The sequence below is a fragment of the Quercus lobata genome, chromosome 11 (assembly GCF_001633185.2).
Source record: "Quercus lobata isolate SW786 chromosome 11, ValleyOak3.0 Primary Assembly, whole genome shotgun sequence".
Lineage (NCBI taxonomy): Eukaryota > Viridiplantae > Streptophyta > Magnoliopsida > Fagales > Fagaceae > Quercus > Quercus lobata.
The window spans coordinates 52,394,369-52,466,457 of NC_044914.1; the positions used below are offsets into that span (position 1 = coordinate 52,394,369).

Sequence of the window (72,089 nt, forward strand, 5' to 3'; positions counted from 1 at the left end):
TTATGGAACTGAAACAAGCATCACCATATGGGTATAGTGATAGATGGAATACAAAATAAGAAAAATAGTACGTTTAGTTGAGGCAATCAAATTTTGGCAGCTTCAATTTTCTTAGCAATGGTGTAGATAATTAAATGCTTTGAATCACTGTACATACATGATAATCATATGCAAAGATTTTCATCCTTGTGCGAGGTTGAATTCTTCCCTCTAATCTTGCTTCTTTGGTTTTTGTCGATTTTTCCCTGCACCTTCTGACCAACTTAGGAGTAGATTTATTTTAAAATTGCAATCACATATTGAGATTCATTTTTCCTTGTTCTTATTGAGTGTTGGATACTCATAGCACATGTATTCTATATAGTAAACGAATTAGGTATGTCTCAAATGAAATTTTGATGTGAATTCATTCAAAAGTTCTATATGAATAGTACATACTTCAGATAGTATTGCATTTATAAAGAATGAGTTCATCAAGTTTATGGAATTTTCTTATCAGCTAGTATTCTTAGGCTTGTTGTTATGATTTATCATGTATCTCTAAATTCATTTGCTGCATTAGAATATAGAAAACTGGTTTGGAATTTTATTTGTTGTAGAAGTTTCTGCAATATACTTTGCAATTTGACTTCTTTTTACATGTCAAACTTCTAGTCTTGACTAAGAGCACCAGTAAAAGTTTATGGGCCTAAGGTAGCTCCATTTGTTAAGCCAATAACTATACTTGATGTAACAAAGGAAAATAGACTTTTGTCTAAGCTTTCACGATACTAGTTGAGCCCACCTCTCTGTAGGGTCTCAGAGAAGGGTATGCTCCCGATTGTTTTGTTTTGAGTTCTCTTAGTGTCATGCTTCTCCATGTCATATATATATATATATATATATAGAACAGTATAGAAGTTGATGACTTTGATTTTTTGTATTTTCAAACTTTGTTATTTTAAAATTTTAATACTTTATAATGGAAAGAAAGTTGTCTATCAGGCTCATCAAAGATGGGAGCACTCTAAGTATGATAGGGGTCATCCAATGCCATGATAACGTGCCCGTGATTATTCAACCAGTAGAGCCTATCTCAACAGGCTTCCAGTGGATAAATTGTCTCTTCCCTACCTATGCTGCAGGACAAATTTTGACGTGGGATGATAATCAATATCTGATATGGTTCTGGTTGCATTTCATCGAATGTTTTTATGATGTTCCAAGTAAAATATTTGGAGGACAGAACCGAAAAGAATATGCTACACTGCCTGGTCACTCTGTTTTTTCATGTCCAAAGTTTAAGTTGCAAAGTATGAAGCTGAAGATTGTCTTGGAAGAGATGTAGAGAATGGATCTGAAGATTGTGTAATAATCAATAAACTCTACCTGGAGGTTAAGATTCCATAAGGATTCTAATTGCTAATGGAGATAATGGGGAAAAACGATTTCCACTAGCAAGAAGCTAGAAGATGTGTTGTGAGGAAGTAGCACATTTTGATTTTTGCTAATTTCATATGTAAATAAGTAAATTCAATTTCCCTAAGTAGTTCAGAAAAGTTTGTTACTCCCAATTCTGGCTTGGAATGTAGAATTATCAATATTATGTTTTAATATTTGGCTATATTTGTTTGTTTATAGAGATCCCATCAATGTCCATATTCTATTTCTTTTCATGAATGTACAACAAAGCTCATACTATTTCTTCTCATCAAATGTCCATCCTCTCCCTAAATATAAAGTTCATTTGCTTCCCGATCTCTCCTTTGTGGAAGATGAGGGTTCCTGCTATGGTCATCTGATCAGTTAAAATACAGAGTAGGGGCCAAATGAAATGAAGAGCTCAAACTATCACTACATAATACATACACAAAAAAATTTTAGGCTTCAAGCCTTCGAGTTCTCTTTCCCCTTCATATAATCATTACATCTAAAATTATAATCACTGTGATCAATTTGAACCAAAAGTTACCTATCAAAAAAAAAATAAATAAATAAATAAATTGAACCAAAAGTTACCGGATATATACAAGGACTTATCATTCATCACCAGAGTAAATTGCTTCTGCAGTCCCTCCCCAGGAAATAATGATAACAAAGTAAATCAAACATGAGATTGCATGACGAGTTGACATCATTAATGATGATAACATTATGTTACGAACCCATAATCAAGAATGCAATTGGACCATTAAGATTTTTTTTTTTTAATTGCTAAGAAATCATAGGAGAGAAAGAATAAAAGAAAAAAACTTCAATTCTTCGAGACATTCCAGGTCTTGGCAATTAAATAATATACATGCATAAGATAAGAAGTTGGAAATAAAGACAATTATATTGATCTTATCAAAGGGTGTTCCACAGTTTTCATCTATACTTTCGGTCTTAATCCCAACTACATTGTTAATCACAATAATAACAGCTCATCACTACAATTTTTCAATTTTTCATCTCAAAATGCATTTTCAAGGCCAAATCATCCTCTTCATTCTTGCCAAGACAATCCAGGAGTATGTTGAAAGTTATTGTGTTTGGAGGACACCCATGCCTAGTCATGCTCTCAAACAACTCCATGGCTTTTTGGACTTCACCCTTCTTCCCTAGCCCATCTAATAATGTATTGTAGGTCACAACTGTAGGAGCAAGCTTCATGTCCTTTATTCTGCAAAACATTTGCCATGCTTCCTCAACCCGGTTAGCCTTGTAAAGTGTGTCAATCAAAGAATTAATTACAATAACATCTGGTTCACATTCGTTTTCCATCATCTCAGAGAGTAATTTAATGGCTTCATCTACTTGGCCCAGCTTACTGTGGCACTTCATCATCATGTTATAAGTTACTGAATCTGGAGCAATCCCACTATTTTTAAGCCCATTAAATATATCTGTTGCTTCTCCAAGCCTACCCATTTCAGCAAGGCTGTATAAAGATGCATTACAAGCAACAACATTAGGAACAATTCCTCAAATTTTCATTTCCTGAAAGGTTTGAAAAGCTTTGGTAGGATCACCTGACTTTCCATAGTAGTCAATGAAAAGGATATATGTATAAGCAGTAGGTTCAACTCCCAAAGATCCCATATCACTGAAAAGCTTCAATGCCTCATCCAACCTACTTACCCTTAAAAGTCCACAAATCAGAGGGCTTTGATAGAAAGTAGAAAATTAGAGGGCTTTGCCAAATACTCTTATTTGAAAGAAAATAATTGATGCAGAACAGAGGGCTTTGATATTAAAATTTATAAAAGACAGAAGAATTCTCAAGGGACTATGCAGAGCCACACTACTAGAAAGTAGAAACTAGAAACTAATGCTAAAAGAGGGACACAATTTTGATACAGAAGATGATCTAATTAGGAAGGCTGTTTTTATTACAACTTCAATTTATGGTGAACATCATACAGATAAAATATCTGCAACTGAAACTCTGAGCAAACTCACCAGGCTTCTTTCAAATTCTAAATTTTAGAGAAACCAACTCTAAAATAGGAAACCAACTCAAAAAAATAGCACAAACCAACACTGAAATTGGTGTTCTTACTGCCAAGGTGGTCGGAAAAAAAAAATTAAAAAAAAAAATAAAAAAATAAAAAATAAAAAATAAAAATAAAAAAACTCCTAAATCCGTAGGTTCATAGTATCGTGTCCTCACCACACTCCCAACCAAATCTAATCTTATCCCAACTTATGGATAAGGGTTCCCACGTTTCACATTCCAAACTCAAAAGTGTAAAGACTTTTTTTTTCTTTTTTTTGAGAAACCAGTCTGTGAGACAGACCGATGCTTTTATTATTAAAACATAAGAAAACTAATCAAAGCATCGGCAACCTTATTAGAAATTCGTTTCACATGGCAGTAATGATCCAGGCAATCAATGGTGGACTGACAAGCCCTTCGGTGTAAAGATTAATTTGTCAAATATATAAGAACCGAAACTCAAACAAAACAATAATATCATAAACCCACAAAGTTTAGAGAAATAATATAAACCCATATCAGCGTTAATCGTATGTAAAGAGAGAACCTGAAGATTGTGGGTGGCGCCGCCGATTTAGAATGGAAGAGAAGAAGCACCGCCGAGTCGTCCGGGAAGAGATGAAGCGCCGCCGAGTTGGATTGGATATGAGTGCGCCGCTGATTTGAATATGGATTGGAAGCGAATAAGCTAGAGAGCGGCGCCGACAAGTGGATTGGATGAGAAGAAGCGCCTCCGATTTGAGGTTGTGGGTGCGCCGGGCTCTGAGTGTTTGTGGGTGCGCCGGGCTCTGAGGGTTTTGTGGGTTGCGCCGCAGATGCAAACAGAGCAAACGATTTGAGGGTTTTGTTTAGAGAGGCAAAGATTTGAGGGTTTTGTTTAGAGAGGCTCTGTGAGGGTTTTGTTTAGAGAGGCAAACAGAGCAATGGGTAGAGACGCAAACGTGAGACGGGAGAAAGGTGGAAAAGGCTGATGAATGTTTTAATTTTTTTTGTTTATATTTAAAACCTGTTTAACCGGTAACACAAAAACCTTTAAAATTATATCAACGGACAAGATCAAAACCTTAAGAAATTAACGGCTCAGATATAAGTGGGTACCGTACCCTCCCTTTTTTTGGGGGATACGGTAGAATGACCCGATAAAATAATTACCTTTTCTTTTTTTCTTTTTCTTTTTTTGCGAAAACACCATTTTAATCTCTACATTTTGGGGCCACAATCAATTTGGTTTCTACATTTTGGTAGCAGTCAATTTGGTCCCTGCTATTTTCAACTTACACTCAATTTAGTCTCTACTGTTAACTCACTAACAGAAAATGCTTACATGGCAAACAGTTTGTATAGTTGGCATGCCAAATATTAAAATATTAAATTAGATGCTGATGTGTCTAAATTTGAGCGGTTGATATGGCAACTTCAGTGCTTAAATGGAAAAACAATACCACATCAGCACTTAATAATATATATTTTTTTGTACCAATTTTTTTCTTTTAATATTCTTACAATCTTTTTATCCAAACAAGATTTCATTTTTATTTTCTAAATATTATTATTTGGTTTCTTGCAATTTCTTGCTAACCAAACATAATTTCATTCTAATTCTTTTCTTGCAATTTCATGATAATCAAGCACTAACTAGTCCAACAATTTCAAATCAACACAGATCACGTTGTTTCTAAATTCTAACATTCTATTTGGCTTTCAATCACAGTGAATGTTATACCATCAATCAAGAAAGATTAGATAAATTCCATAAATTTTAGCCAAAATCTCCAAATTCAAACTAAAATCCAAACCCAAATTTACTAAACCCATATTCACCACAACCCAATCGCCTGTTGGGGATATATCATAGAGCAATAATGGAAGAACAAGATTAATACAAAAGACAAACAGAAAATAAATAACTTGGAGGCACTATATCGTTTTCCTTAGACAATATTTGCCCCTCACACTTTTGTTGCTAAAGGGTTATCACAAATTTGTCTCCAGGATACAACCAAGATGTCGGGTTCTACAGATAGCAATTCTGGAAAATAACCATAGGATTTCTTGTGTTTCTCTCTAACTTACTACTTTTCAAGTGAACATAAGCCTCTATTTATATCCATAGGGTTATATTTCATCAAAAGGCATGTATGGAGAGTTAAAATATTTTATAAAACCATTCACAAAGCTTGAAACCTCTTCAACCTTTCCGAACAGTCACCAGACAATTTTTGCAGAAAATTTAGTTTTCGATTAGCGATCAAACCATCCAGAAACTCCAGGATTATTTTTCTTACTATTTTGATCGATCGAGCCAAAGCTTTGACTGATTGAAAATACTGATTTTTAAATTTTCACTTAGAAAATTTCAGAACTTGAATTTTCACTTTATGAAACCATATATACCTATATACAACACAAAGCACCTCATGACTCGCATTGACTCGTCTGCTTTTGTTCAGTTTGCAATTCATGGCAATCCTTGGTTCTTCCATGTAGACCTTGTGTCTTAAAAATCCCCACATATAACACCTTGGTCACTGATCATGTATACCTTTCTGAACGCATCATATATGTTATTGAATTGCCTAGAACTCATGATAAAACAGCTCCTCTAGAACAATGGTTTGTGAAGGTAGAGGAAGATGAACATGCAGTACACCACCTACTCCATCCACTTACAAATTCCAAATTAACAATTGCTCCCTTTCAAAAAGTATTGGACTCTTCGAACTTACAAGTGCATGAATGGAGTAAAGAATATGTCCTTCAGTACCTACCAGTTTCTGCTGATGGAGCACTGAATGATGGTGAGAGTAACATGGTTGTCAAAGATGTTGCTTTCATGAGTATGTGTTCGAAAAGTGAGGATTTTGTTTTGTATTAGAATGAGGGACACTTATATAGGGCAGCAAATTCACAATGGACTAATGTTGATATATTGCTTTATTGGAGCTGCTCTATGATTCCCTTTACTGGGAGTTTTTATGTGGTTGAGGGATACAACAGAAACACCAACACACTTCATCCAACAACTGAAGTAAGTTTGGTTGGGGAGAGAAATCATGGCAGTGACTTGGACTAGTCATTCTTAGTTGAATTGGTTGATGGATTGTTGCTGGTTAAAATACGAATTTTCCGCTGCTATGGAATTTGTTCAAGTTCTGAAAAGCACTTTCATTTCTCGATTCCCAACATTCAGCTGATTTGTTTTAAATTTTTTGTAATGGATGAAGATGGGCAGGAGTGGGTGAATTTGGGGCGCTTGTGGGATTTAGTGTTATTTTTGGGTTCAGAGAATAATACTGGTAAGTTTGCTGCCTTAGCTTCTCATCTTCCCTTCTGCAAGGGGAGTTGTATAGGTTTTAGCGTGCCAAGGTTTGAACCAGGTCAATTTAGTGGGAAAGCAAAGGGTCATGATACATATGTAGCTGACTTGCAAACTCGCACAATTCAACCTTTGGAAGAGTCCCCGGGTTATTGCAATTTGTTCCAGCCACCTCCTTATCCATTCAGTGCTCAAAGTTGAATGTAAGTGTTGCTCTTTATAGTATGAAGGCTTGCTTTAAGGTTTTGTTGCTTTTCCTTTATTCTATATTGCTTGGCATCTTTTGTTGGTAGGATTACAAATGATTTCATTAATAAGAAACATAATACAATCAAAACTAGCAGAAAGTAGATGCAAAAAGAACAAGCAACAAACCAGTTGCATATAACACTAGACAAACAATAGCACCTAGATCACACTAAATCTTTCAACAAATCTATAAAGTTAACAAGAATCCAAAACAAAAACATGGAGCCTCCATAAACAGCACAAAGTTCTATTTAAAACCGAATTGTTAACATTCTTACACCATCATTAACTAGTACTTCATCCTTAGCCTTGAAAAATACTTAAAATTAAGATCAAGCCATATGTTACTGATAGTAACACTAAGAGCCAGCTTGCATATAGACAACTGAAAACTCTTCTCATTCAATTTTTTCAAGGCCTAATCAACCTTGTCACTCCAAGATCCTACGTGCCTTTATAAAGGCAACTGGTCAGAATCTGCATCCAAATCCTTATTGAGATAGAACAATCAAAACAAAGATGATCTCTATACTTAATCCTACCTATGCAGAAACGGCATAGCAATGTCATAGTTTGCTACATATTTGCATTTCACAAAGTTTACTTTGAATTTGCACTTAGCTTTCTTACCTGACAGACTATATCCAATGATCATCTATAATAAAATTAGACAGCCTGTCAGAGGAACAGCTTACAAAATGTCATTCATCACCCTAAAAGGCTATAACCATACTTCTGCAGCAATCTAGTATTCTTGTATTTAATGTTCTTTGGTGTTGTCATTATTAATACTGCTTGAATATATATCAATTACAGCATTCGAAGACTTGATCTGTGAACTGCAACAGGGGCAAAATCACTACATTACTTCATCGTCTTTGTTGTTATTCAAAAGGCATAATAAGTGCGCCACTAGCACCAAGTTCCACTTCTGTGAAAGATCCTTTTCGGTAGATGAGTTCGTTGTAGCTCTTAGCGTTTTTACTCTTGTTAGTGAACTCGCTTGATTTTGTTAAATAACAATTGCCAGTTGCCAAAAATCTACATTGCTAATCTACTTGCAACTAATTAGATATATCCAAGTGGCAAGCTTTCCAACCTAGTCCGAGTAAAAGGGACCTATTATATTTGTAGACAAGCAGGCGCAAGTAAGACTAGAAGCTGGATGCTTTTTGTGTTTATCAATTAGACTTGGTAGAACAAATTTAAATGTAGAATGTATATGAATCACACCACTGTTGTTTACATATATCTAAGTATAATGACCAAATAATTGTCAAATGTTGTAATAAGTTGTTTGTAATTAGAGTCAAGGAAGTTTCATATTATATGGTACTAAGCTAATTCATATATCTATATACATCTAAAAGCTAAAGCGTAGTATTTATTGTTACTACAGTCCTATTAAGCTACGTCAGTGGCAATGTCACTTTTTATTTATTTATTTAATCTTTATTGATTGTTAATTTCAAAATTAATTCTTAGTGGCAAAATGTGATGCAAACGTTCGAGTTTTACTATCTACTAACTGTTTGGCACAAGATATATACTAAAAAAAAATCTGCCAGGGTAAGAGATATAAATAGCAAACATTTGAGTTTCAATGTCTGCTAAACGTTTGGCATAGGATATATATTAAAAAAAAAAAAACTGCAAGAGAAAGAGATATAAACGAACATATATCAATAGAGATTAGGGAGCGTGCATGAGACACAAAGAGAGAAATTTGATATAATGCAGACCAGTCTCCCTCCATCTTCCGGTTCCACACAATTGTTAGTAAGTTTATTTTCTTCAAAACTTGAGGACGGTTGCAACCTTTTTCAATCTCCTACCTAGGCTCGATATTAGACCATTTTTCTTGGTGATTTTCAATTAATCTCTTGTCCTATTGTTTTCAATTAGGTTTGCTGTCAATTTAGTAATTTGGTTGATATCAGGGTAATAACCTGGATGATCAAATTCTACCTGAATTGTTATTAGGATTTTTCAGTTTCTGGGTTTTGTTCCTTTGCTTTCATGAGTTTCTTTTTCACGTTCTGTTCTGTTCTGTTTTTTATTTTTACTTTTTTGGCTTGTTATCTAGGTAATTAAAGAAGAAGAAAAGGCAGTGGAGCAAACACAGGCCAAGAAGGGAAAAGATTTTTCAAACCCACAATGATTACAAGGTTTCTCACAACTCATTCCCCAACAGGTATTTCCCAAAAAAAAAAAAAAAATTGCTGGTATTTTCACGCTATAAGAAGTCTTTGCTTTTATGAATATAGGTACATTATGTTTAGTGCTTCCTCTAAATTTATAGATCCTACACACAAATCACATATATAGGATATCACCATTCACCAACTGAACACTTCTCTTAACTTGTGTCAAATCCACATGTCAGGGGCTTGAGTGAGTTAGGATGTGATATGGAATATTTTCACCATCTAAAAAGTTTTAACACCCTAGAGTCTTCGGTTACCAAAAGCATCATGAGCTCACAAAAAGAGTCTTTGATCACCAAAAGCATCGTAAGGTACTTTCCTTGACACCATGTGATACACTCCGCCTTGATGGTCGTCACATATCAAGGGGTTGTCAACATATCCTCTGTTATCAGGGATCTGTCAAAAGATGTCATGCATCCTCCTAACCCATCAGATCGTGACCATGCCGATCGACTCCATTATCAGGGATCCGTCACGCATCCTCCTGAACTATCGATTTGGAAGACTGACGGGCCAGGACCTCCCCTTCCCCGATGATAGATTACTCTAGACTCCATGTAGGATTTGCGTGCTCCCCACTCACATGCCTCTACATGGAAATAACTTGCACACCACACTCAAAGACCCTACTATGCAATCAAATGTTCCATATATGGGAAGAGAAGCCCTAAGATCTTGGGGCCTTTAACTCCATAGCCTCACCATAAGGAAACCCCCCCCCCCCCCCACATCAAGGGATTCAGGTCAGTTCTCCACTACTATATAAGCATCAAACCCTAAACTTCTCAAGGTATGAAAATTCTCCCTAGCTCTTGCACTCTTGAGTTCTTAGTAGATTATTCCATCACTAACTCAACCTTCGGAGGTGTTAGGATATGTGCCCTTTAAATCCTATTGTATGATGCTATGTATGACATTATGTTGTGATTAATAAAGTTGTTTTATTATTATCTAAAATAATGGCGTTAGGTTCTAAGACTTTAGGAACTAAATGTATTAGAACTACAATTTGTAATGTGTTAGCAAACCATGATCAAAACATTAGAGTCTAGGTTTAGTTTGCTTAAAGTGTGTTTATTTGTAAAATTGGAATCGAGTGATTGTAGAATTTATTGGACTAAAACTGCAAGGCTCGATCAATCAAAAATTAGACTCGATCGATCAAATCTCGTGTAGATTTATTTTTCTGCTGAATTTCCAATTCAACCCAAGCCCATATGACATGTAGGGTTTTATGTTTTACTCAAGTATAAAAGGAAAAACCCTAGCTACGTTTTAGATGTCTTTGATGTGTTGTGTGTTGAATCTCTTATGAGATCTAGAAGTGTTTATCTTCATACACACTTAGGGTTATCAAGATCAAGATTCATGTCAAGAACTTGGTGATCGCTTTAGTTGCTGCATAAAGAAAATCTAAAACATTTGAGTGGAGTCTCAAAGTCACAAGTAGGAGTACTTGTGGTTGTAGTGGATCAAGGAAAGAAGCAGTCCGTGGACTCGGAGCTGTCATGTGGTCGTGGTAGTAAGTTTTCTACTCAAGGTAGCAATAGGATGTTAGTGGTCTAAGTTCTATTGTACAAACTTCAATTCTTTCATAGTAGATCTGTTTTATCTTGAAGATAACTAGGTTAAATCCTCCTCAGGTTTTTTACCGGTTTGGTTTTCCTGGGTTATCATATCGTGTGTTCTTTATATTTCTGCATTATTTACATGATATGATTTGAATGTGTTAACCTCAATCTGAATAATTTATCTAAGTAATCACTTGGCTAAATAACTAGGTTAATCAATTTGTGTTTTAAAGGATCTAAAAACGTACAAATGGAAACATGAATATTTAGACATTATCAGATAGTCCATGAGATGCATAGTATGTGATTTAGTCACAGAAGATATAAATCACAAGTTCTTTGTAAACTTAGAATTTTGGTTTATTGTCGGTGATGAAATTGGGCATCTCATCTGTGAAGGCTATAACACATCAACTAAGATGATTTGTCTTAATCATGGAAGTGGAGACTTCTAGTTAATATGTTGATATGTTTTTTAAGTGTTAAGACATATTGAACTAGACTACTGTGAAATTTATTATTCTACTAACGACTGTCAAATGAATAATAAATCTCACAACTTCTATTTACATCAACTCTTAATCCTGAGCGAATAATGAACTTGTTTGATATATTAGGAGTGAGATCTAAAGTCACGATCAAAAACTTAGTAAGTTGAACAGCCATATTTAGTGTTGAAGGAACATATATTCTCAAGATGAAATTCATAATGTAGTGACCTAAAAGCGAGTCTTGCAATCCATGGAATCTCACATCGCCTAGGGAAGCACATGAGGATGTGCTTATAAAGAGTGACCTTCCTTTAATGTATAGAGGCATTTTCCCCTACTACTGTGTGTTTTGAGGGAGAACAAAACTATGAGGGACATAGGCCCCAAAGTGGACAATATCTACATAATTGGGGCGGGGCCGTTACAGATGGTATCAAAACAATGCCCTAGCCAAAAGTGTGGGTCCCACATGCGAGGACGCGTGTGCTTATAAGGGGGTGGATTGTAGTGACCCAAAAAGGGGTCTTGCAATTCATGGAATCCCATATCACCTAGGGAAGCACATGGAAATGTGCTTATAAGGAGTGACCTTCCTTTAATGTGTAGAGGCATTTTCCCCCACTACTGTGTGCTTTGAGGGAGAAAAAAACCGTAAGGGGCATGGGCCCCAAAGCGGACAATATCTACACAGTTGGGACGGGGCCGTTACAGAATTGTAATGCTCCAATTTGATTGATTGTGTGATGTGTGTGGGTGTGTGATGAGTCTCACATCGGGTATTTACTGGGTAGATCTGGGCTTTATTAACAACTACAAGGAACCTCAATTGTGACTAGTCCTTTTGAAGTATAGCGCAGACGTGGCTAGCGCTTTTCCTCGGGTCGTTACACATAATCTCTTCACGGAGATATAAAATATTCCCTGGAGATATAAAATATTCCCTTGAGATAAGTTTAATGAGTTCGGTTATTAAGAGTTTTAGGCATAACCACTTTAGTAAGGAGTTACTAAAGTATATATTTATGAAATTGGATTTCATAAATATATGATGAATAACTTAAATGATTAAAACGGGTACTTAAGGATTAAGATCCAGTAATCTTCAAAGTGACAGTCAACATCCATGACTTTGTATTACTACGAATAGTTTACGAAGGGGTTGAATGTATAATAAAGTTTTGGGATATAATTTATTAATAAGACTTAGAGTGCAATTATATTTATATAATGGTATTAAATATAATTAATGGTAATTTTAGGTTTGTCAAGAGTTGACAGAAAAGCCCAAAATCCATTGGAGCTAGTGTCTTATTTGTTCCCTTTTAGTCCCACTCCAAGCCACATACTAAAACCCAATTGGAATGGCCTAAAGGCTAGTCCAATTAGATAATCAGTTATAAGGAGAGAAACATACAGATTTTTGTAAGAGAATGAAATGGTGTGTATGTGAATGTAATCCACTCTCTTATTCTCTCTTGAACACAACATATAAACTGATTGAGAGACCACACTTCTTGGGCACAAGTAGAATTGGAGTGAAGATTAAAAGTGTTCCCAAGCATTTCTAATCTTTGGTTTTGAATTTCATCGCATCAAGGTACACTCTCTTGTTCTTATATTCTGAAATTTATATAATACATGTTATCAATTGCGAATGAAGTAGATCCGTTAATTTTCCCCTGCGTATGTTCTGTATGCGATATAAACTATGTTTTTATTATAGGAGGGCCTTTGGCTGGCACCCCACCGATGCTCTCTGTTTGGTTCTTCTCTTTTGTTCTTTAGGTACACCCATTGGCACGTGTATAGACGATCAACTCACTGACAATTTTGTGCATCATCAGTTGGCATCGTCTGTGGGAACTGAGTGATCAGCCATATCACCGCTCCTAAGACAAAGAGTTGCATGGTCCAGACGATCAATGGCTACCATTAACCAAGAGATGAGAAACATGCCCAATGTGTTGGAAAGGCAAGTGCAAACCCTTGTCGTGGCGATTGAACGACTCACCCAACGGAATCATGAGCTGGAATGAAAGTTGGCCCAGCGGAAGGAACATCATTCGAACAATCAAAATGACGAATAGGGTGGTGGCAAACGCAACAACGACCATCCCCAGACAAATGTTCACCAAGAAAGGGACAACCAAGATAAAAGAATTTGAGTGGACCGACAAATGCCAAAGAGCATTTAAGGAACTAAAGGCATACCTCATATCTCCACCACTTTTCAGTCTATCTAAACTCGATGAAAAGCTTTCCTTCTACTTGGCCGTATCCCCCACGGTTGTCAGTTCAGCTCTCATTCGAAAGGAGGATCGTGTGTAATTACCCATATGTTACACCAGCCGAACGCTTAAGGGAGCAGAAGAAAGATATCCCCCCATGGAGAAGTTGGCCTTTGCTCTAATCACAACGGCCGGCAAGCTTAGGCCATACTTCGAAGCGCACACCATAATAGTCCAAATGAACAAACCCCTTAGCCTAAGCATTAGCTGAATTCGTTGTAGAATTTACAACAAACAAGGCGGAAGGCTGGGAGGCAACCCCATGGAAGGTCTGAACGGATAGATCATCCAACAAACATGCTGGAGGGATTGGAGAGTCCTACAATCTCCTGAAGGGGGCATCATAAAGTGTGTCATCTAACTCCAGTTCCCGACAACTAATAATGAAGTTGAGTACGAAGCTGTACTAACGAGACTTGACTTAGCCAAAGCAGCTGGGGCCTCATCAGTCGTCATCCATAACGACTCCCAAGTTGTCGTCGGGCATATTAACAGAGACTACGAAGCCAAAAGAGAGTGGATGAAGAAGTACCTTAGCCTTGTCAGGAGACGGACAAATCAAAATTTTGTAGCAGAATTTGTACAAGTCCCAAGGGAAGAAAATGAACATGCTGATCGATTAGCCAAGGTCGCATCTACCGAACACATGACTACAGGTCGTCAGGTACTATCCTTCACCCAACACTCCCCTGCCATTGAGGAATTGGAAATACAAGTAATACCAACAGGTATTGATTGGACAATTCTGATCACCTCCTACCTTAAGAATGAGACGCTTCTAGAGGACCACAACGTGTCCCAAAGGTTGAAAGTTCGAGCATCACGCTTTATGCTAATGGGAGAGGTTTCTCCTAACCATACTTAAGGTGTTTGATCCCCGACAAAGCAAATTATGTCATGAAAGAAGTCCATGAAGGGGTGTGTGGAAACCACTTGAGGGCACGATTGTTGGTCCACAAGCTCGTACAAGCAGGGTACCATTGGCCCACCATGCAGAAGGATGCCCAATCCTACATAAAAGCATGCAACAAGTGCCAATGGTTCAGCAAGACCTCATGGCTAAACACTACGAAGGGAAGAATGACGAAGGGAATAACGAAAAAGGGATCCGTTTACACTTAGATCTGCTAGATAAGGCCAGGGTGACTACTGAACAACAGATGACTCGTTACCAAGATCTCATGGCTAAATACTATAACGCCAAGGTCAAACCTTGACACTTTAGCATTGGGGACCTTGTTTTAAGGAAAGTGACCACGGCCGCAAAGGATCTTGCACAAGGAAAGTTAGGATCCAACTGGGAAGGACCATACAGAATCATTGATTGAAACAAAAAGGGTACCTACGAGATGGACCAACCACCAAGGATGCTAACGAGCACTTAATCCTCATCCCAACGAGATGGATCGACAACCAAGGATGCCCATGGGCACCTAATTCTCATCCTTATGGGATGGATCGACAACCAAGGATACCGATGATCAAGGATGCTAACGACACTTGATCCTCGTCCAAAACTAAGTCTTACCTATGGGATGGACCAACGATCAAGGATGCCTACGGGCACCTAATCCTCATCCAAAACTAAGTCCTACCTACAAGGTGGACTAACGATCAAGGATACCTACTGGTACCTGATCCTTCTCCAAAACTAAGTCCTACCTACGGGATGAACCGATGACCAAGGATGCCAACAGGCACCTAATCCTCGTCTTAACGGGATGGATCGACAATCAAGGATGCCCACAGTCACCTAATCCTCATCCTTATGGGATGGATCGACAACCAAGGATACCGATAATCAACAATGCCAATGGCACCTAATCCTCATCTAAAACTAAGTCCTACCTACGGGATGGACCCACAATCAAGGATGCCGATGGCACTTGATCCTTATCCAAAACTAAGTCCTACCTACAAGATGGATCAACGATTAAAGATGCCTATGAGCACCTTACCCTTATCCAAAACTGAGTCCTACCAACAGGATAGACCAACAATCAAGGATGGTCGCGGGCACCTGATCCTCATCCAAAACTAAGTCCTATCTATGGGATGGACCGACAATCAAGGATGCCAACAAGCACTTAATCCTCATCCTTACGGCATTGATCAACATTCTAAAATGCCGATGGGCACCAAATCCTCAAAGCAAGCAAAGTCCTACCTACGGGTGGAAATGTAAAGTCAATCCCCAAGAGGGAAAGACAACAAAAAAAGTCGCCTACAGGTGGACAAATGACCAATAGTTGCCTATAGGTGGACAATCCAATGTAAAGTCATCCCCAAGAGGGAAGGACAACGACCAAAGTCACCTATGAGCGAATGGTCCAACGTAAAGTCATCCCTAAGAGGGAAGGTCAACGACCAAAATCGCCTACAGGTGGATAAACAACCAAAAGTCGCCTACGGGTGGACAATCCAATGTAAAGTCATCCCCAAGAGGGAAAGACAACAACCCAAGTCACCTACAGGTGGACAAACGACCAAAGTCACCTACGGGTGGACGGTCTAACGTAAAGTCATCCCTAAGAAGGAAGGACAATGACTAAAGTCGCTTGTGGGAGGATGGTTCAACGTAAAGTCATCCCCAAGAGGGAAGAACAACAACCAAAGACACCTATGGCTGGACGAACGACCAAAAGTGACCTAGGGTGGATAGTCCAATGTAAAGTCATCCCTAAGAGGGAAGGACAACGACCCAAGTTGCCTATGGGTGGACGGACAACCAAAGTTGCTTATGTGTGGACAGTCCAACATAAAGTCATCCCCAAGAGGAAAGGACAACAACCAAATTCACTTACAGGTAGATAGTCCAAAGTAAAGTCCTACCCAAGAGGGAAAGATAACGACCAAAGTCACCTACGGGTGGACGGTCCAAAGTAAAGTCCTACTCAAAAGGGAAGGACGACAACCAAAGTAAAGTCATCCCCAAGATGGAAGGACAACGACCAAAGTCACCTACGGGTGAACAAATGAATCAAACCTCCCGTGAATGTGTTAGTAAAAAATCTAAGTCTTCCTACCGATGAATGGAGGGACGAACCAAGCCACCCACTAGTACCTTGGTAAAAAAATCTAAGTCATCCGACTAACGATGGAGGGATGAACCAAGCTACTCACAAGTACCTTGGTAAAAAATCTAAGTCATCCTACTGGCGGGTGGTGGCACAAACCAAGCCACCCATGAATGCCTTGATAAAAAATCTAAGTTTTCCTATTGATGGGTGGAGGGACGAACCAAGCAACCGATGAGTGCATTGGTAAAAGATCTAAGTTTTCTGATCGACAAATGGAGGGATGAACCAAGCCACCCATGAGTGCCTTAGTAAAAAATCTGAGTCTTCCTACCGACAGGTGGAGGGACAAACCAAGCCACCCACGAGTGCCTTGGTAAAAAATTCGAATCATCCTACAGGTGGAGGGACAAACCAAGCCACCCATAAGTGCCTTGGTGAAAGATCTAAGTCTTCCTACCCACAAGTGGAGGGACGAACTAAGCCACTCACAAGTGCCTTGGTAAAAAATCCAAGTCTTCCTACCTACGGAAGGAGGGACAAACCAATTCACTCACAAGTGCCTTGGTAAAAAATCTAAGTCTTCCTACCGACGAGTGGAGGAAGAACCAAGCCACCCTTGAGTGCCTTGGTGTAAGATCTAAGTCTTCCTACCTATGAGGGAAGGGACGAACCAAGCCACCCACAAGTGCCTTGGTAAAAGATCTGAGTCTTCCTACCTATAAGGTGACAAATGAACCAAGTTACCAAGGTGACGAACGATCCGAGAGATTCTCCAAAGATCATTGACTTAAGTATAGATCGTCTAACCAAGTCACCAAAGTGACGAACGATCCAAGAGATCCTCCAAATATGATTGACTCAAGTAGAGATCGTCTAACCAAGTCACTAAAGTGACAAACAATCCAAGTGATCCTCCCAAGATGATCACAATTGTAGATATCATCTAACCAAGTCACCAATGTGACGAATGATCCAGAGATTGTCTAACCAAGTCACCAAAGTGACGAATGATCCAGAGATTGTCTAACCAAGTCACCAAAGTGACGAACAATCCAAGTGATCCTCCCAAGATGATCACAATAGTAGATATCATCTAACCTAGTCACCAAGGTCACAAATCATCCAAGAGATCCTCTAAATATGATCGACTCAAGTAGAGATCATCTAACCATGTCACCGAGGTGACAAACGATCCAAATGATCCTCCAAAGATGATCGACTCGAGTAGAGATCATCCAACCAAGTCACCAAGGTGACGAACGATCCAAATGATCCTCCAAAGATGATCAACTTGAGTAGAGATCATCCAACCAAGTAACCAAGGTGAAGAATGATCCAAGAGATCCTCCAAATATGATTGACTCAAATAAAGATCGTCGAACCTAGTCATCAAGGTTACGAGCGATCCAAGTGATCCTCCAAAGATGATTGACTCAAGTAGAAATCATCGAATCAAGTAACCAAGGTTACAAACGATCCTAGTAAACCTCCAAAGACAATTGAGTCAAGTTGTGATCCTCCGATGACAATCAACTTAAGTAATGATCCTCCAATTAAGTCGCTAAGATGACCCTAGAAACTGGCCAATCATCAGTATGTGTAAGTGGTGGTCATCCGATCAAGTTACACTAAACGCTCATGGAATATAGGGCAAATAAATGAACCCCTGACACTCTACGATTACAACAAAAACCTTCATATTCTGCACTCATCCACTTGCGTGACGACCATGGAATGAGGGGCAACTGATAGGGAATATTTTCACCATCTAAAATTTTTTTAACACCTAGAGTCTTTGGTTACCAAAAGCATCATGAGCTCACCAAAAGAGTTTTTGATCACCAAAAGTATCGTCAGGTACTTTCCCTGACACCATGCGACACACTTCGCCTTGATAGTCATCACGTACCAAGGGGTCGTTAGCATATCCTCCGTCATTAAGGATCTATCGAAGGATGTCACACATCCTCTTGACATATCAAATCATAACCATGCTGATTGACTTCATCATCAGGGATCCGTCACACATCCTCTTAACCCATCAAATCGTGACCATGCCAATCAACTCCGTCATTAGGGATTTGTCATGCATCCTCCTGAACCATCGATTTGGAAGACCGACAAGCCAGGACGTCCCCTCCCCTGACGATAGATTACTCCAGACTCCACGTAGGATTTGCGTGCTCCCCACTCACATGCCTTTACATGGAAATAACATGCACACCATGCTTAAAGACCCTACTATGCAATCAAATGTTCCATATATGGGAAGAGAAGCCCTAAGATCTCGAGGCTTTTAACTCCATATCCTCTCCATAAGGAAACCCCCCTACATTAACTGATTCGGGTCAGCTTTCCATTACTATATAAGCATCAAACCCTAAACTTCTCAAGGTATGTGAATTCTCCCTAGCTCTTGCGCTCTTGAGTTCTTAGGAGATTATTTCATCACTAACTTAACCTTCAAAGGGTCTTTGGCCGGCACCCCGCCGATTGTCTCTGTTTGGTTCTTTTTTTTTTTTTTTTTTTCAGGTACACTCTTATATGGCTTGGGGAATTTGGTACTATTTTTAGGTATTAATTATAGCTTTTTTTTATTAGGTTCTCATCATTTCAAAGGGAATTTCATAGTTTTTAGCGAGCCAAGGTGGGAACCAACATCTGTGAGGGGTCAATATACTCATCAATTAAAGGGTCATTACATATATGTAGCTGACTTGAAAACTCGTCAAATTCTACCCTTGGAACATTCCCCGGGTTATTCCAATTTGTTCCGGCCACCTTCTGATCCATTTACTTGGACAATATGCCAGAGTTTGGAGAAAGTGTTGCTGTTTCAATTACCCAAGGCTTCCTTCTAGTTACTTCTTTCACTATGTTTTTATGTAGAGCAGCTTGTCTTTAAATTTTGCAATTCATGATTTTTTTTGGCACCTAAAGTTCATATTATGGATTGAACACTAGTGTGGTTAAACTTTCCAATGGCTGTTTAATGAATGTTGAAGTATCAATTCTTGGGAGGATATTTCTTGGCCCAAAAATTTATGCTTCCAGAAGTAAAGATTGGTTGTCAATATTGTTGTGATCTGCAATTTTCTAATCTACTTGTTTACAGCTTTGGGTTGTCCTGGTAGGTATGAGATGTGATGAATTAAATAAGTTGATCCACATTAGTTGTACTTTGTATGATTCAAAAAATTGTACACAAGTGTTTTCCTTGTAAACGGGCATTCCTGTATGATTAGCTTTGATACCATCATTATCAATACTTTGGTTCTTTTTACTTTTTTAATTTCTTCTATCCATTAAGGCATTTGAAGGTTTGAGATGTCGAATTCATAAGGAGCAAAATCACTTGACAGCTATATCATCTATTTTATAAGACTTCAGAAGGTATTAAATGTGAAAAATTTAATTTGAACCATAATATAGATCCAATTGAAATCAAAAACAACATTTTTCAAGTTCATTTTGGTCCAACTGTAGTGTAGTCACAATTTTAGAGGGTGTTAGGTGCTCAAAACCACTCGAGTGCATCATAAATTGCTTTTGTCCAGGAAAAAAGGAACAACAATGTAGAAAGGGAAAAAAAATGTTGAAAACCTTCTTTAAAAAATATAATTCATGATGCTGCCAAATAATTCTTTAAATTCCAAATAATGACCCATACAACTTAAACCTGCTTAACAAAGGCCTTGCATATAATCTAGATTAAAAGCTAGAGTCTAAAACCCAAAAAACATTTGCACATGATCTGCCCAATCAAAGATCTTATAAGATTTTCTTTTTCCCCCTTTTTAAAAATTGATGAATTAAAGTAATTTTGTAAAACAAAAAAACAAAAAAAAAACAAAAACAAAAAACAAAAAAAAAAGAAAAAGAAAAAAAAAAGAACAAAAGTACAAGGCAAACAACAATTTATGTCAACAATGAACAAACTAAGCTAAGCATAGAAACAGAGCTTCGTTCTTTTTATGGGGACTAGAAACAGAACTTGACAGTTGACACCCCACATTTACAACATAGAAACCTATTCAAAGGCAAGTCTTTAATACCCTTACAAAACTCAATCCTAAGGTTTAACATCTAACCTTATCATCTGTATGATTATTTCCTCAAATTTAACAGCACCATTATATACCCTGACACATCTTTTGAATCTAAAATATGATAAATCCTTTTTATCTTTCTTCTACCACAGATGAAAAATATAATTTAGACCCCTATAATTAAGAATTAGTCACAAAAGCAATAAAAATGTGACACGGACCTTCACTACTCTTTTATGTATACGAAAATGGTGGAGCACATAAAGATGAAACCACAAGCTTCCTTCTTTGTCCATTTTTCACAGCAACCCTAACACTCAAAGCTCTCTGTGATGTTATGCTTTTGATTTCTCGCCCCAAAAACAATTGCACTTTCAATTTTATATTAAAAATATCACACACCGATTCCACAAAAAGATTTATAATAAAAATAGCATCTAATAGGCTTGCTTGAGCGAGAGATTTCTCTCAGCACTCCAAAAGCAAACCAAATGCAAAATCTCTACCCAAGTCTCTGACCAGCTCGCTTTAATGTCCAAATTTCTGAGTTTTTAGTTTCACAAAATGGTAAATGGAATGCAAACACATTTGAACTTCATATTTTTAATGAAAATTTGTGGTATTGATTCTTCAAAGCACCTTCAAAATATTTTTTGCTCAAATTAGTGACAATTAAAATATTCAGTGTAGGGAATTAACATGAAATTCCCAACCTATGAGAAACAAAAAATTAAAGAAAACACACACCTAAGAAAAATAATCACACGCACAAAACAGTATTTACATAATTCGGCAATTTGCCTACATTCACGGAGTTACAGGGATTTCACTATTATCAGGGAAAAATACAAGTGCGGTAGTACAGTTTTTCTCTCTCTAAAAAACTACAACAACAAACCCTAATCACCAAAAGCAACGTTTTCTACATCCTACGCACAGCTTCAGCTTCTCAATGGTGACACCCTTAGTCAACATGTCTACCGGGTTCTTAGATCCACAAATCTTCTCAAGTATTACCAACTTATCTTCAACAAGGTAACGGATAAAGTGGTATTTTGTCTATAAATGCTCCGACTTTAAATGAAAATTCGAATTTTTGGTAAGAAAAATTGCACTCTGACTGTCACGGTGTAGAATGCCCATCTCTTGCTTCTTACCCAATTCATCTAAAAAGCCATGTAGCCCAATCATCTCCTTTCCAACATCAGTTGCTACAACATACTCAGCTTCTGTAATAGAAAAAGTAACAATCTTTTGTAGATTTGAAGCCCAGGATATAACTGTACTACCCAGAGTAAAAACAAACCCAGTAGTACTATTTCTACTATTAATATCACCAACAAAATCAGCATCTACATAACCCTGCAGTTTCAAACTTACACCTGTGAAGCAAAGACATGTATCTGATGAACCCCTTAGATATCTCAGAATCCACTTGACTACCTCCCAATGCTGCTTTCTAGGACTACTCATGAATCTGCTCATAACTCCCACTGCATGTACAATGTTTGGCCTTGTACACACCACAGCATACATCAAGCTGCCAATAGCTAAGGCATAAGGCACCTTGCTCATATGGTCCCTTTCTTCTTCTGTCTTCGGTAATTGTTCTTTACTTAGTTTGAAATGACTACCCAAGGGTGTGCTTACTGGTTTAGCTTCATTCATGTTGAACCTGCTGAGAATTTTTTTCACATACTCTGACTATGAAAGCTTCAATGTACCATTTGCCTTATCTCTAATGATTCTCATACCAAGGATTTGCTTTTCAGCTCCCAAATCCTTCATTGCAAACTATTTTGACAATTGCTTCTTTAGATTATTAATCTCCTCAACGCTAAACCCTGCAATGAGCATATCATCCGCATACAACAATAAAATGATGTAAGAATTGCTAAATAACTTAACATAGCAATAGTGATCAGCTTCACATCTCTTGAACCCAATTCTATGCATAAAACTGTCAAATTTCTCGTACCACTATCTTGGAGCTTGTTTTAAGCCATACAAGCTATTTCTCAATTTGCAGACTAGATTTTCTTGTCCCTAAACAATGAACCCTTCTGGCTGAATCATGTAAATGTCTTCCTCTAAGTCACCATGAAAGAATGTCGTCTTCACATCTAATTGCTCAAGATGTAAATTTTCTGCAACCACCATTCCCAATACCAGTCTGATTGTTGACATCTTCACAACTAGAGAAAATATTTCTGAGTAGTCAATACCCTTCTTTTGCTGGAACCCTTTGACAACTAATCTGGCCTTATAACGCTTGCTACCATCATGCTCATTTTTTATTCTGTATACCCACTTGTTGTGCAAAGCCTTCTTTCCTACTAGTAATTCAGTCAATTCCCATGTCCGATTCCCCAATAAGGAATCCATCTCATCCTTCATGGTTAACTCTCACTTGCTTAAATTTTCATCCTGCAAGACTTCATCATAACATTCTGGCTCACCACCATCAGTTAATAGGAGATAATTTAGAGCGGGTGAATAACGCTGTGGAGGTCTAATGGTCCTGGAAGATCTACGGACTTCAGCTATAGGTGTACTATGATCTACCTATGAATCTACATTCTCCTTATCTTCTTCACCCATTTTCTGGATAGTACTCTCAATCAATTCATCTAAGTTGACAAACTCAGATTTATTTTGATCTATCTCTGTAACGTCTGGCACTACAGTTGACCTATCCTTATACATAAACTGTTCATTAAATATCACATTTCTACTTCTGATGATTTTCTTGTTTTGTTCATCCCAAAACCCCCTTACCCGTTCCACCAAAAAAAAAAAAAAAAAAAAAAAAAAAAAACAGCTCAAATACAAAAGCAATCAGTTTCTATAATAAGTAATCATTTCTCATAAATAACGCCCTTAAAACAAAACTAAAGAGAAACAAGGACAAAATACAAAAGCAAAACTTTCTTAAAAAAAAAAATACAAAAACAAAATATTTTAATGTAAATTATATAATTTAGAACTCTAACCTCTATGTCATGGCACGACGAAAAACCCAAATGGTTCCTGGATCAGATAATATTCAAAGGTCTTTGGAAGATGAGACCATCTATGGTGGAAGCTTCTAATGATTGCATCTAACATCTTTGCACAATATCCTGGGTACCACGCGTGCATGTGTTGATCCGCAACTGCATGGCTATAATATCCAGGTCTCTATTATTCAAAACATCAAAATTTAGTGGTTATCAAATCTGTATAATAATAGGCAATTTAAATAAATAAATAAATAAAGCAAGTTCATAGAAAAGAAAAAAAACTTTACCCATTGCTACAAAAAATGATGATGGGCACGTCTAATGCTAATGCTCTGCTATCGATGCCTTTCAACCTTTTTTTTTTCTCCCATCTTCACTGTTGACTCTTGCTGTTATTCAGCGTTTCAATTTTTTCATCCTATATTTTACAGTGCTGAAGATCGCGTTAAATTTATCCATACATTGCAGTACAACAAAAAATGTTTATTACAACAAAAAAAATTGTTGCAATAACATCGAAGTCATTGCAATAGTTTATGCAAAGTGTTGCAATAAAATTTGAGGTAATAAGTTTGTGCTACAAAAAAATTTTGTTGCAATAAACCTTAAATATTTTAATGAAAATTTTGATGTAATAATATATTTGCTATTGCAATAAACAATTTATTACTTCGAATATCTTGTAGCAATAGGCTATTATTTCATGAATTTTATTACAATAAATAGTAAAGAATTGACAAAATAATTTGGGTTCAAATTATTGCAACGGTATATTTATTGTAATAGTTAAATTTTTCATATTTTTTCTTACAATAGATTGTAAAATAATTGGAATTAGATCATTGTAATAATATATTCATTACAGCTTCATGTTTGTCATTGCAATAGATTGTAAAATAATTAATATTTTAGTTATTGCAATGTTAAATTTGTTGCAATAAGCCATCTCTTTGAAATTTCGATCTATTATAATATATCGCAAAATATATAATTGCTATCAAGTTATTACATTGGTTTCTTCAATTTAAGTTATTAAAAAAAATTGATTTCTTCAATTTAAGTTATTGCAAAAAAATTTCTAAATTCAATTTAGTATTAAAACCTCTATTGCAATTGAAAATTATAAATTATTACAACTAATTATTATTAATGTAATAATTTACGATTTTTAAGTAACTATTGCAACGACTTTTAATTTTTAGATGTGATATTATGTCTAATACCACTATACTAATTTTGTTGTATTAACACTTGATGTAATAGACTTGTTTTGGTGTAGTGTTGGAAAACTATAAATCATCAAAAGAGTCAGCCTTCTATTCTTATTTTATACTTGAAGCGGTGGAAATCTATGGTTTTCGAGAATGGTGGGAGAGAATTAATTATGGACCACTTTATAAGGTCTATACCTATGGGACTGAGGTTCATACTAGGTTTGACGATGCTAATGGATTACCCCATTACATTAGATGTGCCCATCATCATTTTTTGCAGCAACGGGTAAACTTTTTTTTCTTTTCTATGAACTTGCTTTTTTTTTCTTTTTTTTTTTAATTTAAATTGCCTATTATTATACAGATTTGATAACCACTAAATTTTGATGTATTGAATAATAGAGACCTGGATATTATAGCCATGCAGTTGCAGATCAACACATGCACGTGTGGTATCCAGGATATTGTGCAAAGATGTTAGATACAATCATTAGAAGCTTCCACTGTAGATGGTCTCGTCTTCCAAAGACCTTTGAATATTATCTGATCCAAGAACCATTTGGGTTTTTCGCCATGCCATGACATAGAGGTTAGAGTTCTAAATTATATAACCAATAACAAGGTACACAAAAACAAATCTCTACTTCCTGTCTTCTATACACAAAATAAAGTGCTTAGACACTAATAGCTTTACTAAGAAATTAATTCCCACTAAAATACATAAAATAAAGTGGATTGACATTATATCCTCTAGAGGGCCAAACAACTAAATTTCGTGTCAAATAATTAACATACCCAAAAACAAAAATCAACAAAAACCACAAAACAGTAAGAGAACTAAAAATGGGCACTTGTAGCAGTGACTATATAAAATCTTTCATTATCTCATTGTTCACTAATGACAATGACACAAAAAATAACCCAAATGTATGGATTACATAAAATATAAAATTGTAAATGCCTAGTAAAAATCATTGTTTCACAAATTGATAATGACAAAAAAGAAAAAAAGAAAAAGAAAAACCCAAATGTATGGATTACATGTAACGTAATTTTGTCTGCCTAGTACAAAAAGCTTGCACAACCCAACACAAACTAATTTAATTTTCTCAAACCCAAGGTTTTTTCTTCTTCTTAGCTTGCACCCTTTGAATAGCTTTTTCCAAAGTTGGCACCACCACATGCTCACTATTAGCACCACCACCATATATTGTTAATGTAGCAGTTGAAGTTCTTAAATTAGTGGAACAAATAGTTTTTGCATCTACAGATCTTGAATCTTCGAAACTTGCAGCTGTAGCTCTTGCACTTCTAGCACTTGCAACAACAGCGAGAGAGTGCGAGGTTCCAATTTGGGATGGTGTCAAGGTGGTGGAGCAAAAGCAATTTTCGAATTGGGGATTTAGAGTTTACAAGAATTTGAATTTGGAGAGAGGCATGCATGCAAGAGAGATGTGGAAAAATTGGCTTTTGTTTTAATTGATTTTGAAGAAGGATGTTTCAGTCTTTTACGTTTGTTCTACATAAACAAGAAACATGTGCTTGTCACGTGCAGTAGGATTTCATTAAAAATAATAGCAAAAGTAACACCGGGGTGCAAAGTATGATAGTTTAGTACGCAAAGTGTGCGTTCGAATAGTTTATGGTGTAAAGTGTAATCTAGTACATAGTTTAGGATGGTAAAAAGTGTAATTTCCCCTATAAAAATTATTTTTATATGTATGTTTATATTTACATTTACGTTTATGTGTTTTTTCATAATTATATTGTTTTGCACCCTTATATATACGTACACACACTAAGGCATGCATGATTATATTATATTCCACCATATAAAAATGAAGAGTTGGACTTGATATTTGCTTATGGTGTAATAAAAAAAAAAAAAAAAATTAAACATGTAAACGGCATAAGTATAAAAGAAGTGATTGGGATGAGTTTGTTTGCTATATATACGAGATTCATTTACCTTTTTATCTTCAAAAGTTATATATGCTTAAAGAATTACCTTTAAAAATAAATCATTTTTTTTTATCTTACATTTTGAGTTCTTGAAAAAGTTTTTTTGGTTTTTTATCTTGATAATAGAAAAGTTTTAATTATAATGTGTATATATGTATTAACATACAAGTTTACCAACTTGGCCAGTTAAATATTAAATTTAGTTCAATTATTTGTGTGCACCATCAATTATAAATTTGATCTGTAAACATATTATTTGTGTTATTCAATACTTCTTTGCTTCAAGAGTTCCTACCTAGAAAAATTATCCAAATTATAATTGGTAAAGAATGTGAAGTCTTGGGAACCTTCATACATTTTTCTTTTTCTTTTAAATCTCAAAAACATTTATGATTGATTCTATACTAATTTTGCAATTTTTTTTTTAATATACAAGATCAAAGAGTCAGTTAAAATATTATCTTCTCTTTTTGTTGTGGAATATAGTTTTGACAATATTCATCATTGAAAATTCTATAAATAAAAATTAGAGGACTTAATATGATATATCATCTAATAGTCATAAATTCCTTTTAGCTTAATCTAACTTTTTATTAAAACATTTGTTTATACATATGCAATATTTCCATATACAATTTGTCACTTGTTTTATGAGTTTTTGATCATTGGGTCTTTTTACAATAGGTCAAAGTATATTATACAAGTTAATTTATAATTACACTCAAATGAGAAAAAGTATCCTTAATCAGGGTATAGAGAAGTTTTACAAGTTATCCATTGGATCGGATAGCATCTGTAGCATGCTGCAGATAAAGTTTTTGTTTACAATGAAATCAATTCTTAGACCATATACTAGGAGTTACGTTCTCACAGGAATCATTGTCCAGTTAAATAGGGCGTGAATGCCCAAAGACACTCAAATAGGCAAAAGTAAGTGTTTGCTTTTGAAATTCCACAATAATGCTAATTGTTGTTTAACTTAAGTAGTTGTGCCTAATGTATGTTTGACATGAATGCCCAAATAGACTCAAATGGGCAAAAGTAAGTGTCTGCTTTTGAAATTCCATGACAATGTTAATTATTGGCTTATATAAGTGCATATTGACATATGTATAGCATGAGAAGTCATGCCTAATGGAACAACTTAGAACAAACCAATGGAAAACACATTATAAATTTGTGATATATTGTTTGGTGTGAAGAATATCTAGGAAACAATTAATTGGTGTGTGTGTACATATAAATTTGAAATATATTGTTTAATGCAAAGAATGTCGAGAAAACAATAAATTGGTGTGTATGTAAATATATATAAAATTATTTTTATGTTTATGTTTACATACATTTACATTTATGTGTTTGTTCATAATTATATTTTTTTGTGCCCTTATATATACCTATGCACAACAAGGCACAAATGGTTTTCTTAAACAACATTAAACGTGTAAACGACATGAGTATATAGAAAGTGTTCGGGATGAGTTTTTTTTTTGTATATACAAGATGTATTTACATTTTTATCCTTATAAGTCATAAAGGCTCAATGTGGGGGTTTGTTTGGTCTTTTGGGCACAACTTGAATTTTAGGCAGAAAACCCCAGTTGAGTTGATGGAAATCAATTTTTAGTTTGCTTGCTTTAAACTACTTCCACAGTGATAGAAAATATAGAGAGGACAAAAGGAGACCAATGGCTAGAAATTAAAGGATTTGGTTGGATTTATTATTATATGAGCGATTGTGAGAAAGGATTTAAATACAAAGAGTTTAGAAGTTCTGGAGTTGGTGTGGGGCCACATCAATGAGTTTATCTTTTGAGTAGAGTCTAGAGTCATAAGTATGAGCTATATTGTAAAACTTTTCTTTATATAGTGAATTTCCTTATTGGAGTAGAGGTACCTTTGAATTGTTTTTTCCCCTGGGATTGGTTCTTCATTGGTTTTTTACTTCATCAAATTTTGTTTTTCATTCCAGATGTGATCATTTAATCACCAAAAATATGTGTGTGTGTGGGGGAGGGGAGAAGGGGCTTGTTTTATGATTATTGTGTAAGTTTTATTGTGGAGATGGGTTAAAGTTGTAACTCTTATAGAATTACACCTTTTTATAGCCATTGATTTTCTTAAGATCTAATGGTTAAAAAGACATCACTTAAACATGTCATTAATATAGAGGCATTAAATGCCAAATTAGCTAATTTTCCTTAAAAACCTATCCATGTTCATCATTTCCAACACTTAATACTTTTCCTTTTTATTTTTAGAGAAGAACTTAATCATTTTCCTTTAAAGTATCCACCAGAACACCAACTTCTTTAAACAAATCTTATGATTTTGTTACTGCAGCCAAATTTATGTGAGTGATATAATGGGTTCTAACTTCTAATTCAAGAATCATAGCGAAGGAAGGATCATTTCTTGAAAATTTTGCAAAGTTTCTATTCTCTACCCTCTTCTTAAACATTGGAATTCCTAGGTTTTTGGTGGTTGTCACATCGGTGGTCAAATGCAAAGAGAGAAAGAGAATAACACAAATTGACCTCCATTGATGCACCTGACCGTGTAGTGACAAACTAAATTTTAAATCATGGATAGATAATTCACAAAATTTCTTATCATCTTAAAAACAAAGTGATATCCACCTATTTTTTAGACGGGTAGAGATAACAATTTAATGTTTGGTTTTACAACTATTAATATTAAATTATTAATTTCCTGCAAATCCCTTTGTTTATCTTCCTTATTTCTCTTTATTTATCCATCGCAATTTTTTTTAATGGGATTTATCCATCACATTTGGTGGACCATAACCAATTGTAACCTTTGTCCTTTGTTTACCACCCTCCCGGATTACCCCAAATTTTAAGAAACCCATATCTAGATCGATCCTTGCCCTACCTAATGAACCCAACGAAATTGAACTTAAATCCCACCAATTTTATAAGTAAATCTCACCAATCCAAATAAAGTTAGGATACTTGTAAATGTAATTTCTTTTTTTTGAGAAATTGTAAATGTAATTAATAAGGAGAGAGATAATGAAGATGCTATTAATTAAGTAAGTATTTAATAATGATGTAGATAATACTGTTTTCTTTTTAACCGTTAGATCTCATGAAAATCAATGGTTATAAAAAGGTGTAACTCCATAGGTGTAACTTTTATGGAGTTACACCAGGTGTAACTTGAACCCATCTCTTTATTGTGAAATTTCTTCTACATTAATATTAGGTTTTATATATATATATAACATAATTAGAATAAAATCCTCCTTTAAAATGACATTGATTAGAAAATGCGGGAAAAAAAATTAAAAATCCCATGTATATGCCAAAGTAGTGAATTAACTATTGGCAAGCACATATATGGTACTTCAACAGATATTTCGATATGAGCAGATAATAATCTTATAGGATACAATACTACCTAATAGATTTAAGGGACTATTAGATGATTAGATCAGTGATTTTGTTACCCAATAAAAGATTATAGTAGGCTAAAGTTGAAGGGTCATAAAAATATTTTTTTTCCCTTTGTTAGATATATATATTAGACATATTAGTCCAATGTAATAGGCCCAAGCCCATTCCTGCTTGTACTAGTAGTCTAGGGTTTAGTCGCCTATATATACTCATGTTAGGGTTTATTGTAACACAGGTTATTGTACTACACTCTCAGATAATAAAGATGTAGCCCTTAAGGGATTCCTCCGTGGATGTAGGCCGTAAGGCTGAACCACGTAACCCTCGTGTTTTCAGTGTTCCTCCTCTATGCTTCCTCTTCCGCATCTACTCTAGCATACACAACATGATATAGCACATCTCTATACTAATATTTAATATGGTATCAGAGCCAAACTCCGTTCTTGGCATCAAACAAACATCTCTAGCAAGCAAAGAAGATTCTCACGTGCACACCATCATCAAAAGTCATATGCTTGTCGGCTGGATCTAGACTCCACGGCATCTCGCAGCCGCTATGGCTCTCACTGCTGTGTCCAGATCTTAAACCCAAGCAATCAGTGTCTCTCCCTATCAGATCTGTGCACATCAAGCCTACGCCTGATGAAACCAACAAGACATACGTGCTCCACGGCATATCACGACCAAAACCTAGAAATCCGGTCACCCAAAGCCTTGCCACGCGCCTCCACGCGCCGCAGAAGCCTTCGAAAAATTCCCACGCGCCGTCTCAGATTCATCACTTTCAGATCGTCTTCTTGGTACACGTGCCACCATGAAGGCCTCCTCATCCACCGATCTACTTGGCCAGAGAATCTGGTGGTCATACGAAGCTGCACGCGCTACCACGTATTTAACACCCTTTATGTAATCCAATAAAATATTTGAAATGAAACCTATAATGTCCGCCTGACTATGCAAACGCAGAACAAATTAGAGTTGAAACTATGTCAAATGTTTTCGAATTTATTGTTCACCTATATGGTTGTTGAAGCATGAAGACTTGATTGGCTTGATCTCAATGACTGGTTTAATGGACATTAAAAGACCTTTTAGTGTTACAATCTTCACTACATCATGGACCTCTCAAATCTCAACACCAAAATCATCCTATAGTGATGATTGGAACCTACTTAGTTGGAAAACTAACCACTTCAAATTTAATATACATATTGCATGTGTTTATGCATAGATTGGCTGGCATACATGTCCTGTTGGTTTCAGGTATAAGATGGTTTTTCTTGTTGCTGAAATATTCTCAGTCCAGCTCATCAAGTAGCAAGCAATCTTGCTACTGTTCTTCCATGATACTAATGTTCAATGGGATTTTGCATTAATTGCCAACAAAGATTTAGTAGCAATATTTATCTCATGCATTGGATATATGCATCTTCCCTTTCCTAATGTATAGGCTCTACAACTGTGTTTGACCCATGTGCTGTAAAAGGAAGGAAGCATATATCAGATGCATGAAATACCTTCTCTCCTGGTAGACTCTTGTTCTTCAATGAGAAACACATATGCGATGTGATGGTTGGAGGAACTGATTCTATTTTGCTGCCATTTCTATTCTCTCCCATTTTTCTCTCCTCTTGATCTCTTCTTGGCGAGCTCTGTATTCTCTGAGGTCAATTTCCTGGAGGCATTTGGAGTACAAAGCTGAATCCAAATTTTCCAGCATTTCCTTTATAATTTCTGTAAATTGCCGAACGCTCTTACTCCAATGCCATTTGAGATTTCTCTCCACACCTTCAACGACAATCGGAAATACTTCTTCTATTTCCAGTGTTGCCATCTTCACAAAGTGTTCATTGTTCCATACATATAGTGCACGCTCAGCAACCTGAATCCAAAATTATAGGACACTTAAGCTCATCAGGGAAATAGGAGAGGGATATGTAGAACCAAAAATAAAAGCTAATTGACTTTCGTAGCAATATTAAGCAGCAGCTAGTCCCATAAATGTACTTTTTCACCCATGAGGCTCAGGATGTTAGTCTCAAAGATTTGATCAACATTGCTACACGATAGCACAGTCCAAGATTTATCAACATTCCCGTGTGAGGGGTGGGGGGAAAAAAAGTAACTGAAAATAAAATACTTGGAATGGCAACTCTGGTTTTAATAGTTGTTAATTCCAAATTATCTTTTCTTTGGTACAATTAATTTGCAAATAAAATGGAATGCATGAGAGATGAAACAAAGTTTGTAGGACTCTATTCTAAAATTCATTAAAACTAAAGATCCTAGAACTCAATAAAGGATAGACCTTAAACAGAATCTACCAAGAGTTTCAATTTGAGAAAAAGTATCATTGAGCTTACCTGTGAGTTCCAACTGTTCGAACACTTCGTAATCTGGGTACATAGAGGAAGTGCTAACTTTCTGTACTGATCAGGATCTATATTCTCCACCAGCTCCTCCAATTCCTCTAATAGTAAAATCTCCTTCTGACAATTAGTGACGGGCCAATACCTCAAAATTCCTCTAAAAACAACCCCTCCAAGCACAGGCTCCTTCTGCACAAACTGAGAAACACAGTAAGCCAGCTGCTTGTGGTAAGTATGCATCCCCTTGGTCTTGTGCAAAGGAATTAGCACTCTCATTAAAAACAACTTATGTTCTTCTTTGAGTGGAACTGTAAAACCATTGATGAGAGTTCCCCATATCTCTAGAAGATCTCCGATGCCACAATGCCTCTCCTTTTCAAATATGTAGTGCAAGAACACATCATTCATTGATTTCCGCATGAATGAACGATAGAATGTGAACCTTGAATATATCCGGTGGTACACATTCTTCAAGCTCTCACGTTCCCTTGGGTCTTCGGATCGGAAAAGAGAGAGGAGATTGAGAAGGAAAGGATGATTGACATAGTTTCGAAGTGTCTCAGGATCCATGTTGATAACTAATCTTAATAGGATATCATAAACAATTTGGAGATGTGACCATGTTGGTGGAAAAGAAGAAATGGAGTCTTCATCATCAATCAAGTCTGAGCTGATGCTGGGGTTGGAAGGTGGAGGGAGTGGCCGGAACAGGTTGGTCGATAGCATGGACATGAGAGGCGCTAAAATTTGATCTTGGAGTTTTTTTGAGGATTTTAAGATGGAGAGGAGCTGAGTGAGCTTGACTCGCTTGAGATCTTGCTTTGAAGGAGATTCCAAAGGGTCAGTGAAGGTGAAGATGAAGGTGCAGTGAGAGATAATAGAAAGAATGCCTTCATTTATAGAATTAGAAAAGGATGGCCTGCTAGTGATGCTGCCATGCTTAATTCTATTCATATTGTAGGATTCCAGATTAAAGAGGTCCTGCAGGGTTTTTCTTTGAGCCCCTATTTTTTCAATTGCTGGTAAGTTAAACGCAAACCTAATGGCTCTTGAATTCATGACGCCACCCTCCACCTAGAAATTTCAAGAGAAGGAAGTGCCAATTGAGCTTGATCTCATTGGCGAACACCCATTTTTTTTCTTTGACTCCATTAATTAGCTTCCTCTTTATCTACCCTCTCTATTTTCCACCATCAGAGATGGTTGCTTAGAAATGTTTGATTATATCTTTTCTAGGGGCCCCAAAGGAATTCTTAGGTATTTCCTACCAATCGCTGTTTTTTGTTGGGTTCTGAAAGAAAAGCCAAAAGGACAGCTGATGTTTTATAGACAAGAAAAGTTGTAATATCCGACCTACAATGGACTATGGAATTTTCATAGCAATGTGACAAGGAAAGTGACAAAAGTCCTTGTGGATCTTCTATGTTGCTGTTCCTCATGTGGGTGAATGCCACGTGGGGTTTTCTAGTTATTGTAAGTTGGTGGCCATGAATAACAGCTTGTGTCACCTCATAACAGCATATTAGCCAAAGGTACAAGACAACACCGCATACATGTGCCTTGCCAACCTTCCTATCTGAAGGTTTTGAACCAAAGGGTCCACATCTATGAAAGGCTTTAAGAAAATACAAGAAGTTGGCTTTCTAACGTACTGTTTGGAGCTATTGTAATTAAAACTACCTAGTGTAGCAGATCAAAGTGGGATGAAATAGATTTAACAAAAACTATGCAGACTGCCCCAGAGGCTCAGACATACAACAAAGTTGTAAAAAAGTTAATAATGACCGCTAGATTCTTGAAGAGACAAATTATCAAACAAATAATAAAAAGAGGATGGTGACCAACAATAAGTAAGAGGGAGAGGGAGAGAGTTAGAGAGAGAAGAGAATGGTGGTTGGAAAAGAAGAGGACAATGAAAAAGGATATCCATATATCTCTTTTTTCAAACTCCTATTATGAGAATTACACTGAATCTATGGATAAAAAAAAAAAATCTGATTTGATGTTGCAAACCAATATTAGAAATCTGAAATCCACTATGTTTATTCATCACATCCTTCACTAGCACACTGGATCAATTGTAAAACAAAAGTAGCAAAACATGAATTTACACACACACACATATATACACGTATAAGCATAATTTAACCAAGGAACAATGGCTCTTAGTACAGTGGTTAGTTCTATAAAACGGATGAACCTGCTTGACACTTGCAATTTTGAATGATCAAATGTGAAGATTTTTTTTTGCTGAACAATTTTAGTACGAATCACCAAGGCCTAAAGATTTGTCGTAATGGAAAGTTACACAATGTTGTCTTATAGAAATTAAGATAAAAGGAATTCATAATATTATAAAAATCAGAAGAAAAAAAAAAAAAATCTGTAAGATAAGGGAAACATAGTAATTAGAACTAGAAGCACATCTAATACAACAACATGCCTAATAATTAGCATCAAATAAGAACTATTTAATTGGGATATACATTTAGTTTTAACTCAAATTCAAATGTCTCTCCGACATCCTGGCAATATGCAGATCTCATAAATCAAAGGCTGGGAATTTTTAAAAGAGGGAATAAGTAAAAAGTATACAGGTTAAAATTAATACACCAACTTTTTAAAATAAGGTTATAAAAAAAAATAAATAAATAAATAACTCTTTTTAATACATTCTACAGGGCATATAAATAAGACACATGCCAACCCAAATCCAGCTTCATATAGACCACCTGTAGGTTTTCTATTTTTGACATTTTTAGTCATTACACAAGAATTTGAGGAGTATTTTTTATTTTTTTTTTGGAACACTTGGTTATCTTGGATGCTCAATCTTATTCTTTTAATATGCGAAAACATAATTCATAGAGAGAGTTGAACATAAGTACCCATTGAAAATAAGAAAAGATAAAGAAAAATTGTGATGATATCGAAGAGAAAGTTATAGGCAGTTGGTGTTATGGAAAAGAGTGGAAATGAAATTTAACTTATGGATAATCTAATAGAAGTCCAGTAAATTAGCCTTTCTAAGGCCTCTCATGGTCAACACAAGTTCATCATTAGCCTTTCCAATTAACAGAACTTGGACACCTATGAAATTTGAGCAATCTCTGGTGAAATTGCATGCCAACCAATCCTTATACCTATCTCTAAAAACTTACACCTAACTCTATACATTACAAGTAGCTTTTCACCAAATATTCTTTGCGAACTTAAGATGTCTAGAAACATGGTACAGCACAGAAGTATCAGTTACCACAAAATAAAAAAATGTTGCTACCATTCATTCTTCATTACATTGATGATGAGCATTAAGGACATCTGGAAGGCCAGAACTCATGGAAAACCTGAACCATCTCTTTTTCTTGGTGTATTGGAGACAAGGCTGCATAACCATCCCAATCATCACAGCCAATAAGCTGATAGCCATGACCTTGGGAGAAGCAAGAGCTAAAACCACAAAAATTAATAGGGTTGGAGGAATGCAGATCAAAATAGCTCCACATGTACCAACGGGTATCTTATAAGGCCGAGATGCTGCCGGATATTTCATCCTTAATTTCACAAATGCTATAAACTCCATAATCATTCCAAAACAGTACAAGAAGTTCTCCACAGCTACAATCTCTTGAAAGCTCAACCAAGAGAGTAAAATTACACCGGATGCAGAAAATAAAATTCCAGTGAGAGGAGTCCCATAGCGAGACCTCTTGCTAAAGACAGAAGGTAGCATCTCGCGCTCTGCCATCCCCAGAAGTTGAAAGGAATCGCTACTCATCTCGGCCACAAACATCCCCATGTTTGACAAGGCAGAAGCTGCTTGGATCCAACTTCTCAACCATACACCTCCCAATACTTTAGCAATATCTGAGAAGTACCCATCAGACCACAACTCACGATGAAGTGGAATGGCTCCTGTGCCAATTAAAAGAGGCAGGAAGTACCCAAAAACAACCAATAGAAGAGCATAAAACAGGGACTTTGGGAGAGTCTCACTCGGGTTGTCCACCTCTCCGGCAAGAGTACTAATTGAGTCCCAGTAGTTAAGATTCCAGAAGAGAGTATTCAAATACAAACCCCAATCTACATTTCCTAGATCAACCACAAACCACCTTGAAGGCTTTAAGTCTGGAAATGCAACAATTCCCATAAACAAGAAAGGAAGAAGTGAAAACACTCCAAGCAATATAGCAAACCATCCCACAATGGTTAAACCTCTATAGTTCATATAAGTGAGAACCACTGTCAAAGCCAGCACTGCTATTATCCTAGGAATACCACCTCCTAAAGTTGGGATAGCTGATTTCAGATAGTCAAGAAACAAAATTGGGTATAGAGCATTATCAATAACCCCACTAAGCCATTTCATCCAACCTTGTTGAAACCCCCAGAAAGGTCCCAAAGCTGATGTAACCCAAACAACATATCCACCATTCTCAGGGAACATGGTACTCATCTCTGCAGTTATCAAGGCCTCTGGAATGCTCCATATAAATGGAAAAAGCAAAAAACCAAGAAGAGCTAAAAGGGGACCCCCAGCCTTGACACTGTCTTCAACACCAAAAGGGCCTCCAGAGACCTCATAGAAGATTAGGAAAACTAGGGGTATAATTGATACCTTTTGAAATTTATCTAAGTTTGGAGATGATGCTTCACCCAAAACAACATACTCAGAGGTATTATGCTCCATCATTTGAGCAGAAGTTTGCTTAGTTAATGAATTTTTCTGTTTCTGCATGTAATATAGAACTAGTAATTAAAAAAAAAAAAAATTATTATAAAAGGAATGAAATGGAATGTAAATAAGAGAAAAACAACCAAACTCTGCAATCTCACATATTTAAATAAATTCTCACTAGAGGAAGCTTTTCTGCATAGCCCTCACAATGAAAACTAAGCACATTTTAGTTCATGTTTTACAACATATACCTAATAGGTCTCCCTGTAACTCATTTTATCCATAAAATATCAAATTCTGATCATCAAACAAAATCATGCATACACACATAAGGGCCAACCCAACCATGGATCTTGTGAGTTGTGACCAGCCTATATGCTAATAAATCCATTCACCAATTGAATAAACCAAGCTAAAACTTTCAACAAGCAATCTTGAGCAAGGTCAAGAAAAAGAGCAATGCATTTTAATATTAACCAGGAAAAATAAAAACCCCATTGCTTTATACAAGAGTATCTCTAGCATTACTACAAATTTTACTACATAAATACAAATACAAAGTGATGTGTCACATATAACCAAAAAATATATATATTTAAATATTTATTTATTATGTTCTGCTCATATATTTTGTTCACAGTAAGTTTCAAACCCAAAAAGTTGCACACACAGAAAAGAGGAGGATTACCATAGGTTGACAACTCTAAAATTTTGGGACTAAAGCTTGTTATTGGACCATTATTGTTGAAACAACACCAATCACATTATGATGCTTTGCAGCAAACTGGAAATATTAACTTTAGTATTTTCTTTATACCAAATTATGATCCTTCTCTAACCTTTTCTCAAAAAAAAAAAAAAAAGGTGTATGATCTTTTTTGTCATTTTGTGGGATCATAAAATTAAGTCTGTAGTTTTAAGTTCCTCCTCTATTCTCTGCAAAATCAATTTCTTTCCTTAATATAGACTCAAAGTTTTTATCTTGAATTCTTTACACAAACAAATTTACAGCCACTCCCACATACATACCCAATGATTACTAAAAAAGAACAAAAACAACAATTTTGGTTTTACAAGCCAAAGGATGAAGCAAATGGGGTTTCAATTTTCATCCATATACCCAAAAGTACAAACGCATGAAAATATTACCTCTCACTGGGTTAAGGTAAACAATCTCAGAGACAGACAAGCCCATAAGATCAAAACGACTTGAAGTTCCAAGTGTGAGTACATAAACAAAGAAAAAGAAGAAAAGAAGAAGATACATATAACATACCATTCAAAAGGGGAGTGAGACAGAGCTAGGAGAAAGCTATGGTGGTTTGTTTGGTAGAGATGTGTCACAACGTTAGATATGAAGTGATGTTGTGTGTGTTTTTGGCGCAGCCGACACGCCATGAAATGAGAGTCCCACTTGGCATGTTTCTGAGAGACGGAGAGAAGAAAGACAGAGAACGCAAAATCTACAAATCCAACGGCTGAAAGCCTAACGCTCTTTAAGATTTAAGTGTGCCGTTTGATTACCACGATTTCGGCAAAAAATTACGATTGAGGTTTGAAAAAGTGATTTAGGGTCCGTTTGGATACAGCTGAAAACTGAAAACTGAAACTGAAAACTGAAAAACACTGTAGCGAAATAATTTTTAAATATGTGAATAGTATCGTGGGACCCATTTTTAATGAAAAAGTTGCTGAAAAGTGAAATTTGTGAGTCCGTGAACAGTACACGATGTGCTGTGATTGGTCCAAAAAAATTTGAAAAGTCAAAGTTTGCGGCTACTGTTCATTAAACAGTACATAAACAGTAGCCGCAACACCCAAAACGCGTGAAAAAAAAAAAAAAAAAAAAAAAAACGCAAACGCAGGATTGGGCAGAAAACGCCCAATCCAAACGCACTCTTAATGTAAAATTTACAAATTGTGCCTTTCGGTTTTGGATCTTAATAGAGTGATTTTTCTGTGTATCTATTAGACGATGTGAGTGGCAACAACAAAAAGTTTTTTTTTTTTTTTTTTTTTGCCAAAAAGCACAATTTTAAGAAACAAACGTGCTTTTTAAAAAATGGACTTAGTTTAGGTCCAGTGTATACAGTGCATTGGACTCAATTAGATGGTAACATGTGTCTAAAAGTGAACATATGTCATCATCTTAACGGATCCAGTACTACTGAATACTGGTCCTTAGCCTAAACATAAATAATAAACATTATTTATGTTAAATGGGTAAATTTGATGGGTAAAATGATCAAAAGCATGAAAGAAAGTTGCTATGTCTTAAGCACCACCATCTTTAATCAACATTCTTGAACTACAAGAAAACCCATAGGGAAGTCAAAGATCGCCCCATTGAGGACGATTAGAGTAATTTTGATGGTTAAGTTAGCAAAGATAATAAGAAAGCATATTTTATATTCTATTTCATCGCCCTTGTTTTGCTTTCTCTTTCCTTCTGAAGAGAAGGAATCCTTTTATATCTGTCTTCTTCTCTCTTCATCTAATAAATCCCTGTGATCCGATTGATCTTATCATGGCTTAAAAGGCTCAATGGTTAGTTGACGAGATTTTTGCCTAGGTCGCCTTTCTCAAGTTTTTTGTTAAGACGGGATGAGTTGCAATTAATGGCCCTTGGGTTGGGCACAATAAATATTGATTGGATTTGACGTGAAAATACCATATAATATTGACGTAAGTGATAGCTGAAAGGGCAAAAATAAAAAAAAAAATAAAAAAAAAGGAAAAAATTTTGATCTAAATGTTGAGTTTAAAAATGAACTTGTTTACTTTTAATCTCACTTATTGAAACTTGAAATGCAATTGCACAATATAAGAACTAGAGCTATTACATCAAATCTCAATGACTCAATCTGAGCTTTGGCACACTAGGTGAGTGTTTGGATAGGAATTATGTTGCAATTGGCATTTGCGTGTTTTTTATTTTTATTTTTATTTTTTTTTTTTTTTTTTCATGCGTTTCCAGCTTTTAGAGACAATTATCATTGTTCACATATTGTAGCAGCACTGTTCTTGAGACCAACAACCACTTTATTCAGAAAAAATATTAAAAATTTGTCTCATGGTACTATTCACACATTTAAAAATTGTTTTGCTATAATATTTTCAGTTTTTAATTTTCGATTTCAGCAAAAATAAGTTGTATCCAAACAGACCTTAGAAAGTCCTTTAATTGAGGTGCGTTTGAGTTTTTAACCAAAAAAAAAAAAAAGAGTGCGTTCGTGCTTATCATAAGACTTATGCTAGTGCTTAGTACTGCTATATTACCATATATAGACCCGTCTCAAAAAACAAAATTACCATATATAGATTAGAGTTGCATTAAGTCATAATAAACAAAAATTGCACTAGTTTGAACTTTGTAAATTGTAGTACAGCTGGATGATTTGTGGGGGTATAATTTGCATTGCCACAAAGGCACAAACAAACTTTTGCCTTTTATTCTATATATATATAAAAAAAAAAAAAAATTCATTTGTAAATATATAATTAATAAGAATATATGCATCCACTAGAATATAATTAATTTACTAATAGTTCGGTAATAATGATATCTTTCGTAAAACCTCATATTTGTAGTTTGAACCTTTACCCTCCTCTTTCACTATTGACATATTAAAAAAAATAAAATTCTTTATTGTCAAATATTATAAAACGGATGCCATAAATTTAAGTTTTATCATATTTATATATAAAAAAGTACACAAACTAAATAAATAAAAAACACTCATGCGAAATCCAATAGAAACCTAGCATACATATAATCTTGCCATGTCAATGCCACTGCATAACAAAAGAGTTGTTTTGGAAACCCATCATGTAATTGTTATTACTAAGAAGGAAGGGTTTTTTTTTTTTTTTTTTTTTTGGGAGATAGAAGAACTGAAGAAGTAAGAAGGTTGATCATGCATATAGTGAAATAGAATATTATGCAAATAGTATGATCAAATTTAACATGTAATCATGAACTTTTCTTGCTGACTACCCACTTAGGTGGCAAGATCTGCTTGCTGGCATTGAGCTGACACAATGACACTCTAATATCACATGCTTTACACTACAATTTCATTTTTTTTTTCTTTCAAAACTTGCAAATGCACAATTGTTAATTTACGTCATATTTTAAGAATATAGTTTATTAAATTACAATTTCCTCAACAAAGAAAATTTATTAAATTACAAATATATTTACAAATACACACGTACGCTTCATAGCATCGTCTCTTTTTTCATGTGAAGTGGCATCTCATTACAATAAACAAATAGACATAGATTTTTTTTTTTAATCTCATCTAACAAATATGTATAATATATTAATATGTTAGTCTACATCCACCCACTTCACAAATACTATCTCTGACTAATATTAGAGATGCGTTAGAGACATAATTATTTTTACAACTTATTAAGATAACAAGTTATGATCAGTGCCAAATTAGTTTCACATAGATAGTTACTGACACTACTTAAATGTGAATTGGTATCTCGTTACTTTCAAATAAACAGATACTGTTATCTAACAAATAAACAGATACATGTATACTAATCTATTTCACAATTAGATTCTCTGAGATATTACAACTGTTTGTTTTTTTTCTTTTTCTTTTTTGCCTTATAATTTGTTAAAGTAACAAGTTATGACCGGTATTAAGTCACTTTCACACGATACTAGTACTAAGACAACTTTTGACAAGCTACAAATACACCATATTTTTGTCATTAGACTAGGGTGAACCTCTAATCGTACTGCAGCTCAAAATCTAACAAGACATTATTGTTTGGCTAACAACAAAATTAAGGCGCGTGAACACCCATTCACTCTCCCCTTCCAAATCAATCTAGTCTCTGAAAAACCAAAATTCACTCTCATTATTCCTGTCTCTGCAAGGAAATCTCAAAGACCCAAAAAACAAAAAAACAAAAAACAAAAACCCAATTACCATACACACAAAGGAAAGAAAATCTTTTACTTCTACAGTTCTACTACAACCAGTTTTCCGATTCTCTCTAGTACTTGGAATTTGCTCTCATTATTATTCCTATCTCTGCAAGGAAATCTCAGAGAACCAAAAAAACAAAAACCCAATTACCAAACACACAAACAAAAAAAGAAAATCCTACTTCTACTACAACTAGTTTTTTTTTTTTTTTTTCCGAATCTCTCTAGGAAAATCTACTTCTATGGAAACCCCTATAGCTATAAATAAGGATCCAAATCACAAAAACCCAAGACTTGAATTCCCAATAAAACCTCACACTAACACTAACTCCTATCACTCAGTCTCTCAGTCTCATTCCCATTCCCCAAGTTTTCTCTTGCACAACGGTTTCAACTCCGCGGACTTGCCAGACTCGGACATAGAAATGATAACCATACCGTCAGTCACGTACACGAGCCTCAAGGACCTGTTACCGGCGTCGTCGTCCTCGTCATCGCCGCCGTCCGCCATAACTCCGGCGATGATGATGATGATGAACTCGAGCTGGTACGACGAGATCCCAATCAAGAACCCGCTAGTCAAACACGCGGCTTTGGCTTATCTCCAGCCCATGTCCACGCCTCAGGAGGTTCGGCGAAAGGGCATTTTCGGAAGGTTGAAAGACAAGTGCACGTGCTGCGGCGGCTGTGGTGCCGACAGTTGCGGGGGCGGGTTTTTCGGTTGCTTTTCGTGGATTAACGACGTCGTTTTCGCGACGGTTAAGGATTTGTTTTTTTGGGAGCGAAGGAGGAGTGTTGTGGTTGTGGAGGAGGAGTACGATGAGGAGGATGAGGACGACGATGATGTTGATGATGAGAAAGTTGACTAAATGGTTTTTCAGGGGTATTTTTGTAATTTCACAGGTTTGACTGGCAGATAGGAATTCTAATTTTTTCGAATTTTGTAAATTGATTTATTATTATTATTTTTTTTTTTTTTGGTGGATGATTTGTATATACCAAAGCTGTTTGGGCAGTGATGTAAAACACTGAAAAGTGATGTAAAACACTGAAATTATTCAGTACACCCGGTATATCTTATATCTTCTTTTTTATGGAGTATATAAAAGTGGATTCTATATTTAGAATTTGGAAGCAAAATTTAAACTTTTGTGAGTGAAAAATGTAACACGTTAAAAATGCCGTTATGATCTTCCATGCACATGTCGTTTTCATGTTTTGTTAAAATAATTAGAATATTAGATATAAGCCAAACACATTTGTTTATAATAAAGGATTAAAGGTTGTTTTCACTATTTATAAATATGATTAAATATATTGAGAATATGATTCGTGGCAATGGATTGTGTTTTTTCATTTATTATAATAATAATCTGGAGATATTTTTTTACTTTTATTTATCATAATTTTTGTTGCTGTGTGGTTTGTTCATTGGCTTGCACATGAAGTGGTTTTTTTTGGAAGAAGAAGAATTAGATAAGTATTGCCTCGATTGGGTCAATGCTCAATACAATGTGAAATTGATGCAGGATTTTAGAAGAATAGGTAAAGTAATTTATGGCGTGATTGAAAGTTGGTTAACAATATGTGTTAGTGGTGATTTTTATTTTTATTTTTATTTTTATTTTTTATTTTTTATAAGATTGGCATAGCAATGAGAATCATCCTTTATTCATGTGAAACTCAAATTTGTTTATAAATTATGATCAAATGTTAAGAAATTTCAATAATCCCAATTGTATTCTAAATCTTCTTTTGTTTAGTAAAGACGCAATCTCTTTAAAAGATGGAAAAAGAGAGAAAGGGAAATGAATAGAATAAAAGACTTCTTTAATGTATATTTTCTTTTATAATACTAATATCTTTAAAGCACATTTCATTCCATCTCAAGCATGTTAAGTATGTTTTTCACAAATGAGAAAAACATTCTTTTAATAAAATAAAATAAAAATCTTATACAATCATTCTCTTCTTTTTTTTTTTGAGAAAGTTATACAATCATTCTCTAATTGAAATATATGTGAAATATCAATTTAATCTTTCTTCTTCTTCTTTTTTTTTCTTTTTTTATCAAAAGACAAATGAAAATGAAACAGTATTCTTCTTAAGATGGACTCTAATTAGTATGTTAAGGATTTTGTTTTTTGTTGTTGTTGATGTACAGCTGTACTTGTTTTTTTTTTTTTTGAAAAATTTCTTAGATATAAGTGGGCAGAATTTTAGTTGTCATTTTCTTCTGATACCATGTTTTCTCTAAATACTTATAGACTTAGCTTATCTACTTAACTGCTATAATTAATCCAGTTGGTTATAGATGATGATTTTCTATTAAAAAAGAGAGATGTTACGTCCACAATATTTTTACAACAAATTATAAGTGGTTAGTTGTTATAGGTTCAAATTTGAACATAACACTAAGATTACTTTTTTACCCCAACAATAACAACCTTCCACTTAGAATTTGTTGTAAAAATATTATGAAAATGTTATGAACATATCATTTCTTATTAAAAAAAACTAAAAAAGAAAGTTTAAGTGACAATTTTGAGCAATTTGGACAATATTTTTACAATAAATTTTTAAGTCATAAGTTGTTATTATTACTAATGAAAAAATAATCTGAGAAGTGAGCTCAAATTAAAATAAATAAAAACTAATCATCTAAATTTTAATATAAAAATATTGCAGAGACAGCTGTCCACAAATTTACATCATATTCAAACATTGGAATTTCCAACTTTTGCCATGGAGAATGGCTGGTGAACAAGGTTGGCATTGGAAATTGGCAAAAAAATTTAATGCTGTGAGTTTAATTATTATAAGACCAATCCATCTATGACAAGGACTCCAAAGGGCCAAATACTTTCCATAAGTGTCAAGCCCGGACGCTAGACTGCGCGTGTAAAACAGTACAAGATGGGCCAGTGCTAAAGTCATGGAACATGGTGCACGTTACAAGAGAATGTTCCTCAAAAGTTCACAGTACTTTTCTTTTCCTTTTTATTTTTTTGCTGAATAAAGTTCACAGTACTTTATAGAGCAAAGTTGGCAGTTTTATAATATATTTTTTAATATCATTAAAATTTTACCTTCTCCTAGAAGGCAACTAATTAAGTCAATTGGTGAAAGTTCATTGATCTTTTTCTTTGAAATTGCACTAGTTTTTTTCGTTTATTAAAAGGTTTTAAGGTTTTAGCTCATGTCATGCCATACTCAATATGTAGTTGTTGTCGGGCCTAGACTTGCTTTAGGTCATTGACCTTACTCTTTTCACATCTAGGCTTTATTGACATAAGCATGGTTTTGAAAAATGAACAAGGAACAAAATCAAATTTGCCTTTGATTTCCAATTTTTGATCAATTTTGACCGGTTTTGGGAATTTTTATCGAATTGGACTGGTACTTGGTTCTCAATTGAACCGATCGAACCGGTTGATTTGGTTCAGTTTTTAAAACCATAGATACAAGTTATATATATATATATGTGTGTGTGTGTGTGTGTGTATTGACAAATATATAGGATAGTTGTTGCCACTTAAGTGTATAAATGTTTTTTTTTTTTGAAGTGTATAAATAAAAGCCATCAGTAGATGACCATATAAGCCTTAGTTTCAAGTACACTTCAAATTAAAGTAGTCTTTTCAAATCTTCATAGTAATTTAGAGAGCTATAAGCACATATTCTAACTCAATAACATAACAAGTGTAGCTTTCTATATAGCAAAAGAGTGGTTAAAACTAAAAATAAGGTAACATAAAAACTTTTAAATGTATTATGATTATGAAACTACATAATACACACATTATAATAATAAAAATTTGATTATCAAAAATTATAATAATACAAATTTTGAAACAGAAATCCATTCTTAAGCAGGGTTTTAAAAACCAAACCAGACATACTAGACCAGTTTAACAAGGAACCGAGTACTAGTCTGGTCCGGTAAAAATGCCCAAAACTAATCAAAATTGAAAACCAAAGGCAAATTTGGTTTTGGCCAAGGGAGTCAATACCGTACCGGAGGCTGTACCGGTTTGGTCAGCGGTACGACATATTTCGGATACCAGTCAATACCGGTGTACCGTTTCGGGTTTACCGCTATTTTTTATATTTATAAATAAATATATAAATATATATATATATATATATGTGTGTGTGTGTGTGTGTGTGTGTGTGTGTGTGTTGTGTGTGTGTATTATAAAAATATAAAAGTTTACCATAAAACATTTCCTCAATTTAGAACTAATTATTCATGGTGTTTTAGACTTTAGTATCAATTAAAAGAAAAAAAAAAAAAACACAATATAAAAAATAGAAAGCTTAAAAGTTACCATTGTATACTAAGAAAACAAATAATACTAATAAGTTAATGCAAATAAGTTATCATTCTGTCTTAACAAAAATTCAAAAATTACAAAACTTAAAAAAAAATAAAAAAATAAAAACTTTTTTCTATATTGGCTAGTATGTCCAGTACCGGTCGGTATTGTCCGAAATTGGTTAGTACGGCCGATATTTTTTCCTGTACGAAACAGGGAGGTTAAATGTACCGATTTACTTACCAATATGGTATATTTCGACAGTACCGACCGGTACGGTATAAAATTGACTCCCTTAATTTTGGCCCAATTCGGTTTTTAAAACCATGTTCTCAAGTCATGTGAAAATATATTATGTAGGCTAATGATATATTGATAAGGATCCAAATTCAGACTCTGTGACAAAAGCTAATGAAAGATTATTTTAATGGTTGTTGTCAAATTTTTGCTAATTATTCTTTCTCTTTAGGAATTGAGATGACAACTGATGTGCATTAAATATATTTAATAAAGTATTATTATATTTGCATAGTTAACCTTATTTTTATATTATATTGTGACTTATTATATATTATCTTTGTTTTATGGAAAATAAAGGCTATTCACGTGTACAGGCTGAACAATTCACAAGTTGAATGCTTGGTGGGCCAGGTCGATTATCAACCCAACTTAATAAAAAAAGAAGTGAGGCCCAAAACCATATTGACGTGGATGAGGTATAATAGAAAAGAAGGCCCAACCGAATTGCATTAAGTGAGTCACTGTCAACCGGTTGTGGTGTTAATAAAATTGAAATAATGCTAAGAACACAACTTGCTCATGTGGCAAGTTGCGAGTGGTGAAATTGTGAACCTACTTCCACTTTTACTTTACCGTTCATGACTTTCTACTTAAACAAGTTGTAACAAAAGTTGAATTTTCATGGAATTTAGTAATGGGCAGGAGAAACTTGATTTTTAATACTTAAGGGGGACATTGGTCTATTTTAAAGTTTAGGGGTCATTGAAGTGTACCCTAAGAGCATTATTATTGGTGGAGGCATATTGCTATAATGTTATTTTGCCAAGCTAAAAATATTGTGCTACATTAGTGGTGCCATAGCTAAAAAAATTTAGCTACATGCTACAGTACTTGTTTACTGTAGTAAGTAGCTATTTGTTTTAATATTTTTTTATTCGTTTGCTCTCTTTTTATTTTATTTTTATTTTTATTTTCCTTTCAGCTCAGCTCCTCTCTCTCATCCCCCTTTCTCATCTCAGACCAGGTCACGCCCTTGCCACCACCTTTGAATCCATCTCTTTTCTCTTTGCTCAAATTAGAATTTGGGTGTGTTGGTTGTGATTGGGTTTTTTTTGTGTGTGTGTGTGTTCATATGGGTTTGGTGGCTATGGTGGTGGAATGGTGTTTGATTTTTTTTTTTGATTTATTTATTTATTTATTCCTGTGGGTTTGATAGTTGTGGTGGTGGTGATGGTGGTTGACTGGTTGTGGTGGCTATGGTGGTGGTACGGTGTTTGATTTTTTTTTTTTCCTATGGGTTTGGTGGCTATGGTGGTGGTTTGGTTCTTTGATTTTCTTTTTTCTATGGGTTTGGTGGCTATGGTTGTGATGGTGGTTGTGGTGGTGGATTGGTGGCTATGGTGGTGGTTTGGTTTTTTATTTTGTTTGTGGGTTTGGTTGTGACTGTGTTGGTGGTAGTTTGAATTTTTTTCCCTTGCCGTGGGCTGTAGTTACCACATGGAGGTTGTTGTTGGTGGAGTGGTGGTGGAGGTGATTGTGGGTGGATGAAAGGTTGTTTTGGTGGATATTTTTTTATTTTATTTTAATGATTTTAATCAAATAGTTAAAAATATAGATTCATTGATGTTGGGTGTATTGTAAAGTGGAGAGATAAAATAGATAAAGTAATTTTTATAAGTGCTAAATAGCTAAATTTTTGGCTCCACCAATGTGGATGTTCTAATTAGGGGAGAATTCAATTAACTCCTACTTTTATTTGTCTTTTTTGTTGTGTGTGTGGGGGGTTAGGTATATAAGTTAGTCCTCGACTCACTTAAACTTTAAAATTAAGCAATGTCCCCCATAAGTATTGGAAATTAGAAAATCACACATTGTCGTTACAAAATTCTTAAATTTAATTAACGTATTAATTAAGAAACGATGGGGGGCATTGGTAGATTTTAAAGTTTAGGGGTGGGGATTGAACTCATTGAAGTGGACCCCAATAGTTGAAAGGAAATTATTTTGTACTCTCGGAGTACCATAAATGCATACTCTCTCCTCTCACATGAATGGTGGATCCTACTAATTAAATTCATAGTGGGACTGATCATTCATGTGAGAAAAAGAAATATGTATTTATGGTATTCCAAGAGTACCTAATAATTTTCCGTAATTAAAGGAACTAACCTCAAAAGTAGTAGAGTGGCCTTTAATCCTCGTTAAATATATCTCCTTAACAGTTATTCTGCTTTCATACAGCAACCATTCTACTTTCAAATATTGTGAAATACTTCTATTGGCTATGTCCTCCTTGCTATCAATGAATTTGCATAGAAACCACTTTGAAAATAGGTTCTTTAATTCAGCATTTGGCTTGTTCAATGTTTCAATCAAGTCGATATCAAAAAAAAAAAAAAAGGTTTCAATCAAGTTAGCTAGTCTATCATGCTGCCTGCATATCTGACTAATCTGAGGAAACTAGCAAAGTTGCATAAGTCAATGTCATGAGAGTTGAATAAACTTCGCATGCAATTATTTCTCGTTTGATCATTAAATGTATTGACTTTCTTTAGGTATACGTTGTCGGGTAGACTCTTTGCCACTTTGTGCTAATACAACATATCAAGCCAGGTCTGTTTTACAATTTTCCTAGTGTTCCTAGAAACTGGGGTTACCAATAATCCCTACATGAGAAAATGCCCATCTCTGGAGTGGTGAAAGACCTTTGAATCCCCCACTATTTTTCTCTTCTAGTGATCTCTGAAATCTTCTTTGCAACAATGTGGCAGTCTTCACATGAATGGAAAAAATTGTACTCATCCTATTGTAACATTGGTTTCACATTAATTTATTACTAAAATTATTTTTATTATGCAGTATTCATAATAAACCACATCAACAATCGTGTTACTAAACTTATTGACACTGGAATAACATATTATTGGAGCGAATACATGAGGGCTAAAGTATGCAAATGTGTTTGGATGTTAGGTAACCAAGTGGTTAAAAGCAAGATTTTGATTATTAAAAGGGTTAAAGGAACATCAATATATTTTTCTGCTGGAAAAAAATAATAATTATGAATTGCAATGTGTTTGAATATTTAGTTAACATGGTGATTAAAGCAAGATTTGTATTAAAGGGTTTTGTTATTGAGTGTCTTAAGTGCACAAATAATAGAATAATAAGTGTTTGATTATAAACTAAAATACACTTTTTTTTTTCCTTCAAGAAAAAAATATGCTCGTTACTGATTAGTGGAACACCTTGCATAGAGTCAAATTAGTGTGTATTTTTCTCAACATATGTGTGCATTAATTTTTTTTTTTTTTTCAAATGATAAAAAAGATGTGATAGAATAAATAAAGTACCTTAACTTATGTCATTACGACAATTTTTGACAAAGTTTTTTTTAAAAATATTGATGATTTCTAAATATTCGATCAGATTCCGATGGAATATTTTAAATACTTTTAAAACAGATTTGTTTTAAAGGGATTTGTTATTGGTTGTCTTAAGTACAAAAATAATAGAATATTAAATGATTAATTGATTATAAATTATAATACTCTTTTTTCTCCTTCCAGAAAAAATATGCTTATTAATGATTTAGGGGAACATGTGCATAAAGTCAAATTAGTCGTGTTGACGTTTCTCAGAATATATGTACAATTTGACTTTATTTATTTAAATAATGAAAACTATGTGATAGAATAATAAAAATACTTTAACTTTTTTCATTAATTAGGACACTTGTTAATAAGATAATTTAAAAATATTAACGATTTACGAATATTCGATTAAGAATATGTCATCAAATGTCATGGAATGTGCTTGATACTTTTTTAAGCAAATGGTCAAATTAAAGCAAATATTTTAAAGACTAAAACTATTAAAGATTTCATAATATCTAGTGAAATAGATATTTCATCAAATTATAATTTAATCAAAGTCATAAAAGCAATTTTTTTTTATAATTCAATATTTATTTACACTAATTGCTATTTTAATATATATTGATATGACATATCTTGCCTTTTTTTATAAATAAATTTCAATTTACCAATATATTTCAAGTTTTTAATTTTTAATTTTTAAAATATATTTATATAGTTACTTAGATTCACATTTCTATCATTTTTGCTCTTTTTCATCGATGTGTTACTGATTTGCACGATATCATGGTTAGTTAAAAATATTATTTAAGGTTTTTATAACTGAAAGATCTTATTGAGATTTAAAATCGTTTTCAATTGAAAACTTTGTCCAGCTATGATATTAATTTATTTTATTCTAGAAAGTAACGGAGTAGAGAAAAGTGAAAAACTACTGATTAAACTCTACGTTTCACCTATGCCTTTTTATAATGAATTTGGCTGTTATTGAATGGAAAGTGATTGACAGAAAATGGAAGCTAATTACCTAACTGGAATACCAAGTCTCATCAACAATTTTTAGTTTTTTTCTGCCTCACTACTCCTTAGAATAACAGAAATGGAAATGAATTTCAAATTGAAATAGTTTCATAAGCTTAAGGTTTTAATTTTCAAAATTAAAAACTTGAAACCTATTATAAAATAAGATATAAAATTTGGCCTTTTTATGTATTTTCCAATAAATAAAAAAATGAAAGAGAATGAAGCAAGCACAACTCTACAAGTCCATGAAACCATCTTTTCTTACAAATCAAATTTATTCCATTAGAGTATAAAGCAAGCTTATTAAACCATCCAAAGCAAATTTGATTCAAGTACAGGATAACCTACAGAGAATACCGTGAGGCCACTTTTTAGAGTTTCATTTCTATAATTATTTGGTGTGTGTGAGACTCGAGAATTATACTCATCCAAGATTTGTGAGGTAAAGAGGTATTCTAAAAAGCTACCTACAGGCTACAATAGAACTTAAAAAAAAAAAATAAAAAAAAAAAAATTTAAGTTAGTTACCATCTTTTTCTTCTACTCTACGTTTTATTTCTCTTGTCACATCTAATGACATGTTGCCAAAATTTATCATAATGGGAGAAATAATTGAAATTCTTAATCAAGCAAGCTTTTCAATAAAAAAAATTTCAGTTCCTTGGTCTAGTTATTAAGATCGATAGGTATCATTCTAATCAAAAGAAAGGTTTTTTCTACCTACAAATAGGAAAACAATATGACCAAAAGTTAATCACCACAAATAAAAAAGAGAAAAAAGAAGACATATATGGATGAGAAAAAAACATATATTAGTTATTATAGTCTATAGCTGGCTCATGTTTGAAATTGCTTTAAATTTCTATTCAAACTTGATTAATTACCTATTGCAGTACAACAACATAAAAAGAAAAAGAAAAAGGGTAAACTTAACGCTCTTCAGGAATGGTTTGTAGTGCAGGACTCCAAGAACTCCGAAAGCTTTGCTTCACTGCAATATTGGCTCTAAATTGATGCTTCTTTGACAAAGATTTTAGCTGATGTTCTGCTGCTGATAATGACACCATGTTTGATGGTTGGTGATGAGCATTGTTCTTGCCACCTCTAATCATGTGTAACATTTGGTTTAAGTCTTCCTTTCTCACAACAATCTTCATCTTCACAGCCCCATTTTCCTCAATATGTGAAACAACACTTCCACCATTTCTTCTTGCTATGGCTTCCAACTGCTTTCTTCTAGCATTTTCTTGGTTCAGCTCCATTTTCTGTGATCTACTTTATTGAATTGATGGGTGGAATATCAAAGCTTTGTACGCAGTCTTCATTAATGGAACCTTTAAGACTTTCTGAGAAGTTAGTTGTTAGATATTAAGTCTATTAATATGTATAGGTAGTAAGGTAGCATGCCTTGTGTTCAAAGTTCAAACTATTAGAACAACTTGTACTTTACCATATTTATTACTACTATATATTATCTTTTTATTTATTTTTTATACTATTTGTTGAACAAGTTAAAGGATCATACTAATGAGTGCTCTTATGGTAATAATTAACAATTCATAAAAACTTTTAAAAAAATGAATTGTTAATCATTACCTTAAAAGTATCCATCAGCATTTCCCTGAGTGAAATATTATTGTTCTTTCAATTCAAGATCAAAGCAAGAAATGATTATACGCAATATAAATAGTGTATAACACTATATCCTGTTATCTCTAAGCAATCATAGACTGATTGATCACATCGATTTCTTTAAATACAAAACAATAACGACAATAAGTAGTCACAAACAAATTGAGATTGTCATTATTTCTTTTATACTAAACTTTGGAATCGATTATGGGTTTTGCGCAGGCAAAATGAGATTGTTTTCATATATCTTTTTTTTGTCATTCTATTGTTATTCAAAATAAAGATTTTTGTCACCATCTTAATCATATAAAATGTCATTTTGTACTACTTATACTAGCCTTGATCCTTTTCAAATGTATACATGAATTACAAACGATAAATTAACTCAATTTTACTATATATGTAGTAGTATTAATTGGTTTTATGTGAATCGACTCAGTCCATCAATCAAACTCTTTTATTGCATATTGCATAGAAATCCATAACTAACACCTTGCTAAGGTTGATTGATTCTGCCAGTGTATCATATTTTCAACGTCCCACATTTGCTTTTCATCATGCTTGGAGAGTGGTGGCATGAACAAGGTGCTGGTGACTTGTTGTAGCATATTTTATAAACATAATAAATCTAGAATTAAATAATTTGGCCAAGTAACCTGGACAATTATATTAAAAAAAACATTCAATTAGTGCTATTCTGACCATGTACAATGCGTTTCTGACCATGTAAATGTGTGCAAGATATTTTGGTGACAATGGAAATGAGGTCAAAATTCTTGGTTCTTACTCAGATTCCACGCACACACTATAAATATATATAATGAGCATTACTTGTGAAAGTGTTCGCGACTCCCCTTGCATCACGCCATTTTTTTTTTCTTTCCATATAAAATAATCAAAGATTAGAATAGAAAAAAAAAATTAAAAAATAAAAATAAAACCATACAAAGTTACGATTGATGAAGCATAAATTGACACACAAAAAAGAGACAAATGATTTCGGCGAAAACACCATTTTAGTCCCTACATTTTGGGGTTACAGTCAATTTGGTCTTTACATTTTAGTAGCAGTCAATTTGGTCCCTGTTATTTTCAACTTGTAGTCAATTTAGTCCCTACCGTTAACTCACTAACGGAAGTGACAAATGGTCTACCTTGTTGACGCACATGTGGCTAACATAATAATATAAAATCAATTGATTAAATAATATAAAAGCCACATCAGCATTTTTAAAAGAATCCTCAATTTTTTTTATTTTCTTTAGAATTCTTGCACTTTCTTATTTTCCAAACACAATATACCCAGCAACACCCAACACCCAGCAACACCACAATATGAAATCAAATCCCAATACCGAGTGTTTGGCCAAAAACAAAATTGGATTTTCACAGAGACTAATCATCAAACAATTTGAATGCAATTGCAAGCCTTAATATATTCCTAATACAAACACTATACCTCTACTATGGATTCAGCTACGCTTAAGCCAGCCAATTCCTAAACATCATAAACAAAATTAAATTGAAAATGTGAAAACGACAAAAAGGCAAAGAAGAATTGGGTTATGAATGAGTGAGTGATTAAGCTTGACCATAAGTTGATCGATGCTAAACCCGAGAGGACCCATGAGGATCTCATCGAGATAAGATATAGAGTCTGGGTTTTGAACTTGAACCGCTTTGTCTGCCATTGTTTCATTGGGCTTTGTACAAAATGCACGAATTGAGCGACTCGGAATTGGAGTGAGAAATGCCTAGACAGAAAGAAAGAAATAGAGTAAGAAATCCCAATAACGAGTGTTTATAGAATTAAACTTAATTTTAAATTCATTCTAGAGTGCTTATTTAGTGCTGATGTCGGTATTGGGATTTGATTTCATATTGTGGTGTTGCTGGGTGTTGGGTGTTGCTGGGCATATTGTGTTTGGAAAATAAGAAAGTGCAAGAATTCTTAAGAAAATAAAAGAAAGTGAGGATTCTTTTAAAATTTCATTTTCTTTTTTTTTTCTTTTAATTAATCTTTTCAGAATTTTTTTTGTTTGACATGGATTTCTTTTATTATTAAAATGTTGATGTGGCTTTTATAACATTTAATTAATTGATTTTATATTATTATGTTAGCCACATGTCCGCCAACAAGGCAGACCATTTGTCACGTAAGCATTTTCCGTTAGTGAGTTAACGATAGAGACTATATTGACTACAAGTTGAAAATAACAGGAACCAAATTGACTGTTACTAAAATGTAGGGACCAAATTGACCGTAACCTCAAAATGTAGAGACTAAAATGTTGTTTTCGCCAAGGATTTCTATTTAGTAGTTATGTTGCCCGTCAAACCTAAAAGAGTCTACACATATAAATTCTAATTAGCTTAATTGGTAAAGTTTTTTATGATTGAATAAGAGATCTAGGATTCAATCTTCGCCTACACCAAAAACTGATTAGTGTCTTGGTCTGATGATCAGTGGCGGAGTCACTTGATGACCAAGGGGAGCCTGGGCCCCCCCAAAATTTTTGAAAAAAATAATTTTTTTTTTGAAAATATCCTAAAAATTTTGTAAATTTTTAAATAACCTTATCATTTTGGCTCCTCGATATACATATATATTTAAGAAAGTCTAAAAATAAACTTAATTTTCATTTAAATAAAATACAATCCATAAATACATATGTCAACAAATTACAATAATTAAACATTCATCATCTTTAAAATGAACACATAAGTATTTTAACAATTATCTCAACAAATAAAAGGGAAAAAATTGAGTTATGAAATATTGTATATTACTATTTTACATTTCACACACACACACACAAATTTATATATGGCCCCCCCAAAAATAAATTCCTAGTTCCGCTACTGCTGATGATAAAGAGTTATCATCAAGAGTGGATGCCATAAGTTGAAACTCTCTCTCAAAAAATAAAAAAGAGTATGCACGTATAAATTCTGTTATGAAAATTCTATGTTGACCTTATGTGTTATAATTGCTTGGCTACCACTTGAAAAAAATGTTTCAGACCGCCATGTGTTTTAAATAGTACGTGTAATTAATGAATGAGTTATGCTATGTGTGGATGGAAGAACTTCCACTTGATTTAGATGCTATATTCCAAAGAGAACTTTGATACCAATAAAACTTCTCTCACCTTTTTTTTTCCAAGCAAAATAAAATAAAAATTATAATGAATGAATGATATTAAAATATTACAAATTTTATAGTATAAATCTTACAAATGTGTTTTAAACATTTATTTATTGTAGTGTTTAAATAGTTTCAATCATGTCCTACCACATCATTTTGTAAGTTTTTTTGGAATAAAGATCTTTGTTCTACTTTATGTTTTACTAATCACAATTTATTACATATTTTTTATTCTTTCCTTGTAAATAATAAAAGATTGAAATAAAAAAAATCATACACATAAAAAGTTATGATTGGTAGAATTAGGACACAAGTGGGAAAAAAATTTCTATTCAACAAGTATATTGCTAGATCAACCTTAAAAGGGTCTGCACTTATAAATTCTGTTTAAAAAAGAACGCACAATTTTGACCTTATGTGTTATAATTGTTTGGATACCACTTAAAAAAATGTTTGACCCCACGAGTTTTACCTAAGTGATGTTATGGATACTTCATAAAATAAGTGTCCATTTGGGAAATTTTTTTTATATTTTCGATAGCTACCACGCGTTTGCATGTTAATTAACTTAATTAATTCACTTGGCTAAATTAATTGGTTAATTTATCACAAGGGGTCAATTCATTTTTGGCCTATCATTAGAGAAGTTGAGCAAAGTTCAGACCATTATTCCAAACTACTCAACCAATGTCCTTACTTGAAGTATGCATATCAAAATTTAAGTACTTGTGGGTGCTTGATTTGAGGGAATCATCATTCGAGGTGTTGCCAAGTTTTATTGGAACTTTATTTTTTATTCTTTCCTTGTAAATAATAAAAGATTGAAATGAAAAAAAAAAAAAAAAAAAAAAAAAATCCTACACGTAAAAAGTTATGATTGGTAGAATTAGGACACAAGTGGGAAAAGAATTTCTATTCAACAAGTATATTGCTAGATCAACCTTAAAAGGGTCTGCACTTATAAATTCTGTTTAAAAAAGAGCGCACAATTTTGACCTTATGTGTTATAATTGTTTGGATACCACTTAAAAAAATGTTTGACCCCACGAGTTTTACCTAAGTGATGTTATGGATACTTTATAAAATAAGTGTCCATTTGGGAAATTTTTTTATATTTTCGATAGCTTATTTGTATGTGAGACAAAGAGTTAAAAACTATTCTTTATTTGAGATAAAAGATAGAAAACTAACTTATTTCTAAAAGCTGAACTTAGATTATTTGAAATAAAGTTAAGACAAATAGTAATATGAGACTTACAAATAATACATAAAATAAGCAAATAATTAGCTTATAATCAAATGTTAAATGCACACTAAGTCTTGCAAATTGATGTGTTCAAGCATTTATTTATTCATTTTATTGCAGTGTTGAAATGGCACAAATCATGCCCACTTTATGTAGGAGTGGCAAAATCTGACATAACCTGCGAACACAACATGACTAATCCATTTGTAAACATGTCATGGGTTGAGATTAAATAGGTTCGGGTCATATTCTGGTTAACACGATTGACTCGTTTAATAAACGGGTTGTGTTTGAGTTCAATATGTGAACCTGTTTGACTCGTTTGACGCATTTAGCTTATAAAGAAATTAGTTTTTGTTATTATTATTTTGTTATTATTGCTTAATTTATGGTTGTAATTATATGTTTATTACTATATTTGTTGTTGTAAATGTATTTTAATTTTAGATATATGGGAATTGATAATAGGTTATTTAGGTTAGGTATGACCTATTAATCAAACAAGTTACTAAACGAGTTATTTGTATTGACTTTTACATTACTTGTTAATTAAACGGGATAAACATGTCCTGTCAGGCCGATCTGTTTAATAAACAGGTCGTATTAGGGTTGAGGATTTTGACACTTTTACTAAACGGACCGAGTTCGGGTTAACCCATATAACTGAATACTCATGGCTTGACACGACACGAACCCAACCCACGAACACGAATTGCCACCCCTATTTGCAAGTTCTACCAATCATAACTTATCATATATTATTTTTTCTTTCTTTATAAAATAATCAAAGATTAAAATGAAAAAATATATACGCATGAAAAGTTATGATTAATGAAACATAAACTGATGTACAAAAAGTGGGACAAATGATTTTTATTTCACATGTATATTGCTAGACAGCCTTAAAAGGGTCTGCACTTATAAATTCTATTATGAAAAGTTCTATTTTGACATTATGTTTTATAATTGCTTGGATACCACTTGAAAAAATTGTTTTAGACTGCTACGTGTTTTACATAGCGTAATTAATGGATGATTAATGTCAGAGATGTTACAAATTCTATAGAGTAATGATACAATCATAAACTATTTTATAACATTTTTACAAACTATTTGTGGGGCCCAAATGATTTATGGGCCAGGCCCATCTACCCGGGGAGAATCCGAAGGCCCAAGCCGAGGAGGGTTACGGCTCAAGCTCGACAAAATAGCCTATGGATACCGCCGAGGACAGCTCAATCCTCGGCAAACCCAAAGTCCCCCCCTGAAAGAAGGGTAAAAACGGTATAAGACTGAAACTAGGAAGAAAGATCTAAAATATCCAGGGAAAGTTGCCCTTACTGCCATTCAATGCTCTGAACCTGACAGAGCCGCATTCTTTGGCTTTTACAACCACCCCCAACGACTTTGAATATGGGCTGATGGGACAAGTATCAATCTTGGAAAGGTTGACCCTATACGTGGACGAAGGACAATGAACGCAGGCGGATATAAAAGAAAAAAAACAAGTAACCTAAAGGGGAGGTTGGGAAAAATGGCAAAAAACCAGAGCCTCCCAGCCCACCTCCAGGAGAAAGACTCCAGGGGTGAAGGAAAACTTAAACTTGTACGAACAACGTGAAAACCCGCCGCCTGTCGATCAAGGCCTAGCCTTCCAAACCCACGCTCTACAAATGATATTGTTAGGGGACTTTTTACGTGCGAACCCGACACTGTTACGGTCCGCCACGAATCGCGTCCTTACAATTGGCGCCGTCTGTGGGAAAGGCTTGTGTGTTGGTATAGGATGTGGGTCGATAGAGTTTCTTCGTTATTTCTAACCGTTGGTTATAGAGTTCTAGTATAAAGTCCTGCTAGGGGCTACGTTTCTTGACTAGGGGCTTGGCTGAGGAGCTAACTCCCTTAAAGCCAAGGTCTCCCGTAAAGAGCAAATTAGGCACTTGATAGCGTTAATCGTATGGATAAACTCTAGGGGCTTGGTTGAGGAGCTAACTCCCCTAAAGCCAAGATCCCACACGAAGAGAAAACTAGGTTTTGGACAGAACCAGGGCATTGTATGGTCCACGGACTCAAGCCTATGGGGAAACCAACTACCTGGATGATGGAAAACTAGGTTTTGGACAGAACCAGGGCATTGTATGGTCCACGGACTCAAGCCTATGGGGAAACCAACTACCTGGATGATGGAAAACTAGGTTTTGGACAGAACCAGGGCATTGTATGGTCCACGGACTCAAGCCTATGGGGAAACCAACTACCTGGATGATGGAAAACTAGGTTTTGGACAGAACCAGGGCATTGCATGTCCTCGACTCAAGCCTATGGGGAAACCAACTACTTGGATGATGGAAAACTAGGTTTTGGACAGAACCAGGGCATTGTAAAGTCCTCGGACTCAAGCCTATGGGGAAACCAACTACCTGGATGATGGAAAACTAGGTTTTGGACAGACCCAGGGCATTGTATGGTCCACGGACTCAAGCCTATGGGGAAACCAACTACCTGGATGAGGAAACTAGGTTTTGGACAGAACCAGGGCATTGTATGTCCTCGGACTCAAGCCTATGGGGAAACCAACTACCTGGATGATGGAAAACTAGGTTTTGGACAGAACCAGGGCATTGTAAAGTCCTCGGACTCAAGCCTATGGGGAAACCAACTATGGGGAAACCAACTACCTGGATGATGGAAAACTAGGTTTTGGACAGAACCAGGGCATTGTAAAGTCCTCGGACTCAAGCCTATGGGGAAACCAACTACCTGGATGATGGAAAACTAGGTTTTAGACAGAACCAGGGCATTGTATGGTCCACGGACTCAAGCCTATGGGGAAACCAACTACCTGGATGATGGAAAACTAGGTTTTGAATAGAACCAGGGCATTGTAAAGTCCTCGGACTCAAGCCTATGGGGAAACCAACTACCTGGATGATAGAAAACTAGGTTTTGGACAGAACCAGGGCATTGTATGGTCCACGGACTCAAGCCTATAGGGAAACCAACTACTTGGATGAGGAAAACTAGGTTTTGGACAGAACCAAGGCATTGTAAAGTCCTCGGACTCAAGCCTATGGGGAAACCAACTACCTGGATGATGGAGAACTAGGTTTTGGACAGAACCAAGGCATTGCATAGTCCTCGGACTCAAGCCTATGGGGAAACCAACTACTTGGATGAGGAAAACTAGGTTTTGGACAGAACCAGGGCATTGTATGGTCCACGGACTCAAGCCTATGGGGAAACCAACTACTTGGATGAGGAAAACTAGGTTTTGGACAGAACCAGGGCATTGCATGGTCCTCGGACTCAAGCCTATGGGGAAACCAACTACCTGGATGATGGAAAACTAGGTTTTGGACAGAACCAAGGCATTGCATAGTCCTCGGACTCAAGCCTATAGGGAAACCAACTACCTGGATGAGGAACCAACTATCTAAAAAAAAAACTATGGCACATAAATCTCGAAATCCATCCAAAGAGAACTCTGCGTTAACAGATGGGTTAATACCTTGATTGCACGGATTCCTCGGTCTACCCTCAGATCCCCAGTATCAAAGGGGTTGATGCGATACGGCGCAACATATTACCCAAAAGCACAACCAAAGTCCCTCGATACTCGGCTACCCTCTCGGACGAATGAATTAGAGTTTATCGTTCTCGGACATCGCTCTCGTATGCATCGCGCAGCACTCAGCGGTTATCCCGGTTAGTTCCAAGAGTTTAATTTATTGATGATTAACCTTGTTATGCTTGATAATATTTGTAAGTTTAAACTAGTAGGAATCTGTGTTAAGACATTTTTCTGCCTAAAATGTCATTAAGGACAAGCTTATATTTAACATTCATGCACAAAGTAGTGGTTACGGAGAAGAAAGATATGTATAGAGAAATAGACACATATTTTATTAAGACAAAAGAACAGTACAGTGTACAATGAAAAGCCGAAACAAAGCCTATATTGAAGCTAATTACGTAAGTAACGAAAAATACAAGAGAGTGAAGATAAAGCCGTGGAGGTAGCACAGAGGAGAGGTTGGCTGCTGCCTCGAGACCTTATTTCTCCTCAATGCTTTTGCGCGCCCATAACTCAGGCAGCAAAAGAACCCAACTTGGGGCCTGCACCGGTGAAGAAAAGGTGCAGGGAACCTGACCTCAGGCTAACACCATCTACAGGAAAGGTGCAGGGAGCCGGAAGTTGGGGAGCCCCCACAAAAATTTGCCTGCTACAAGGCAGACGGCGCTGATGGCGGAAATTCCTTTTTCTGACATAACAAAAATCTGGCATGACCAGAACCTGCTTCAGATTTTGGCTAAAAGAAGGAGGAATACTATCTTCCTCCTGTCAAGGCGGAGGACTGGCTTGGATCTGTGCCATCCTTGTCCATACCACATCACCTTGAGGATTCGGTGCCTCTGAAGCGGGCGGAGACCTTTCATCCCCATCCACGCCTCAAACATCTTGCTTTGAGGCAGTGGCACTAGAAAGAGAGATCGCGGATATGGAAGAAGTCTGGTTCTGAAGGGAACAGGAGAGTTCATGTGCAAGTGAAGTGACCCCCTATCCCATTTATACCCAGAAATAAACCGGTGGCATTTAATTCACGCAGCGTCCCAAGGAACGCTACAGACAAAACGTCTCAGGCTCGATTTCCAACGTCGTCTGCAGCCCTGAGGTTAAAGAAATCTCGAGAAGGCGCACCTCGAACACTGGGACGCCAAAAAGTACCGCGTAATCAAAGACTATGGAAATACCTCTTAATTTATGGGCCCAGTAAATTCGCGGCCCAGGCCTGTTCAGCATATGGGCCCAGGGACAGAACCACTCAGCCTATGGGGAAACCAAGCCTTGCATGGTCCTCGGACTCAAGCCTATGGGGAAACCAAGTACAAAAAAGAAAAAATCACAAGTTTTGGACAGAACCAAGGCCTTGCATGGTCCTCGGACTCAAGCCTATGGGGAAACCAAGTACAAAAACGAAAAAATCACAAGTTTTGGACAGAACCAAGGCCTTGTATGGTCCTCGGACCCAGGCCAATGGGGAAACCAAATACTTGGACAAGGAAAGGTTTGAATTTTGTAAGATGGGTTACTTGATAAAAATGTCAGGTCACTTCACCCACGGCTTAAACACCATAAAGAGGTTAAGACCAATAAAGTTGTGAGGAAGGTGGTGAAACGCCCCAGCATTAAGTCGCATAAGAAGGCTGTTCTTTTGGTGAGTGAGATATCTTCAAATGGTTATTCCTCACACGGCATCAAACCTTCGTTTTACTCCTCGGCTAGCATGGGGTAAGTATTACTTTTCACTGGTCGGCCTTATTGTGCCAAACGTTTCTATTAAAGTTACGGCGACATCTTTTTATTATCAAGTATTTTGGTCTTAGTCGTCATTGATTTAGATGCTATATTATTGTGCCGAGCAGCGTTTGTAAATTTAAAAGAAAAGAAAAGAAAAGAAAAGAAAAGCTATAGAGACAAAACATGCGAAATAAAGTAACAACAATTTTTATTAATACGAAAAATTATTACAACGTACAAAGAGGGGCTCAAGCGAGCCTATACAAAATGAGAACTGCCTAAGCAACAATTACATCCGTAGTACAGATAAGTAAACTGTCATGCGTCTTTTAAACTCGTCTTCAAAGTCTCTCCAATCTCTGCCTCAATACTGCTCATATTACGATAAGAACCTTCTTTGAAAAAAAAAATGAATGAAGGAGAAGGAAATAGTAAGGAAGAAATCAATGAAGAAGATGGAGGAGATGAATGAAGAAGATGGAGGATATGAGTAAAGAAGGAGGAGAAGAAGAGAGAAGAGATGAAAAGAAAGAAAAAGGAGCAAAAGAGGGAGAAGTGAAAGCACCAGGATGAAACTGGTGCTGGGAAGACTAAGAAAGGGAGACGGAGAATAGCACCAGTGAAGGAAGAGAGGAAGAAGTAGGGGCATTTAGTCCCTGCCTCGATCCTGACTCCCAACACACTGGAGCCATACTAGGTATACTCATAGGAGAGCGGTTGGTACTGATGGTAAGTGCTCTCAACTCAGTCACGCCGAAAGTCGGACGTGACGAGCCCCTGCTTCGGATTTTGACTGAAAGAAGGGTGAGGTTGATTTTGAGTCTTCGCCATCCCTGTCCCGATCGAGCCATAATGAGCTTTATTGGAACATGGCGTTTATGGGAGGGGTTTGGCTCCTGCATCACTCGTTGTTATGATAAAGTATACCACGATTTAGTTTGTGAACCAGTGGGCAAAATGAACCCTAGGGGAGGCCAAGTATTTCAAATCTCAGAAAGATGAGAAGGAATTTTTTACGAAAACAATAATCTCCTCCCTTCCTTCTTATACAGAGGGTGGAGCGGGAGACATTTAATAGGTTCAAATCTCCAAAGGAATCTGCCAACACCAACATGCCGGTTCCGTTTCTCCACCCCATCAAAACAAACCGCCGAATTAAAGTAGTCTCGTAAATAGTGGTCATTAAAAGTACGTTTTGGGAAACCCAAACGATAAGAGCGCATCAAGCACGAAATCAAAAACTGTCTCATAGATAGGCGCATTTCTTGGAACAGATGAAGAGCCGCCAGTATTATTAATGGGCCAAGTTGATTGGGCCATAGGAAGAGGTTCGGCATCACCAAAACCCCCCTTTCCAACCAAGAGGTTGGACAGCCGGGTTTTGAGGGGCTATTGTGGGGCCCAAATGATTTATGGGCCAGACCCATCTACCCGGGGAGAATCCGAAGGCCCAAGCCGAGGAGGACTACGGCTCAAGCTCGACAAAATAGCCTATGGATACCGCCGAGGACAGCTCAGTCCTCGGCAGAACCAAAGTCCCCCCTGAAAGAAGGGTAAAAACGGTATAAGACTGAAACTAGGAAGAAAGATCTAAAATATCCAGGGAAAGCTGCCCTTATGGCCATTCAATGCTCTGAACCTGACAGAGCCGCATTCTTTGGCTTTTACAACCACCCCCAACGACTTTGAATATGGGCTGATGGGACAAGTATCAATCTTGGAAAGGTTGACCCTATACGTGGACGAAGGACAATGAACGCAGGCGGATATAAAAGAAAAAAACAAGTAACCTAAAGGGGAGGTTGGGAAAAATGGCCAAAAACCAGAGCCTCACAGCCCACCTCCAGGAGAAAGACTCCAGGGGTGAAGGAAAACTTAAACTCGTACGAACAACGCGAAAACCCGCCGCCTGTCGATCAAGGCCTAGCCTTCCAAACCCACGCTCTACAAATGATATTGTTAGGGGCCTTTTTACGTGCGAACCCGACACTGTTACGGTCCGCCACGAATCGCGTCCTTACACTATTGATTTGGCTAACTTCTTATTGGTTTTCATCTAAGCCCACTATTAATATTACTTTTTCATTTACCAATAACCACTTACCACATCAATAGTTTATAATTTTTTTTGTAAAAAAATTTGTATTCCTAGCATTACTCAATTCTATAACTTAAGTCTTACAAACTAACATGTTCAAACATTCATTTATAGTGGGTTTTTTTTTTTTTTTTTTTTTTTTGAGAAAGGATTTATAGTGGTGTTTAAGTGATACCAATTATGTTTTTACCACATAAGTTAGTAAAATTTTTTATAGTGAAATTTGTAATAATTTTAACATTTTCCTAAATGGATTTATCAATTGATCACACAAGCTTAGATTCAATTCACACATAATTGACCCACAATGGTAGGGATGGCAATTTTGCTCCACCCCGCTTGACCCGCCCCTCCCCTCTTTGCCCTGTGTGGGTTTTCCCTGCATCGCAAAGGTGGTGGGATGGAGATGCGGCGAGATTTAGACCTGCACCACGAGGCAAGGTGAGGATGGGTTTACACTTTTTAGACCCACCCCGTCCTGTCCCGCATTAATAAGGGTTAAAATGTAATTTTTTTCATATCCTAAAACCCTACTATTTAAACAAAAATATCATCAGCTTATTTTATTCTACCTAACGTGGTTCTACCTCTTTTTTCTCTCTAGCAAAGTTGAAAATAAGGTACCAATTTTAACGTTTTTTTTTTCTTTATTAGAAACAAATTTATATACTATTGAATTACTAATTTCATTCATAATTCATACGTCTTTCTCAATTTCCTTTTCATCATGAACATAATATAATATTTTTTTTAATGAGGTACGGGTCTGAGGCTTTAAATATTTGTATTGTGTCTGTGTCATTGTTTTTGTAATTTTGTGTGGGCATTTGGTTGTTGTAAAATATAAGGTGACAACGGAAAAAAAAAAAAAAAAAAAAAAAAAAAAAAAAAAAAAAAAAAAAAAAAAAAAAAAAAATCACCATGGGAATAATGACATAACTGACCTCATGAACCCCCTCCCCCTAAAAATCTAACAAGCCACCCTAATTAAAAAAAAAAAAAAAAAAAAAAAAAAAAAAAAAAAAGGAGAAAACCACATTTTTGTCCCTGCATTTTCACGCGATTCTCACTTTGGTCCCTATCTTTTATTTTCATCGCTTTTACTCCCTATTTAGAAAAACACATTCCATTTTAGTCCTTTCCGTCAATGCCCTAATGGCAAAGTCCTACGTGGCAGACGAAACTATTAAAATAATAATAATTTTTATTTTGGCATTAAAAAATTCCACGTTAGCATCTAAATTTAAAAAAAAAATTAATTTATTAATTTTAACTAAAAAAATTAAAAACCAAAAATCACATGAATTGAGATCTAAGTGTGTCTTGAACAAGAACACAAACCCATAAATTAAAATCTAAAAATTAAAAATCTCAAAATCACCATTTTCTCAAGCAAAATCATCAAATCCTAAAGCCCCAAAGTACCAAATCAATCCAAAAATACAACACAACCAATCCAAACAAAAAACTCTCAAACTCAGAAAAACCCATCTCAAGCAAGTTGAACCCAACAAACCCACCTCAAGTAAGTCTGAAACCCACAACAACAACGAACCCAATCAACTAACCAACCAACCCTGCAATCCGAAACCCACATGAACAAATCAGACCACCAATCACCACCCCTGCCATCGATTAGTCACCAAACCAACGATCCACCCCACTGATCAGTCACCAAACCTATTGAAGCAGTCACCAAACCCATCGATTAGTCAACAAACCCACGCCAATCAAGTAGTTGAAAATTTGGGGTCTGACTATCAAAGAAGCTAAGCAAGTAGCTGAAAATTTCATGCAAATTATTGGCTGCGACCAAGAATAGGGTAGTCTCCCCTACATCATTTTGCAGAGCCATTAGATCGGAGATGGTGAAAGCATCTGATGGGTCATCTCCAGACAGCTTATCCAAGAGCTGCTTCAGGGAGTCAAGGTTTCCTGATCAGACGGTGGAGAAGAAGGACTGGTGGGTGATGAATCGTAGAGCCTTTGATGAGTTTGAGAGGGAGAGAGATATAAAGAATTTACACGAGAGAGAGAGAGAGAGAGTTGTGTTGGTCTTATTTTAGTTTTTTGGGTTTGTGTTTTGTGTTTGTTTTCTAAGAAAAAGAAAAAGAGAAAATGTCAAATAAAGGAAAATGTTCTTCTTGTTCTTAGATCTAGGTTTGTGTTCTTATTGTTATTGTTCAAGACACACTTAGATCTCAATTCATGTGATTTTTGGTTTTTAATTCTATTTTTAATTTTTTATTTAGTTAAAATTAATAAATAGATTTTTTAATTTAGATGCTGACATGACATTTTTTAATGCCAAAATAATTTTTTTTTTTTTTATTTTAATAGTTTCGTTTGCCACATAAGACTTTGCCATTAGGGCACTGACAGAAATGACTAAAATGGAAGGCATTTTTCTAAATAGGGAGTAAAAGTAGTGAAAATAAAATATAGAGACCAAAATGGGAATCGCGTAAAAATGTAGAGACGAAATTGTGATTTCCGCTCAAAAAAAAAAAACAAAAAAAAAACAAAATGTTGGGGTTCAAAACTAAAGCCAAGGCAAGACAACTCGAAGATGAACTAGGAACTTGACAAAATAGCTCCATAACTTTGGGAGAAGGGGTACCTTCTCACAAAGGGGGTCGCAGTGACTAGAAGGCACCTTGGTGGGATCCTCGCAGACAGAAAAAGATTGATCGGAGAATTCAAGCCTATTATAACGATGTAGAGAGTGGCGAGACTAAACAAGGAACAAACTCTGCAATAAATGGAGGGTAAAGATGTAAAAGGATGCCAATCTCATGAATCCTATTGTCCAATCTGAGCATCATGTTAACAAGATTAACTTAAAATGGAGCGTTGGTCGTTTAGCTCTATCTCAAAAGAAGCGTTGGTCATTCAAATGCAATCATCTCTACATTTGTTTCGCCACAACTAATTTACATAGCATAAAATGTGATGTAATCTGCTCCTCATCGGGCATAACAAGGCCACCTGATTGTGCCCTATAGAATGTTGCGTCAAAATGATGAGAATCACATCATCCCCAAAGTCTTAGATTGGAGGGATATTATAAACAGAAAAAGAGTAATAGAATGACGTTTGTAAATAGTCTTCCCACTTTCACATGAAGGGATGACCATAAAAACTCATAATAATAAAGTTGTTACTTTGTTAAACTAGACCCAATCTGACTTTATCATTGAAGTGTCATCAGTGAACACCATGTGATTACAAAGATTTGTTGGTGTTTGCGCATATTAGAAATGGCGAAAGACCTTGATTTCCACGATCTTTCCATCAAAGCATCCCACCTTCCACACATTCACACACAAACCTGCATGGTTAACCATGTTTGATATGTTTTGATTTTTTTTTTTTTTTTGCCAAGAGCCTGGTTGCTCAATTGACATTTCTTGGTGTTTCCAGCAGAAACGTCCAAGATTCAATTTTCCCTTCCTTATTATATTTATCGAATTATTTATAATAAAGAAACTTTTTTTCTTTATCTTTTTCCCTAATATATGTACGTAATGATGTGCACCGGTAGAACTATTCAAAGTGACATCAATTAAGATTAAAGTGAGTTAAAATTGGCATCACTATACCGTATAGATTTCATTGAGGACTAGCCGTCAAGGCAAATAGCACAAGTAAAGTTCCGTGTTTCCATATGTATTTTTAAAAAACCAAAACCAAAACCAAAACAAAAACAAAAACAAAAAAAAAAACATAATAATTATAAAAATAAAAATAAAATCAAGAAAGAGAGAATGATTTTAACTTCAAGGAGAGACAATATTATGAATGGAGCAAAATCTACACATTGACACGTTAAATAAAATCAACATTGTACACAAAAAGAAATACATATAATTAACCTTGTAGTTCTCTCAAAAAAAGAAGAAGAAAACAAGCTTATAGTTCTTCAGGGATGCTTTGTAGTGCAGGACTCCAAGAACTTGAGCTGCTTTCCTTTGTTGTATTAGCTCTCAAAACATGCTTTTTCTGCAAAAGATTAAGGCGTTGCTCTGCTGACAATGAAGGCATAATTGATGGTTGAAGATGAGCTTTGCTCTTGCCACCACCACCACCACCCATCACTTCAAGCATTTGTGTTAAATCTTGTTTCTTAACAACAATCTTCATTCTCACAACTCCATCTTTCTCAATACAAGAAACAACACCTCCACCATTTACATTCACAACTGTTTCCAACATGTCGCTTCTTGAATTTTTTTGATTCTGAGCTCTAAATTGCCGAAACACTCGCTTTGGTGTCACCATTGCACACAATTTCAACTCCATCTTTTGCACGCTACGTGTTTTTGAGATGTACGATTATATATGCTTTATATATAGTGAACCCCAAAAGAGTTTGGTTAATTAAATATTAGCTTTTGGAGCTATAAGTTAAGAACCCAAAATATATAGTTTTTAATACTCGGAAGCATTGACTTTGTCAAAAATGTACACAAATACCCATTCGCCTAGCTTGGTCTTTGGTTGGATTTGAGTTTCATATAAGAGAGTCAAAAAGGACTGTTATGTCTCTTCCATGAATGGAGGCTAGCTTGTTTGTCAAAGAAAGGTTTTTTTTTTTTGCGAACTCCAAGGTTAGAATCAATATTTCTTTATTGATCAGCAACTATATAAGCTGGACATTAGTTTATTCATTTCAAAAACACAATCACCGACCCTTCACATGCAATTCCTATAGTTACGCTACATGAAATGACGCGTGCACATATGATAGAGAACTGCATTATATTATTCTTGAATTTGCTTATTAGTGCATATATTAGGCACTCAAACATTCCTTGAGAACCAAACTATTCATCTATAATAAGAAAAAATGGTCTAAAAACATATATATGTGGTGGCATTCTTCAGGATATTATATGTAATATGGTGCAAATTCTCAATGGTTGAGCTGTGCATGGCTGTCTTTCTAATCATTTGTGTCATTGGCTTATCGTAACCAACATTATAACTACCTCAATCCTATAAATTTTATCTAGCAGATTCAGAGATTCTGCCCTGCCAAACACTATAGAAAAATGCTTATTAAGGAAAAGTTTGGTGGTGTGGTTGGAGTTTTGTGAATCCAGAGCTCACGCCACTCATAAATGGAGCACAAGAGAAGATAAGAAATTAAGAATTGCCAAGAAAGTATATTGAATGAGTTGGGGTGCGAAAATTCTCACAACTTCTATTTAATTCTTTTTATTAGAATCTTGCCAATCATGGCACATCCGTAGCATTGTGGCCAACTTTCTTTTCTATTTTTTTTGTTTTTTTTTTGCAAAGACCAACCAATATTTGATGTGATACACGTTTTTTTTTATTTGGATGGATAATTCTTGTTCAAACCAAGACCAAAGAGGAAGAATTCATAATAGAATGCAGGACTAAAGACTAAAGAGATGGGAATTCTTCTTTGAAGATTACAAGAAAAGGCCCAATGGGCTAAAAGACAAGTATAGTAAAGGCTTACTCTTCTTTGTCTACAAATATCCAAATTTTGATGGCTAAGTGAACAGAGGCATTTCCAGTCCTTGGTACATACATAGAATGAAAAAAAGAGAGAAATTATAAGGAACCAGTTTGTCTTCAATAAGAAAGAGAATAGGCTAGAAGGGTTCAAATTTCAAAAATAGAGCTGCTAATAGATTCTCACATATTTGGCATCCCCTTTGATGTTTTATGGTTCGTTTGATTGGATGGAAAATGAGAGCATTTCATTGTTTGATGAGGTGAAAATGAGAGAGAATGGAAAAAATGATGGATCCAGTTTTCCATAGGACCTACCAAAAACAATAGGAAAAGGTGGAGAGAAATTCTTAATGGGATTTACTATTTTGTCCCTCATAATTACAATATTTTCTATCATCTCGTAAGATAAGAGGGGTATAATAGTAAATTAATTTATTCAAATAACTTTTTCCATATTTTTAATTTCCTATTATTTCTATTAAACATACATGAAGAAAACTAAAATATTTTCTATCATTTTAACCAAATAGTATGTGCAAACCAGTCTTCTAATATTGAAACCAAAAAAAAAAAGAAAAGGCACATCATCAAGAGAAATATTATATTAAAAAGTTTTTATGCAAATTTTGATTATTATCTTTGTACTAATTATTATGGAGCACCAACTATCACTATCACGCAAAATAAAGCAAATAGTTTTGTATGATTGGTATAAAAGTGTGAGTGGAAATCCCATATGATGTGTTAACAAATTCTCAATTGATAGGGCTTTATCTTAAAAAACATTTACTTATAATGATAATTAAAAAAAAAAAAAAGAATCTTAATTAAAATCTCCCTAAAAGGAAGCATCAAAGCCAATTGTGGCAAATTTACAAAAACCCTTTCAAATAATGCAAGAGACACTGGGTTAAGAAAAAAAAAAAAAAAAAATTCAGAAAGCAGACGCAAACGTGAATGCGGACACGCAAATCAAACGGACTCATAGTGTAAGGTTCCTGTAAATGTGAATGTGTAGGAGTCAAATTTTCAATCTTACAAGTATACAACTAGTGAGTAATAGGACTCCTTAGATGTATCTCTCTAACTTGTCAAGTATTGTTCTTCTTGGCTAAAACATGCACGTCGAGCAATTATAATTCCAATAAAATTAAAATGGCTAAAATTTATTCAATTAAGTATTAACATCCATTAATCTGTTTATTTAAAAAAACATCCATCAATTTAACTAGAAAAATTTTGCACATTAATCTTTGCTTCTTATTTCTTTGCAATACAAGCCCATGGCCTAATCATGAGACTGGACGCTTGGGCCTATATATGTAGGTCGAGCTGTAGTCATTGGAAGGACAATGGCCCAAACTTGACCATTTTCCTGAGAATTGAGCCCAGACAATCCAGTAACATATCAGTATTGGGAAATATATCATCTGAAAGAGAGAGCTTTTTTCTTTAAGAAAGATCTGAAAGAGAAAGCTAGCTGTGCAAATAGATAGGTATACACGTTTACTAGTATATAACAACAAAAAATGCCAATTAAAGCTAGCTATGCATTAGTGAAGTTATCGTATTTTTCTATCCAAATCAAGTCAGAAATTTGACATTTGTTTAGTTCTCCTAAAATTTCTATGTACGTGTCCTGTATATATATATGAATTTCTTGTCTAAAAAACAATATGTGCTCGTTTGGTACAATTTATTTTTTAGCTTTCGAAAATGGATTGTTTTATAAAAAGATTGTGTTTCAAAAAAAGTGACGTTTAGAAAATCTGTACTTTGATGAGGGTGGGTTCAAACAAGTTATTTCTTTTTCTTTTTCTTTTATTTTTATTTTTTTGAGATCAAACAAGTTATTTCTAAATTTATCAACATTCTGTTCCATATATAAAAAAGGGCAAGAAGGTTGATCCGGTAATTAAGTAAATGAAACAAATGGCTCAAGGGAAATTCTTACCTAATCCTGGACTAAAA

The 72,089-nt window shown here is 35.1% G+C and overlaps 4 protein-coding genes and 1 long non-coding RNA gene across 11 annotated transcripts in view; 2 read left to right on the plus strand and 3 right to left on the minus strand.

The window, feature by feature from the left end:
• The window catches only part of LOC115969321, a 2,232-nt gene extending 945 nt beyond the window's left edge, over positions 1 to 1,287 (plus strand). Inside the window, exon 2 of the long non-coding RNA XR_004086925.1 lies at positions 1,125 to 1,287. This is a non-coding gene — a long non-coding RNA (uncharacterized LOC115969321). The remainder of the gene's footprint in view (positions 1 to 1,124) is intronic.
• A 1,008-nt stretch (positions 1,288 to 2,295) lies between these two features.
• Positions 2,296 to 4,431, minus strand: LOC115969498 (pentatricopeptide repeat-containing protein At4g31850, chloroplastic-like). Of its 5 annotated transcripts, none has more exons than XR_004086984.1 (3): positions 4,005 to 4,431; positions 2,991 to 3,091; positions 2,296 to 2,899 (listed from the first exon to the last, which is right to left on the minus strand). XR_004086984.1 is itself a non-coding variant. In XM_031089156.1 (2 exons), the coding sequence occupies exon 2, from the start codon at positions 2,887 to 2,889 to the stop codon at positions 2,419 to 2,421; it is 471 nt and encodes a 156-aa protein (XP_030945016.1). In that variant the 5' UTR covers positions 2,890 to 2,899; positions 4,005 to 4,431; the 3' UTR covers positions 2,296 to 2,418. The 5 variants fall into 5 exon arrangements, 1 of the variants encoding a protein (XP_030945016.1); XR_004086985.1 differs by having other exon boundaries at positions 2,991 to 3,100; XR_004086983.1 differs by having other exon boundaries at positions 2,991 to 3,124.
• Positions 4,432 to 30,648: 26,217 nt separating this feature from the next.
• LOC115967866 (serine/threonine protein phosphatase 2A 57 kDa regulatory subunit B' beta isoform-like) lies at positions 30,649 to 33,973 on the minus strand. Its single transcript, XM_031087019.1, has 2 exons — positions 32,612 to 33,973; positions 30,649 to 32,130 (listed from the first exon to the last, which is right to left on the minus strand). The coding sequence occupies exons 1-2, from the start codon at positions 33,674 to 33,676 to the stop codon at positions 31,837 to 31,839; spliced, it is 1,359 nt and encodes a 452-aa protein (XP_030942879.1). The 5' UTR covers positions 33,677 to 33,973; the 3' UTR covers positions 30,649 to 31,836.
• Positions 33,974 to 35,589: 1,616 nt separating this feature from the next.
• Positions 35,590 to 38,741, minus strand: LOC115967611 (probable polyamine transporter At1g31830). Of its 3 annotated transcripts, none has more exons than XM_031086747.1 (2): positions 38,572 to 38,741; positions 35,590 to 37,349 (listed from the first exon to the last, which is right to left on the minus strand). In XM_031086747.1, exons 1-2 carry the CDS (start codon positions 38,572 to 38,574, stop codon positions 35,901 to 35,903), a joined length of 1,452 nt encoding a protein of 483 aa, XP_030942607.1. In that variant the 5' UTR covers positions 38,575 to 38,741; the 3' UTR covers positions 35,590 to 35,900. The 3 variants fall into 3 exon arrangements, with proteins under 3 accessions (XP_030942607.1, XP_030942606.1, XP_030942608.1); XM_031086746.1 differs by having other exon boundaries at positions 35,590 to 37,366; XM_031086748.1 differs by lacking the exon at positions 38,572 to 38,741 and adding an exon at positions 38,445 to 38,561.
• A 3,308-nt stretch (positions 38,742 to 42,049) lies between these two features.
• LOC115969444 lies at positions 42,050 to 43,310 on the plus strand. Its single transcript, XM_031089104.1, has one exon. The coding sequence runs from the start codon at positions 42,489 to 42,491 to the stop codon at positions 43,113 to 43,115; it is 627 nt and encodes a 208-aa protein (XP_030944964.1). The 5' UTR covers positions 42,050 to 42,488; the 3' UTR covers positions 43,116 to 43,310.
• Positions 43,311 to 72,089: the final 28,779 nt, after the last annotated feature.

Coding starts and splice junctions, on each gene's coding strand:
- LOC115969498 (XM_031089156.1), bottom strand. CDS start 2,889: ATGGGTAGGCTTGGAGAAGCAACAGATATATTTAATGGGCTTAAAAAT.
- LOC115969444 (XM_031089104.1), top strand. CDS start 42,489: ATGGAAACCCCTATAGCTATAAATAAGGATCCAAATCACAAAAACCCA.
- LOC115967611 (XM_031086746.1), bottom strand. CDS start 37,355: ATGCAGAAACAGAAAAATTCATTAACTAAGCAAACTTCTGCTCAAATG.
- LOC115967866 (XM_031087019.1), bottom strand. CDS start 33,676: ATGAATTCAAGAGCCATTAGGTTTGCGTTTAACTTACCAGCAATTGAA. Junction 32,131..32,611: donor CGAACAGTTGGAACTCACAG/GTAAGCTCAATG, acceptor TTTTGGATTCAG/GTTGCTGAGCGTGCACTATA.